Source organism: Rhipicephalus sanguineus, chromosome 4 (genome assembly GCF_013339695.2).
Source record: "Rhipicephalus sanguineus isolate Rsan-2018 chromosome 4, BIME_Rsan_1.4, whole genome shotgun sequence".
Classification (NCBI taxonomy): domain Eukaryota; kingdom Metazoa; phylum Arthropoda; class Arachnida; order Ixodida; family Ixodidae; genus Rhipicephalus; species Rhipicephalus sanguineus.
The window spans coordinates 39,592,425-39,654,737 of NC_051179.1; the positions used below are offsets into that span (position 1 = coordinate 39,592,425).

The 62,313-nt window shown below is 43.6% G+C and overlaps 3 protein-coding genes across 3 annotated transcripts in view; 1 reads left to right on the plus strand and 2 right to left on the minus strand.

Annotated features, from left to right (window-relative positions):
• LOC119389789 (cyclin N-terminal domain-containing protein 1-like) overlaps positions 1-340 on the minus strand; it is a 489,989-nt gene extending 489,649 nt beyond the window's left edge. Inside the window, 1 exon segment of the mRNA XM_037657176.2 lies at positions 1-340. This exon segment is cut by the window's left edge and continues 38 nt beyond it. Within this exon segment, the coding sequence (XP_037513104.1) occupies positions 1-112 (112 nt within the window). The 5' untranslated portion in view covers positions 113-340.
• Positions 341-516: 176 nt separating this feature from the next.
• Positions 517-6,143, plus strand: LOC119389790 (protein SCO1 homolog, mitochondrial). Its single transcript, XM_037657177.2, has 7 exons — positions 517-720; positions 795-875; positions 957-1,047; positions 2,517-2,714; positions 3,653-3,745; positions 4,391-4,506; positions 5,858-6,143. Exons 1-7 carry the CDS (start codon positions 643-645, stop codon positions 6,005-6,007), a joined length of 807 nt encoding a protein of 268 aa, XP_037513105.1. The 5' UTR covers positions 517-642; the 3' UTR covers positions 6,008-6,143.
• Positions 6,144-8,910: 2,767 nt separating this feature from the next.
• Positions 8,911-47,415, minus strand: LOC119389799 (DNA-directed RNA polymerase, mitochondrial). Its single transcript, XM_037657180.2, has 33 exons — positions 47,170-47,415; positions 46,900-47,013; positions 46,348-46,541; positions 44,916-45,311; positions 43,857-43,976; positions 43,034-43,192; positions 42,273-42,341; positions 41,170-41,271; positions 40,899-41,048; positions 38,535-38,628; positions 38,006-38,079; positions 37,354-37,485; positions 36,404-36,523; positions 34,877-34,918; positions 33,558-33,634; positions 32,559-32,625; positions 32,013-32,148; positions 30,452-30,585; positions 29,805-29,905; positions 28,878-28,998; positions 26,878-26,962; positions 25,711-25,822; positions 24,042-24,120; positions 23,369-23,614; positions 22,313-22,390; positions 20,905-21,093; positions 19,078-19,209; positions 16,507-16,553; positions 15,470-15,568; positions 14,160-14,232; positions 13,197-13,288; positions 11,756-11,835; positions 8,911-9,121 (listed from the first exon to the last, which is right to left on the minus strand). Exons 1-33 carry the CDS (start codon positions 47,324-47,326, stop codon positions 9,072-9,074), a joined length of 3,921 nt encoding a protein of 1,306 aa, XP_037513108.1. The 5' UTR covers positions 47,327-47,415; the 3' UTR covers positions 8,911-9,071.
• Positions 47,416-62,313: the final 14,898 nt, after the last annotated feature.

A 62,313-nucleotide genomic window follows, 5' to 3' on the forward strand; every position in this document is an offset into this window, starting at 1 on the left:
GTTTGGCAAGGATGCAAAGCACATCTTGGAGAATATCGGGATCGACCACGGGCAGTTCCTTCGCCAAGTAAACGGCGTCGTCACGTTCTGAATCGGAACTTTCATTTGCCATTGCGCTCACGAAGTGGACGCTAACTGTCGTGGACGGCGCGCACTTTATGCACTTCGACGGGTTCAGACGCTGTGACACCCAATGCGGTGAGCTTAAGTGCGGTAATTAAGCACAAAGACAATCTTCGAAGCGTTGTTACGAGATAAACAGCGTCACAATCACGAAGTTGACGAAACGTACTAAACTGCTTGCAGCACGTCTGCTCCTGGTCGCTTTGCTGGCCTTCTCTGTTCGATGTTGCGTCTTAGAATAGCGCTTTCGATTGTCACTTTTCAAATAAATGATTTCTAGTTTTCTTAGCTTTGTTGCCTTAAACGTACCTCATTTTTGTGATCTGTGCAACATGCAATAACAAAAAAAGCACGTGAGTGCTCGCTTCGCCGCACCTTGTGGAAGATGTGAGCGTGCTCCAGCAACCATGGCAATGGCGCCATTACAATTTGTTGCAGACCGCTTGCAAGCGCGTGCGGACTAGCTTATTTTGGGAGTTTTCTTGCAACTTTAACTTTGTTGACTGCGACATATCGGTCATGTCACTAACGTTTGGCCGATGCCACCGTCTTCTACTATCGAGGATGCTGAGTCTGTCCTCTCGATCGCCTCCTAAGGTGATGTTAAAGTACTACGCCGACACGGAACCTTTAAATGCAGGGCGTTAACTAGTTTTGAACTTTCGTTTCAGCTCCAAAGTTACGAAGCCTGCTTCGCACGGTGTCGCAGGGACTTCGCTACTGACAGGCGAAATCCGAAAGACAAGAAAGTGGTACGTGTTGCTTGCAATGCTCGCAAATTCGCGATCTAATGAAGTAAAATTTTTACACGATGCCGGATTATTTTTGCGTAGCCGATCACGTGGAAAAGCCTGGGCATTACTTTCGCCATCGGCGGCTGCCTGTTAGCCGGGATGATGTACACGAAAAAGAAAAAGCAGCAAGGTAAGGTGCATGCCGTTTTTATTGTTTAGCATGTTCCCCTAGGGTGGGGTGTTTCGTTTATGAAAAGATATATCTTTAGCCCGGAGCTGTCAAAACTTATTCACGAGCGTATTTTGTGTAGCCGTGCAGCTCGAAAGCAAGACATTGAAAAAGCGCTGACGCGGAGGGCCAAGGACGCAACACTAACGAGATAAGTGTCAGAGTTGACGACCGTAGTGCAACGAAAAAAATATATATATAAAAAAGAAAAAGAGACCGAAGACGAGGATACGAGGAATTTGGCAGGGCATTATCTTGCCCACTTCTCCGTTTTCTTGCGATGAAGAGACAGGCCTCTTTTTTTTAACACTTTCTTTTTCTTCTTTTTTACTAGTTTAAAGATTAAGAAGTTGCCTCGTTTCCAGATATTTGAATACACGTACTTGTCCCACTTGCAGGACTCCATGCGATAATCATCGTTTCGCAGATGTTCTTGCAAAAGGCACATTTTTTTATTGAGTTGTCACTGCATGCCAGCTATTGCATCATGCTGAATGTAAATGTGATGCTATCAACACTGGAGAAATAAGGAAACCCTCAGCCTAGCGAACATTCTGACAGAAGGACTGGACCTAGTAAAGATCTATATTCTTTTGTATTTTTAAAGGTTCACGTGCCAAAACCACATATGATACTATTATGAGGCACAACGTTGTGAGGGACTCCAAATTAATTTTGACCTCTTGGGTTTCTTTTATATGTGCCCAAATCCTTCGTGCAAAGTGTTTCTGCGTTTTGCAACAACCGGAATTCAGTCGTCACGCGTATGATTGTGCTTAGCGGCGCTGCACCTCATCTGCTAGTCTGCCGTGGCAAGGCTCGTCTCAGTCATGGTGCTGAAAAGTACAAGTCTTCGTCACAGAAGTGATTTCCCCAGCCCAGCATGCTCCTTGTTCGACCAGTGTTGACCACTTACCATTCCCTCTTTTTGGGAATCAAACACATCTAGACTTGACTTACCTGATGGCAATTGCAAAAATATTTGATTTGCTACAAAGAAAGTTAGTGTGAATGATGCGTTTCTTAGTCCAGCGTTTACGAGATGACCATCTGGTGTGGAAGGCATGTAAATAAAACGAAGTGCACACTTGCCGGTTATTGTAAATGGAATTTACCATCGACAACCTCTTCAGCGTCTAAGAACTTCCCTCGTTCACAGCACTGACGAAAAGCTACAGCAGTGACTTACGTACTGAGTAGATGGCTTAGTAAGCGCGTATAAATTTCAAGAACATTGCATTGCGTCCCGTTTATTGCGTGCAGTGTGGTTTGTGCGTGTAGCGATTCTAATAACAGGCATAGCGACAGGATAGCTTGGTGGTGATCACAAATGCTGGATTCCAGTCGACTGCATGTCCTATGCTTAGTTGTGTTCAACTAGGGCACTCAAGATTTGCAATTGTTTGTTATTGAGCGATGTGTTTGTGCAGCCTTGGAAAAGGAACGCAAGAGGGCTCTGGGAAAGGCAGCCATCGGAGGCCGTTTTGAGCTGGTGGACCACAATAATGAACCCAAGTCGAGCAAGGACTTTCTGGGCAAATGGCTGCTGATATACTTTGGGTTCACCCACTGTCCGGATATCTGCCCCGACGAGCTCGAAAAACTGGGCAAGATCATAGACATCATGGGTGAGCAAACCTTCTCCCCATTCTGGCAAAATGCAACAACTTGAAAATGGCTTCGAGCCATTCGTGTACGGATCGAAATAGTTCTTTCTTGTATAAACATGCGCGTGGTGAATCAAGCTCCTCAAGTGTTTTCTTTCGTTCGTGCCGGTAAGAAGACATTTCGTTGCTCACCTGCTGCATTTTTCTTGCTGAAATGGTAACTAATATGTACCAGAAGACTTGGATGTTTCACCTATAGCGATGTCGTTTTGCTGTTCTTGAAACAAGTTCGTTGTTGATTTCTTCATGGTACGTGCACGTGCTTCGAACTCCACAACTCAGCGAGTTGCAAAAGGGATGCCTGGGTTAATGGTAATTAATTTTGATTCGCTAAACACCTAACATAATGAATGTGAACATGTAATACAATAAGTATGGAATCGTTTTGCCAGAAGTTACCAGTTCAATAAGAGCACACATTTTGTCTGTTCTAGCACCATGCCATTAACATGCACTGAAATCATTGCCCGTAAAACAGCATTGACTGCACACAAAACGAACTCATAGACATTAAAAAGAAATCGAGCAGCTATCATGAACAAGCAGTACACATACTTATGTTCCTTCCGTATCTCTTGTGTGCCATCTCCTTGTTTCACCTTGTTTGCTGCTTTTAATAGTCCTGAACTCACATTACAGTCATGGTACTATATATATTTTTATTTTTCTTAATGGCGCAAGCTCCCCCACTCGTGTCATATTCGTAGTCACATTATAATCGTGTAAATAGGGTACTCGTCTTTGTCTTTACCCTCCCTTCATTTGATGATAATGAAATCACCAAAATTGAGCTAATTACTTGAGATGATTTCACCACCTGCAAACTGAGAGCACTTGTGTGAGCCAATGTTGCCGTTGACACATTTCTTATATACGCCTCTCCTTTCTTTTTCTTCCAGACAAAGAGATGCCGGACATCCCGTTCCAACCATTATTCATATCTATAGACCCTGAGAGGGATGATGTGAAGGCAGTCAAGGCTTATGTGTCAGGTAAAAAAAAAATTATTCACGTAGAAGTATACATACATTTGTGAAAGGAAAGTCCCACATTCTTAGCAAAAAACACTGGAATGGAAGCATTGATTGCAAAGAAAATAGTTGTGTGTGAATATCCGAGTGGAGCTAACCACCAGTAGTAGACACCCTGAAGAAGTCTTTGCTCTGTTCGATGACTTTTGATCCACTTTTCTATGAGACTCTGTCTTAGTTGAATTCGCTTCAACCAATGTCACATGCACTGGAGAATTAGCCTTCCTAGTTCTTGTTTCAGATTGGCTGACACAGTTCATAGCTTTCTTTGTCTGCACTGCATGGATTTGGCGAGCCCAAGTCATAGTTGGGAGCAGGGCAAGGAACGTTGACAAAGAGAACCCACTTGCTCAATTTACTGCTCTGAATGCGTGTTGACTCACCCAACACATTGCCGAGCTTACTTGATCACTTTTATTTTCCACTAGTTTTTAATAAAACTGCAGATTCAGATTTAGCAGTCATGTCGTCTTTTTTTTTTTTTTTTTCACTTTTAGTCGTCAGGGAAAACCAATTAAACAGCCACAGTTCAATAAAAGAATGCAGTTAAAAGGTGGTAATGCTATCCTTGTTTAATTGCCTTATTTGTTTTCACATTTATCCCAGAGTTTCATCCGAAAATCTTGGGCCTTACTGGATCCAAGGAGCAAGTTGAAAAGGCGTCGAGAGCCTTCAGAGTGTACTTCAGTGCTGGCCCTCGGGATGAGGCTGATGACTATATTGTAAGTCAATGGAATCAGATATCAACTGCCTTGCTGCTCATCAAAAACACTGCATATTTTTCATTAAAGGTTTTTCAGTGGTTACGTGCAGGATATTGAACCTAATAGTTCGCTAATCAGTTTACAGGGAGTCGCATCAATTATAACGTCACGTATGAGTATTAGAGGACTACTGCCATAGTGACTTTGCCCTGCAAGTGAATTACCCTCACCCGCTGTGAGCAAATATTTGCTTTTCTTATCACTGGTATTGTCTCGAAACCTTGCACTGTCATTACAGCAATAAAGTATCGAAATAAAGCGCAAACAATTAAATTTAGGTTCACCTTGTTATATCTGACAAATTGTTATCAGTGCACAACAGATATCATATGCTCACATCTCAGGTGTGATATTAGTCAGAATTGCTTTTCTTTGAAAACATGTTCTAAAGCTGCAACTTAGAACAGATACTGCTTCAGACATCGTACTATCAGTTTCATTATAGCAGCATTCTCAGCAAAATGAACCCTGGCCGGCCCATTTTAATTTTTTATATCCATGCCATCATACATTAAAGGGGTGGTGCCATCAAATTTCGAGGCTATAACAAGCCTGTTGTGGGTTTCCTCTGTATGCAAGGACACTCCACACGAAGGGTCGGACGCAGCAAACGTTTAGAATATATTTTAATTCACTTCCAAAGTGTACCTAAATGCCCATTCTCCCGATCGAAACCAATCACTAGCGCGCCAACACTGACGTAGGTCTGTAGGATGGGCAACGAAAGTTGTAGTGACGTCACACCAAATCTGCTGTAGTAACGTGAGTGACCTCCGGATCACCGCCACTTCCACAACGTACGTACCGGCTGTAGTGAACTAGAATATATTCTAGTTCACTATAGTACCGGCAAAGCATCGGTTGCTACATCACTCGCCGAGTTTCGATCGCTTCCTGGCTAAGTGCGTCACAGCCTTGTGTGGTCACGTGACCACGCCTCCTACACTTCTACGTCACTGCCCAACCTCGGCGCCCAGAAACAGAAACCGAAAGTTGTCCACATCAAAAGGCGATATTAAATTATTTAGCGAGAATACATGAATCTTGGTGCGTGCATCATGCTTACTGGAGCTATAGGAAACGCTTACAGCAAAGAACGTGCAAGCCACGAATTTGTTGGCACCACCCCTTTAAGGTTTTACAGCATGTATAGGATTTTGTTTAAGTCTTCGGATGTGCAGCCATTCTTTAAAAGCACACACTAATGCTACTACTTAGAAAGTAGGCAATGTGTTCAAGAGGCAGTACTACATCTACTTGATAATTTCCGAGGAAGTTGCTAATGTGCAGATTTCTGTGCACTTTCCAGGTCGACCACACTGTGATCATGTACTTGGTGGACCCCGACGGGGAATTTGTGGACTACTACGGCCAGAATAGGACGGCCAACCAGATAGCGTCGGCTATGCAACTTCAAGACGTCAAGTACAAACGTGCCAAGGGAGGCTCTTGGTTTTGATCAAGCTGCAAGACTCAACTTTTTTTCCTTTGACGTATGCGTGAGAACAGCTTCAACTGTAACACTGTAAATATGACACTTATGCACCAAGTTAGTAAATATAATGCGCATTTACGAATAAACAAGAATTGATGCTGTAGTATCTTCTACAGAGTATGTGTAACAACTGTGCCTTATAAAAAACAACATATACCACCACCTCAGCACTGATACTATATATATTGCTGAAAACACAATGGGAGACTGAGAACAGAGCACTCGCTCAGTCTAGTAGGTTTTGTATAGCCCATACGGAGTTGAGATGTTTGCCTTTCCATTTTCTCGACTAACAGAGCTGTGCATGTGCATACCGGACATATTTCGCGAGAACATTACAGAATAAAAAGTCAACAGTAGAGCTACTAGCTTATTCTTCACTAGTATAGGTATCATCGTGCCCAATAAATCAAGAATCACGGGCCATGCTGCAACCACCTTCTCACTTCCGTAAACCTCATTATTAATTCCCAACAAATTAGAACAATCTTCTCCAGTCACTCTGCAATTTTGCTATGCCACACTTTTACTTTTTTTGTACGTAGGTACTACTCGTGACACCTGCAACTTAAAGGGGTCCTGAACCATTGCTCGTGCTCCGTGGAAAAAGAAGGTACGGCGGAAAGCAGACACTGCTGTTAACAGCTCAGCCAGATCTTGCAGTCGTGCATGGCAAGGAAAGCACACGAGTGGAGAGAAAATTTGCCACTTTCTCAAGCGCCTTCTCTTCATATAGAGGCCCTACACATTCTTCCGAAGGCCGTCATACAGCAGATTTTTTGTCATACAACAGATTGCTGCTAGTGGCCAGCAGCTGACATAAACCAAGAGCAGTGTTTGGATCAGATGCACTTCTTGCCACTGGGTGCTGCCATATGCCGGGCGTTGTGTTCTGTAGTGTGCTAAAACTGCACAGTAGCAACACTAGCGCACACCAGAATTGCACCCGGAGAGAACTACTATCACGCTTCATGACATACGCGTGACGTAGCTTCTTTGCCTTCTGTCATTCCTCGCTGTGTATATTTCAGCTTGCTTGTCAGGATAAAAGAGAGAAAACACTTAAAGGGACACTAAAGGCAAATATTAAGTCGACGTTGATTGTTGAAATAGCGGTCCAGAAACCTCGTAGTGCTACTTTTATGCCAAGGAAGTGCTTATTTTAAAATAAAATCACTAGGGGTGTGCGAATATCAAATTTTTCGAATACGAATCGATTACGAATATCGAATTGAATATCGAATATCAAAGGAAAAATGCCTCCACAGTAACAATATTTTATTTAAGATGTAGCTATTTGAAAAAAAAACATTAACTGCCTGACTGGCAACACAATATACACTGCTATCTCCAGAACACAATGTCCAGGCTAGCACTATGCACATCACAACACATGCAAATATCACGGCACAATGAAAGTAATGACTACATGTTATCATGAAGAAATATGAGTTGCTCCACATGATCAGGCAGCAGGCGCTCCCTTGTAACACAGACACCCCCCCCCCTGCTACTGAAAAGGCACGCTCGCTTGGAACAGAAGTGGCTGGTATAGGGAGTTACATGGGGCAAAGCTTTGCCAGACAGGGGTATCTGAAGGTGCCTACAGTCCGCCACCAGTCACATGGGTCGCTGTCTTTCTTCAGAAGTGGTCCCGCATAGTGAACGAGTGGTAGTGCGGCACGTTACGGCTGCATAATATTGAAAATATACAGTTACATGATCGCCAACAGCGCTGCACGTCGGAGATGCACCAGCAATAAATCATACGTATTGGGGCGCTCGTCGCAGGCAGATATCGGGCCTCCGTGTACTTACGATATTTATCGCTCCTCTCGGCAACTTTTTTAGCGATACGAACGCAGCAGAAATGTGGAAGACGAGTTATTGTGTGCATGATAATCGAATCGGAATCACATATTCGAATTTTTCGAATATTCGAAACTCTTCGAATACACGATTTTCGAATCGAATACGATTATTTCGAATGTAATATTCGACGAATATTCGAAACTTTCGAATATTCACACACCCCTAAAAATCACGTTTTAGTGGTCCGCATCGCGTTAGCACACTTCAAATCACCCGCCTGAAAGCGATATTTCGCACGCCACTGTTGCCATGCCCAATGTTGCCCGCCATTACTGCGTGGCGGCGTGCTCTGCCAGCGTGCACCATTCGGGCATCCGGCAACATCACATGCATGCGGTATTTTGTCGAACTTTCTATCAGAGAGACTTTCACGAGCGTGCGAAACACACGCAGAAGTACGAGATACCGAAACTACTACTGAGACGCGACCGCGTGAGCGAAGCAAGGCGCCGGGCGAAGCGCAGTTCGGCGAAAACGGAACTTTTGAACGACGCGCACCGTTCCCCATGGCAACGCCAAAGAGGTTCTTTTTTTCCGTGAATCAAACAGAAATGAACAAGAAGCATTTTATTACGTCTCTTGATGCACGGAAGGTTCTTTTTTATTGCAGCTAGTTTCATTACTAGTGATTAATTGTATTCAGACTCTCCCACGTCATCGGAATCACTTCCAAAATGTCCTACTCGTGGCACTCATCGTGTGATACATTTAGCTTAATTTCTCGGTAAGTAGGGCATTGCTGTTGATAATACTGCCGTTTTAGCCGTTGTCATACATTCAGCTTTCATTCTGACATAAATTATTTGCCTTTAGTGTCCCTTTAAAGCGTGTGGCAGATCCGTATAACTCCGCTCGTACTTGATGGATTCGAAAAGTTTTTGCGGCGATCGGTTTGTGAGGCAATAAACTCCAATACTGAGGTCAATCAATGATTACTTGGAAAAAGCTAACACATGAAGAGAACATGATATTCACTGTAGGAACCAAGACCTTGGTAACAAAGCGAGCATATTTAATTAACAAATATGTAACAATATTTTTCTTTCACTGTTATTTTACAAGCTACTTACATGTATTATGTACATAAACACAGCCTGTGTGCGTGTATTTGCCTCGCATTTTGTCATATTGTCCTACGTGGATGCAACACTGTGTACTAACTAAAGAAGTACACAGAGTCCAACACGTTTTCCAACTTGAAGGAACCTGGAAAGCCAGAAAGATATTATGAGTAAGCGCCATTATGCACTGCTATACAGTAATGTGCATGCACAACAGGGTATATGCTATCACCATAATCAAAATTGCCCTCTATATGTGTCACCTGTAACAGAAAGACTTCTAGTTGATGTCAAATACAAACATCTTGCCTCGGTGGACTCCAGTCAATGTCCGCAAATTTTTCGAATTTCATCCCACTCTTTTAATTTTTGGCCATCATCCTCAACTGTGTTTACTGCCCCCTAGCACCCATTTTTAGTCTTAACTTCTCTGGCCCGCCATGGTAGATTAGTGGCTAAGGTGTCATATGATGCTAAGTTCAAGAAAAAGGGTTCAATTTCCGGCCACAGTGGCCACATTACAATAGGGGTGAAATGCAAGGGCACTCACATACTCATATTTAGGTGCATGTTAAAAAACCCATGGTGGTAAAAATTAATCTTTATTCGCCGCGACATCGGGCTACAGGTGGCAGCACCGTGGCCGCGCTAGTGTGGATAGGCGGTTGTCGGCGCGTATACAAACGTGCACAACAGCGCTTCGTTGTGAGCGATGTGACCCGATTTCCGGCAAACAAAATGCATTGACTGCAGCTTTGTGGTAATATGTGCACTCTTCATTCCCGAATTAATGCACGAAGTGCGCCGAACGTTACAATTACTTGTGAGAGAAGCGCATTCTAGCAACGAACGGGTTGCTCGCCTTCGGCGACAGTGGGCGTTTTCGCAATGGGTGACGTTTTCTTGTTGCTTTATTTGTACATGTTTAGCTTGTGGTCCACCTACTACGCACTGCTGTATAGTGCGACTGAATTAACTATTTACTTCTTGTTCATTTGGATGCCCCTCAATAAAAAGAAATCCCGTGTTCCTGCACGATGAATTGAAATAGCGCTTTGTGCACTTCGTGCTCGAATATTCGTTCGCATTTCTTATTCAGTTCTCCATGAAATGTCGGACAGTTGATAGGTTTACTGAGGAAAGCTACGTGGCTGACAGCGCTTTAGCACTACGGAGACGTTTAACACGCACACGCTTGTTTTTATTCCAGTAACAGTACACAAAGGTAACTGTACAGCACAGAAATTTCTTCGATTGATTACTTGCACGACAGTAATGGAACAAAGGTCCGGTTATTTTACGGCACCAAAGTACGTTTTTTCATACGAATAATGCCCGCTGCCTTCCGTCAATCTAAACAACGCAACACAAACGCTCAAGATAATGTAAAGAAAAAAGGATGTGGCTTCGCGTGAAATTACTACGACATAAATGTAAACTACGCTGTTTGGATTAATTTTGACCATCAGCGCTCTTTAACGCGCACCTTAATCTAAGTACGCGGGAGTTTTTGTATAAATTTCGCCACAAGTTAAAATTGCGCAAGGCAACTCAGTTTTACGATTTCCGTGTCATTTCATTTTCTGTTTCTTTAGGGGACAATTTAAGTACCGAAGTGTCAGACGTGACTTAACAGAAATATTTCTCTCTAATGAGACCAGGACCGTACACAACTAAAGCTCGTCGCGTAACGTATAAACAACACCTAACCACAATGCTCAAGTACATGCGAGCCTTTTTTTTACCACCACGCCGCTAAAAGGCTATATTCACATGAGATTTAATACTTCTCATTTTTAGGGCAACACCAAGTGCACTTTGCAATGCGCTTGAACCACAGAGCGGCACCTACACTGATATGACTCTCGTGAACTGAGGGTACGACGACCACACACAGCACTCTCGACAAGTGCACTCTCTGATCTTATTACAGTACATAGACAGCCGATCAAGGCCAAATGCTTCTTTACATCGTGTTAGGCATACATACGAGCGGTTAAAGTTGCATTAACGCAACGGAACAAACCGCCTTTTGAGGGTCTGCATGACGCACGCGCACGTGCAAACACAACGGGGCTAGCAGACGACGCATGAGCAATCCACACTAGGCGCGGTTCAGCCAGAAGCCGCTAGGCGGTGACTCCGCTCGATCTCGCAGCCAATAGTACCCCACTATGAAGAGCCTCATAATTGCAGTTTCATTGTGGATACCATAATTTGGATTTTTTAATTCTGTACAATGCACAAAGGAAAAAGTTTCGTTGACTCATTACTAAATCACACATCAAACCTCGACTTTGATCACAAAAGTGGTAGTTATGCCTAACCAAAGGGGTAGCCGCTGTGTCTTCACTTGTTTCGGCACAAGCAATGGGCAAGTTTGCAGTTTTTATGGTGGTTTTGGCAGCATGCTCACGAAGTCAGTTGTAGGTGTTCTCTGGTCACGCCCATTGCAACCACGCTACCATTTTTCCATTTCGTAGCTGAATCAGGGTGGTAAGTAGCCCCACCTGGTGTTTTCAAAGTTAACTGAAGGCATTACGGGAGCCTCTGAGATAGGGAGTCCTGTTGAGTTACTCGCAAGCTGTGGCCAAGTTCACGAGTTATGCAGGATGCGCCAGGCTGGCTATTCAAATTGTCCAGCCAGATTCACATGCATGGCAAATTTTGAGACTGGAAATTCTAAAAGTTATCGGGGATTCCCGATTAACCAAGTTCAAGCTACTGAGGTTTTTTTACTGCGCATGCACAAAACTGTGTGTAGGCCTCTGGTACCTACCTTTCTGGGGAATCTGTTTGATCACCTTGTTGAGCTTTTGCATTGCCATTTCTGCCGCTTTGTTGACCCCCGCCATCTCACTGCACGAGAGAACATAGGCGGTCCGGAACGAGAAACTTATAAGCATCAGGCATCCAAGCAAGGCAGACTAGTACTCCAGCTGGTAGGCCAAATTTAGTGATATTTGTTGATATTCAGTGTTCAATCCGATATAGTGTTCAGTGTTCAATTTGATATTTGAATATTAATACTATTCAGTGTAAAATTTTCAGTGTGTGGCCACAATGGCTCTTGACATACTCCAACGTTTTCACGTTAGTGATGCAGAACTATCGGTAAATTGACTATCGAGAACATCGATAGTTTCTTTGAAACTATCGATGGTGGAAACAAACTATCGATAGTACTACTATCGACAAACTATCGATAGTCTAATCGGTAGTACCATTACTGCCAAGCGTGTTTATTGCTTTGTTTTGATGTATTCGGATTTCACCCACAGACTGTTAGCAGCGTTTGAAGCAGACCGTGTGATTGTTTGAGATCATTTTGTTAAGATTACGCACCGGACCCGAATATTCAAGTTTATATGAGAGCTTACGCGAGCACCAGCGATAACGCTGGATGGTTCGATGACTGATGTATAAAAGACGAAGCGTTCCGCCGATTATCAGATTACTCGACGGTCGGCGACTGTTGTCACTGCTATCAGTGCGCAGCGTGTATCGCTTGTATTTTGAGTTTTGATTTTCTGGACACAAGTTCGACCAAATAAAGAGCTTCGTATTTCACAGTCTTGCTAGAGCATTCTTCACCGTCACAACGATGCTGTTGCTAACTGGCCAAATCGCCCTAAATATTCGCAATAGCCTACTATCAGCTTCGCTTAATTTATGAGCAAATTTATGGCAAGAAAAATTATTTCCACTGTGAAAATGGCGGCATATGTCCATCAATAAATCCATATTCAAAAGCAACCAGTTACGTCTTACAATTAACGAACTTAGTTCTTGATAATTTTTCTATTTTGAAATCCTACTATGCAATATAAGTTTGAAGCCGCTAAGTTCCACCCCGTGTAACAGCTTCCTTTCCGCTACAGCTGAATAGTTTGACTTTATTATCATGTGTCAGCGACGCACTCCGGTGAAGAACACAAGCATGTCAACTTTCTTGCCCTTCAGCCTGCTTCTCCGGCTCCACCATGTACCACGCGCATGGAGAACCAGGTTTATTCTGCAGAGAGTCCACGCTGTTCATTTTATACTATCGATAGCGCTATCGATAGTATTTTTTTACCATTGGTAGTTCGATAGTGACTCAGCTATCGATAGTACCATCGATAGTTGTGCATCACTATTTCACGTACTAGACTGAAAACTTGCCTTTCGATCATAATGCAACTGTCAACGCCAGTGTGGCTTTCCGAACTCTCACCTACCTTTCTTTGTATCCAAACGTGCGCACGAAGTGCTTTGACAAATCCTCGAGGATAGGCTCGCTGTGTAAAGCCACAAACTGCTCCCTGCATATCTGCATGAATTTAAAAATGCAGTTATTAAGTGCCTTTTGCCCAAGCGTTTGTTATGGGCCATCAACAAGATTCAAGAAGATCAACTGGACAAAAGTGGACCTGAGAACAGAGAAAATAACTAAAAAAGAATTGAAATATGTACGACATAAATTATGATAGCAATCGCTGAAGATTGCACGTTTCGCTTGACTCAGCTATACTAGTATATCATTATATCTCTAGATCAATGCACTAAACAGTGCCACAACTGAATACACGAATACAAGAGTTCATTGATAATACAAGAGTTCACTAACATTCAGGGAAAGAAATAAAACTGATAAAAAGACAGTAAGCTGAGCGGGCATGACGCAAATCAAATTTGAATTGAGAGATGAATCTACGAAGACATTATAAACTATAGTACAGGACATTTTACATTCATTTATATGAAAGCATTACAATTTAAAAGATCATAATTGTTACAGATTCTTCTTTGAATTTAACTGTTAGGCCAGTTCTCCTAAAGAATATCTGCTGTACTAATGACACCACTGCTGACCTTGGAGTCCAGATGGGTAGCGTCTTACCAAAGTGGATGTGTAGATGTCACCACCCCCATACAAATGACAAAATCACAGGCAATAACTATGTAACGCCACCGTACACTCTTGACTTTTGTCACTGGACTATTATTATAGTCGCTATTACTCAATCAAAAGCAAAATGCGAAGGTCACTTGTGAATCAGAATTGTGAAGCCTATTGAATATATCAAGTAAGCAAAATAGGGACACTTTAATACTAGTGAACCATATTCGGCATGCAACAAGTTTTACATTTCTAAAATGGAGAGAACACATTGTTAAAGATGCAAGACTTTTGAACAGACCTTATTCATGATGTCCACTGTGTTCGGATGAGTCCAGTAGCAGTCGTGCACAGACACGAACTGAATTCCTGCCCTGAAAGAGTAAGTTTCTATGTTTGATCATTTCTCATAAAAATCAATCTTCTCACCACCACTATAGTCTAGGGCTGTGTTGTTGGCTAAAAAAAATACCTTCACTAAACCAACAAGACATCTTCACGGAACGATCCACAAACTACCGTGACTTGGCAATGATAAATTGTACAATTATAAGAACCCTTCTTTTTTATACATGGGTATTTGCATTAAAAGTTTACAGATTACTACTAGGCTTGTGTGAATAGTGATTTTGGTCGAATAATTTCGAATCGAATTCGAATAGTATATATCACATATTATAAAGAAAAATGAGCATATCTGTCATCACCCAACCAACCTGCACAACGTTTTTTTTTTTTTTTTAAATCGTAACAAGGCATGTGCAAATGTCATTCTTTTTGGTTCAAAGGAAGTGGAAGCAACTTTGAATAGTAGCAGGATTTGGCTTTCGGTAGAATGCAAATGATAACCTGTAAAATATGTTACGTTTTAAAATTTACTATACTTGGAGCATATAAGCCGGTATAACATGTTTTTAAACTTAAAAACTGATGAATCGATGTGAGGGTAATGTGTTCATTTAACCTTACGGTGGCGCTTCGCGGCAGTGCGGATTTTCTCTGGAAAGGTGTATTCACAGTACGGCACCCCTTCACTGCAGTGAAACTACCTTTACAGGGGGGTTATAAGCGGATTAATATGCACCTATTCGTTCATTTCGAATACTTCGAAATATTCAATAATTTAAATTCGAATCGAAGCGAATTCGAATACTGTATTATTTGTTCGCTTATTCGAAGTGCTCGAATATTCGCACAAGCCTAATTACTACTATTCAAGCTTTAGTAGAATACAGATGTCAGAATTTCGGCTTTTTTTTTTATATGATAATACAGTTCACTAAAACTTCTGTTGTCGTTGGGCTATACATAAAGTCAACATAGAAGCAAAGCAATCACATCAATGAACGATAGCAAGAAGCTGCAAAAGTAAAGTTCCAGCAAAGCCACCACTTTTAGTGAAGTGGAACAAAGATATGCGCACGCACGCACGTGCACACATATACATATGTATACAGCACTTATCATAACTCGAATATAATTCATTACAAAGAAAAAAGCAACGCGCGGGTCACTATAGAATCTGAGGCATGAGGCTACATATGCAAAAAAAAAAAGAAAAAGAAGTTGTCACGACTACAGTTTGAAAAAGCCACACAGAAGAGAACTCACTTTTGGCAATAGATGGCTGTCAGCATCATGTGACTCGAGTCGAGCGAATGGATGAAGTTTGGAGGGAAGCCATTCTTCTGCTTCATCACATTAGGTCTCCTGGGAGCGAGGAAACAGAGAAATTAATGTAAGGACATTTACATTGATTAGACTGGAATAAACTCTATTTGTCTAACAGCTATTGCGTGCCAAAGCCACTATTAGATAATGAGGTGCATCCTAATGGGGACTTCTAAAAGGATTTTTACCACGCAGTTATTTATTTTTTAATGACCACGTAACGCCAGGATCGAAACCCACACAAATATAAGCAGCGATGAGCCGTGCTATGACATCTCGACTAGTGAACAGACACCTAAATCATCTGTTAATTAAGTGCATTCGTGATAGAACTACACAACTACCAGTATGGAGACTGCTTTGATAGCAAATTACCACACCTGCCAACTCTTCTAATTTGCCCAGGAGACTCCTGAATTTCGAGCAATCCTCGCAACTGTACAGGCACGGACATGAATCTCACGAAAAACAGCCACAACTTCACCACAAATAAACAGAGTGATAATAACAAAAGATAGCGGATCTAAAATTCTAGGTCAATCGCGTGCAAAACGCTTTTAAGTCACTTTCGCATCAATACATTGGTGCCATGCAGAAAAGCGCACTAACATTGGCAGGGGGCTACTAGCTGTCACTGGACACAGCACATTTTGTCCCTTAATTACACACCCATGCAGGCACCATATTATTACGAGTACCAGTATAATCAATGACAGCTAAAAACTTCATTGGCAATCATTCAGAGCTGTCTGTGATGTTGCTGTGGCCCTGAGAAACAAGCAACAACGTACACCAGTTTTCTTCTGTCGCATGGCCCCCACCCCCCGCTTTATGAATTCCCCAAAGTTCAAGGTGCCTAGGTTGGCCACATATGCATTACTGTTCATTTACAACCAATTTAGCCAGAGCAAATTCAACTATTTAACTAAGACAAGCTTTTATAACAGTACATGCTGCATTATATTTCAGCAACTTACTGGTGCATTTCGAAGATTGTTCGATACTCTGCGCTTATCCGGTCACCCTGGAAAAAGCAGAACAGAGAAGAACGTGAAGCGACGTTATACAGCAGGCACAATTGGACAGAATGAAATCCCTGTAATACAGCATAGCCATTTCAATGCATTCGTATCTTTTAATGACAGAAAGATCCAGGATGGATGAAAGGAATGAACACATAGATTGCATAGGTGTGTACTTTGTTAATTGAACGCCTATACCAGCAACTGCACCTTCTTATTTTTATGCAGTGCTATGGCCTTGTGATTCTGAAGCATGCAAATGAAGCAAGATAACAAACACAATCAGTGGTGAAGAGACAAGAAGAACAACACGAATACTTGAAGAAGAAAAAAAAAATCTGCCTACCATGGCACTGACCACATCGCCATATTAGAAATAGATTAAAGGGCACTAAAGGGAAAATAAGTAGGGGTGTGCGAATATTCGAAATTTCGAATATTTTTCGAATAGTGTTTGTTCGATTCGATTCGCACTGGAATTTTATTATTGGAACTTCCCAAAAACAAATACAGTCAACGTCTAACCGAAAGTGCCCCCTTCAGATTTTCAATATGCTTCACCTCATTACACTTTTGTATTGCGGCAAAGCTGCCTTTCAAGCTCCGTTACGGTCGAACATAGTCGAGACACAGTCAACGTCCGATTAGAAGTGGTCCCTAGATTTTCAATATGCTTCACCTCATCGTACCTCCGCTTTGCGGCAAAGCTGCCTTTCAAGCTCCGCTACGGTCGAATTTTGCCAAGACACAGTCAACGTCCGATTGGAAGCGGTCCCTAGATTTTCAATATGCTTCACCTCATTACACCCGGCAAAGCTGCCTTTCAAGCTCCGTTACAGTCGAACTTTGCCAAGAGACAGTCAACGTCCGATTAAAAGTGATCCCTAGATTTTCAATATGCTTCACCTTATCACACCTCCATATTGCGGCAAAGCTGCCTGTCAAGCTCCGCTACGGTCGCAAATGTGATAACTCGAGAAAACGCCGGTTCCAACATGGAGATGAAAGATCTGGCAGAGTTGTGGGCTCAATTAATGCTGTTTTGGGCCTGAAATTTGGGCAGGAAGTCCGAAAAATCGGACGCCGAAGCTTTTTAGCATCCAAAATTTCAGATGTTCTTATATATAACGTCTACGAGGCAGATTTTGAACTTCGGACTTGAAGGGAGCACACCCTTGTCCGCCACATCAGTTGGGCTTCCACAGAAGTTGAAAGATGAGAGGCTGAGGAAATGGCATCTTTGCCTATCATGTGTAAAGTGTTGTCGGCAACACTTTGGTTGTACCAAATCATGTACACAAATAGAATTCGGCCTCTACATTGCCTCATTCTTGATAAGACAACTATGAAACACCACCTCGCCAGTGCTTCATCAACCTAGCGAAAAGAAACACTTTCATGTTGCTATCTCATAAGAGTATGCTTAGGAATCCTCTCTAACTTTTTCTTCTGCAATTTCGCTTCGAAGTATTCGAAAAATATTCTAGAAATATTCGAGAAATATTCGATTCGATTCGCACTCACACTTCAATATTCGAATTCGCTTCGCACCCAAAATTTTGCTATTCACACAGCTCTAAAAATAAGCCAAACTGCACTAGGTAAACTACGCTCTTCAGCAATTCAAGAGCTTTACAATGCGGTCTGGTTGCATTCTATAAATTTGTCGCCGGATGGCACTACATGTAAGATATGGTTGAGCAGTGTAAGGTTAAGGGGAAGTGGGGACAGAAAGCTGTGGATTGAGGGAGGCGGCAAGCGTGTAACCAGAGAAAGTTGCCATAGAAAAGCTCGAAGTATCAAATACAGTTTCACACATGAGAATATTACATGTTTATTTTTTTTCTAGATAAGTTGCCACAGTTTGAATAAACATTTTGTTCTTTTGTTTGATGAAAGCAGCCTCATTCCAAATAAAAAGGAAAAAAAAAGAAAATTGCAGTAGTGCCGACGTTGAACAGTTACAATATTGAGGTTGCACTGTTGCAACATTGAGGTTGCCCTTTCAATATTATCACCTCCTCCCCCAAAATACTATAACACTATAATGAAGAACAAATATGCTGTAGAACCGTAATGAATTTCAAAAAAGAAAAGAAAGAAAGGTTATAGTATTTAATAATTGCTGGGGTTTTACATCCCAAAACCACAATATGATTATGAGGAAGGCCGTAGTGGAAGGCTCCGAAAATTTCGACTAGCTGGTGTTCCTTAATGTGCACCTAAATCTAAGTACACGGGCCTCTAGCATCTCACTGTTATAATACTTGGCGTGAAGTCTACATTAGAAGGCGAATGGTCACTGTCTTAGCTAGCATATGCATATGGCATAGCACTTCGTAGTGAGATATCGAAATCGACAAGCTTAAAATAAGAAAAAATATGGAGGTGCCACACGAACACAAAATTTTTTAGGCATGTTAATGTTGACACGAGGAGCTTACTAATGAGAAAAAAAGTTTATTTTAACTGGAAGAAAGTCAGATGGGCTCACTGAAAGAAAGAATGCTAGAAGCAGTCACTCACATAAGAGATTGGGCTCCTCACTGAAGTGGGCTTGTGGTATGGCTGGATGACAGGAAGTCCCAATGGAGTCACCCACGAGACGGGTTGACAGCACACGTACGAGATCATCTTGGCACAAATGGTGAACCAGTCCTGAAGTGAACAGAGAGTGCAAGAACGAATAAAAATGGTGTCACAACAATCGTCATCGTCAACGGCCCACTGTTGCAGCCTAAGAGATCTCCCATAAATCTTCTAAAAAAATTTCTGCTGTGATAAAAGCTTGCTGCAAATCAGAGCAGACAGCATTTCATTTACCTAGTAACATTCCAGCAGTATATTGAGAAAAAGAAGGGCAAGTGGCTTAAAGGAACACTAAAAAGAAGAACGATTTTTGTCGTATTAGTGAATTACTCTTTCATAATACCAAAAGCACGATGATTGTCACAAGAACACGAGAAAACACGCAATAGGAAAATTCAAGTGGTGACGCCACCTTGAAGTTTCCGCACCAATCACTGTGACATCATAGATTTTGAAGGACTCCACTAAGGCTTATGTACGTTCATTGTCCTCTGCATTGTCCAGAGACATAACCAACCAAGTTTCAGGAAAGTTCGTCAGGCCAATGTCGCGACAATACGAAAAATACTTCGAAATACGTGACGTCACGAGCGGAGATTTTTGTGCAAAATTTTAAAATAACACTTTGACCTCGATTTTCTCTTCTATTACTAAACCAATGGTGGTAAAATTAACTACAGTAGAGTTTTCGAAGTATAACTGATCAGTCAAAACTGATTCACTGTTTCACTTTAGTGTCCCTCTAAGAGAAGTCAATCACACTCTCACAACTGAAAGGATGTTCTGCATTTGCTACCTAGTGTTGAGTGGTGCTATGAAGCGCTCTTAGGGCTAATGTTGTGCAGAAGAAATGTCAATTTTGATTTAATGGTAAATGTGACAGAATTCAAATCCTGCTGGTGAAACATTTTCATTTATGTTTGTTTATTTACCTACTTAGAAATGACACTTTACCACCTCTGCCCTTTCCGTCCAGACCCAATGCACAGCTGCGCAAATGCCACCGGCTTCAGGTGGACTCAGCGGGCAATTTTTCCGAGCTACCAGACCAGTTGCTAATGCAATAAAACGCTTGTACCCAAGTAGCTGGACGGAGGATGACCGACACTGCTCAGTGGTAAAGCACTGCCCACGTAATATGAAATATGTGGCCTCGGCTCCCGACTGTGGCAAGATGCCCTTTCAACCACTTTCACTTCCATTTTTCTTGTCTATCTTAGGTTTCAATTAAAATGAACACTTCATCTACATGCAATGTTTCCATAGCATTAATGTCTGTTGGGTTCAAGAGGTTGCAACTAACAATGAACAGCAAAAAAAAGGTAAAGTTCAGGGAACGATAGAAGCTTGATGAGATGAAAAATCCTTGAACACGGAGTGTCGCTGGAGCCAACGTTTCGACAAACGGAGTTGTCTTCTTCAAGGCTGCAACTTCAAGGATTTTTCATCTCAAGCAAAGAACTGAGCATTCAGGTTCCCCTTATTTGCCTCATCTAACGTCTTAGAAAAGCATTTGGTTCTGCAGCGACAAAGGAAGAACTGAAAAACGCGCATCGCATTTGGCATCGAAGGCATCACACACCGATGATTGGCGTACTCACTTTCACCTTCTTTAGGGCGTAAAAGGAAATCTCACAATAGATTGAGCAATTTCTGTTGCACATGCGGCACACTGCACATCATAGTATTTATCGCAATACTATATGTAATGAATGCAAAGCTGCGAAAGAAGCAAAACCTCTTTAGGCAGAGCCACGAGCCCACCTGAATCTCACGCGTTGCAGTGAACATCTGCTGAAGGGAGAGGAAGGTCTTCTGGACGAGGTAGTGGGCAGCTGCCCAGCAGTGCTCCTGGGGAAAGTCGTCCAAGTCCTTGAGTTGTTTCAGTATCTGGAGGTGCGCACCAAAGCGCGTCACGCCATACACCACCGTCATCACCGTCTGCTTCACCACCTGCAAAGGAAGCAAGCATACACATTTTGACGCAGCGTCACACACCAAGCTTCAGAGACAAAGGCTCCATGCTGTGGCAGTCAAGTGAAATGCAGTGAATACAGGTTCATGCTTTCACAAAAGCTATTCTGTTGGCCTTCTACAAAAAGTCACAGTTTCGCCACAAGGGTGAAGCAATGAATGCGATAACAACAAATCAGAATGTCACACGAGGAACAGCAAGCCACTCAAAACTTACAACGCACTGCTCAAACACAAAGAAGGAAGCACGAAAAGAATGCACAGGTATACACAGGATGAGCGCAAACTAACAACTGTCACAGTTATTACTTCTTTGTGTTTGAGCAGTGTGCTGCAAGTGTCGACTACGCACAACCAACTAGCCCCTACTTTAGCTCTTCTAGCTAGCAGCTCAGTCCTTTCGCAAACAAGGCCGCTGCAGCGAGTGATGTGACCTTCGTGCGGTCTACAGCTTCAACGCAAACTCTGCGGTGAAAGCACAAGACATACAAAGCTCCCCCTTCACAAGATAAGCACATTAGAGCGGGCGTCCACGCCCTGTAGGTCAAACTACAGGCTGGAGGCGCATGCACATCCCAACTTCTGCGAAACATGAGCAGGGCCAGCGCGCCCTTTGCACCATCTCGCAGATGATAGTGAACATGCTGAAGCACCTCCGAGCTCTGCATACCGTAACTGGGAAATGGTGTATATAAATAGCTCGCCATTAGTACGCCGGAGGACGTATGCTACGCGGCAGATTATCTGACGTGACATGCTGCGTAGCAAGGGGTCGCATGTTCGAATGCCCCGTCGCGCGCTTCAGAAAATATTTCTTTGAAATTGTTTTTCTTTGTGGCTTTTATATGTATACACATAAACATACACATACGAAACATAACGCCGACAGCAAAAACCAGCCGAGAGCATCCCTACAATTGCTATCGCAATAAAAAGGAGATGGAATGGGAAGAAGTCGACTAGACTACTGTACAAGTTCCATTATACCTAAGCTACACTACACTACACTATAAGACTCTTACTCCACATAAAAAAACTTAAAGAACACCTTTCACAAAGACAGAGAGACTAATATAAAGGACAGCAGACAATGCAAAAATATAAACACAGCAGACGATCATAATAGCTTTCTTTCCTTGTGTGTTTGTTACTTTACCTATCCCAATAGACAAAGACTGTATGTATCAAAACTTCTCACCTTTCTTTTGATGTGTCCTTCAAGCACCTTGGCAATGTATAGACCATTGGCTGCATCTTTCTGCCTCTCTTGCTCAACCTGTGCAGAACATGTCACTTTCATAGTTTGATTTGAATTTGGTACTAGTGAATTTTTCAGAAGATTCAGGTAAGATAGAGTTCTCCAGTGAACTTTTTGACATGTTTGGAGTCCTTTTGAATTCGTGAGCAATTGGGACATCACTACAGCACTGCATGCTACCTCATGCGTCTGTCGATTCTGTGTTTTTTATGCTGCAACGTCAATCATACTGTACAAACGATCATGAGTATACTTTTCATCACAGTTTTACAAATCTCTCAATATAACACGGCATTTTCTTGTCGTTCGTGTACATTGTATATACATTTGAAGAATGTGCACGAAAACTGATCTTACAACGTTTATTAACCTATCGCTGGAGTTCTTTTTTATGTGTCCTTAAGGTGTTATTAACAGTAGCTAGAAACGCACAACTGAGTTACACACCAGCCTTGCATAGCAGCAACATCTAAAGCGATGTATACCATATTTACACAACTGTAAGTCGGCTTGAATGTAGGTCGACGTCCGAAAAACATACATCACAAAAGAAAAACAGCAAGCACAATCGATAACAGAATTTTATTTAGATCAATGATCGACAGCTAAAAAAAGGCACGCACAGATCTTATGAGTGTCAATTGTTAATTGAAGAGCTGCACTTCCAACCAACAGCGGCACTCCAGATGGCGAAGAACGGCTTGGTGATAATTGAAAAAGAAAAAAACATTTTGTTTCTTCAGAACAAGTGTGCAATAATTATATGCTACAAGCAGAGCCGAGAAGGAATGGTAATGTTGTACCCACGCCACAGCGTGCACGCTTGTCATTTTTCCAGCCATTACTGGCAGAACTAGTTTCATGTTTTATTATAAGCCGGCCCCCCAAATTCAGATTTCAACTTTCGACAAAATAGGTCAACCTGCTTTCGTGTAAATATGGTATATATACTTTTTTTTTTGCATAACATGCATTCTTGCGACAATCCGCACTCACCAACGCTGCCACACCGCTGTAGACATCCTGCGGTCTGTCGGCGGGCTGCAGGTTGACCTGCGAGCCACCATGGGCATCCCTGCCCAGAGCAGCGTAGTGCTGTAGGCCATTACAGGAGCCATCTTGATGCACGGGCAAGTAGCAGATGTGACGTGTCGGATCGGGGGACCGCACAGCGGCCGCCACTTCCTTGCAACAGGCCAGTGTCTGCCAAGGCTCGTCGGACTTGGCCCACCATCGCCGACCCTATGTTCGAGAGGTGTCGGAAAATCTCAGGTTTGTTTGTACACGGGCTTCAAACAAAATTAAATTATGAGGTTTTTTTACTTGCCAACGCCACCACACGGTAACTGCCAACGTAAGTGTTGAGATTTAATTCATTTTTTGTTATGTGTAGCGTCATGTGCTGCGGTTTGACCGTCTAGCATCTCTTTTGCTGTGCGAAAGGCGCACACCAAAAGTGTGGAAGAAGAAAAGCAGTAGCGGTGCTATAATAGTAACATCCTGAGGCTCTCAACTACAACACATCAAAAATACCATGGTATTTATGACTGCAGAATAATCTAAATGTTATTTACGACTGTCATACAGAAGGAAATGAAAAACGGCATGACAGGTACAAAAGCAATCTAAATATGGCAACATAACAATGATTTCACACAAGGGTTCTCACCGTCATTGGGTTGTCGGCTGAGTCGAGAATTTCGGGCATCATTTCATTTGCGAATCTCAGCCTCTCAGACACGGGTTCCCTGTAACGCAGGAGAAACGGCAATGTAACATTCATATGCAATGCAGACTGGCTGTAAGCCTTAAAGGGACACTAAAGAGAAACTATGAATCGGTTTAGATCGATAAATTGTGTTCTGAGAACTCTAATGTCGTTAAGTTCACCATCATAGGCTTATTAATAGAGGAGAAAATCAAGTTCAAAGTTTCATTTTTAAATTTCGTGCCGAAATCTCCCCTCGTGATGTCATGGATTTCAAAGTGTATTTATCGGACCTTGGTGCAATTGTCTTAACAAAATTATCCCAAACTTGGTATGTTAAGTCTATGGCCCCCTCAGAGGACAATGTACTCCATTTTTACCGATTAGGTAGTCCCTAGTAGGCGCCATCAAAACATGCGACGTCACGGCGAATGGTGCGGAAACTTCAAGGTGGCGTCGCCACCCACATCTTGTTTTTGCGTGTTTTCTCGCTTGCTTAGTGTCTTCTCACAGCAAGCGTGGTCTTTTTGGTATCGTGAAAAAGTACTTTACTAATATGAGAAAAATCGTTTTGCTCTTTAGCGTCCCTTTAACATTTCTTTAAATGTGATGCGTCAGTGCTTACCATGATTGTACCCACGGTGGGGTGAAGTAACAATACACGAAAATGCAGTTGCTTTCATAGCTATATTTTTGTTGTTACTAGTGAAAATATAATTGCCCTTATGTTTAATGAAATATTGCACTAATATAAATACTGCAACATTGTGCAACCAGGTCACATAACGCAGTTAAGCGACTAGACTTTTCAGATTATGTAGGAGTTCAGGGAAAGATAGGATCTTGAAGTGATGAAAAATCCTTAGAACACAGGGTGTCACTGGAGCCAACATTTCGACAAGCAAACATGTCTTCTTTTCAGCATACTCTAATATAGTGAATGTAATGCAACATAATTTATTCATTGAAAATATCTTGCAGGCCCATAGAGGCCACTGGTAAGGGGAACTTCAGAATATGTTACACGGTTCAGACAGCTTATAGTTATGCAAAGAATAAGAATACTGCTCCTAATTATACAATGAAGAAACAAGTGAACAGAAGTTCAAACATACAAGGTATTGACTGCATTACTATATTATAATGGTAATTGGTAAGGTATCCATTTTTTCCCTTTCAGTTTCAGTTTCAGTTTTCACTGGTCAGGTTTATTTCATGTTATGTGTTCGAATCACAGATTTTTCTCACAGGGTCACATCTCACACACACACACACACACACACACACACACACACACACACACACACACACACACACACACACACACACCCAGTCATAGTCTAGGTATCATAAGAATGGCGATGGGCTCATAAACTACGGCTGCTTTCCTCGCATCCGTGGTTCACATTGTGCCAGTCACTCAGAGCTGTTCACATGCTGTTCAATGAAGGTTCAATAAAGGTACATGACTGTTCAATAAATGTTCCAATTGTGAGCTTTAACATCGTGAGCATGGAGCTGGAAACTTGCAATAAAAACTCCCCAGATAAGCTGGCATCGCAGATTGGCTTCGCAACTAGTACCATTTTCAGCTCACTCTAGTGTAACGTTGAAAAAAGGAAAGTAGCACCTTTTCTTGAGGCCGGTCAAGTTGACAAGATGGATTTTCAGCCAGTCCAGGCCTTTTTCGCCGAGCGGCTCACCCCTGGCAAACAGCAGAATGCCTCTCACAACGTCACTGCCTGTAGAAGAATTACGTGTAATAATCAATTCGTTTTCAAGCTTCTTATTTCCAGGTGACAAAAGCAGAAACATTCTTAGTTAAAGCAAAAACTAGTTGGTGATAGCTGCAAGCTGTGCCCACGAAGCCATTCCTTTTGCTTTCCATATCCCCACAGCCCAGACCATATTTAACAAGAACGAGAGGGATTCGGTGTTGTTGGTATGGTATATGACAAGGAAATAGCACATGTAAATCACGGACAGTGGGATGACACAACATGCATGTGACAAACCATTTCCTTTCAACAATACCTGAGACACACCAATACTGAAAGCAGTTCACCGCGACTCTGACATCATGAAAATGAGAAAAGAATTGGCTGGTGCATCTACACAAAATTTCTTTGATTTCTGAAGCAGTGTATATGCCACTGCGCACTTCGATTGTCATCAACTATAGCTAGAAACCAAGGATATTTTGGCTGCCTTTGGTTCTACTGTCCAAGAACAGCTCTTCTACTGTATTTAGTAAGACCAAGCAAAAGCTCTTTAAGATTTAAGAACATCACTGCATTCAAATGACTTCTATGCAGCAAAAACACTACCCTGTGCCACTTCTGAGCTGAATATGCAGAAATGAACAAAGCTGTCAAGTACTAAACAAATTAAGACTGTGGGGCACCTTTTGATAGTTACTGCAGGAAACTACTGTTCATTGTAATATAAAATCGGATACAAGCTGCAATGGACATGCTGTGAGTGCCTAATAGGCTAGAGCTGGCTTGACTTCATCAGAAGTAATGCTATATCAAATAAGGTGTTAAGTTCTATGCAGTGTCGGTATCATTCTTCAGGGACCACAGCTGAGTCCAGGACACCCACATCCTCACTTGACTCACAAGATGTCACTTGTTGAAGCCTGTGCCCTCTGTTAGAATATGATGCACCAGCGGGGAATAAAACCCTCGACCTCAAGCACAGCAACCAAGTGTCACAGGCATTATGCTACCATCCCAGGCATCGACGCAACATAGGGCATGCAACTGCAGTGCCAGCGCAAAATTTTTAAACTCACCGAGGTGATTGAAATGAGGTGGACATGGGTAGACCCTCCCTCTGAAGTCCATGTTGTGTGGAAACCAGAACACCCTGTCCCTAAACTGCATACAAAGCAAAAAAGAGAAGGCTGTATTAGAAGAGGGTACAATGCTTGACGGCCCTGATGGTTAATGTAAACAATAAGACAGAGGAGTGCAATGCACGAGCAAAGATTTTACTTTATGGAACAAAGTTCTTCCTATTTGTCGCTATGCTCAACTTATTCCCCTTGACTCCATTAACAAATGACACAAGGAAATGAGGCCAGAAAAAAAAAAGAAACACTTTTATAATTCATCACATACATGTATATACTTACTACACACCAGTGTATTGTGGGAGCAACAAATGTACTGCAACATTACAGTTTGCTGAAGCCTCCAAGCCAACATGGTGATTTGTTTGTTTACTTAGGTAGTACTTGTTGATTCATTCTTTCACCTGCTTAGGGTATGTTACAAACCCTACACAGAGATCAAACAAATGTCTGTAGACAAATAGAGAAATGAAACATGACCATCGAAAAGTTGAGCAAATGAAAGGATAACAAGCTGAATGTGGTAACTAGAGCTGTGCGAATAGCAAAATTTTGGGTGCGAAGCGAATTCGAATATTAAAGTGTGAGTGCGAATCGAATCGAATATTTTTCGAATATTTCTCGAATATTTCTATCATATTTTTTTAATACTTCGAAGCGAAATTGCAGAAAAACACGTTAGAGAGGATTCCTAAGCATATTCTTATGAGATAGCAACATGAAAGTGCTTCTTTTCGCTAGGTTGATGAAGCGCTGGCGGGGTGGTGTTTCATAGTTGTATTATCAAGAATGAGGCAATGTAGAGGCTGAATTGTATTTGTGTGCATGATTTGGTGCAACCAAAGTGTTGCCGACAACACTTTACACGTGATAGGCAAAGATGCCATTTCCTCAGCCTCTCCTCCTCTTTCAACTTCTGTGGAAGCCCAACTGATGCGGCAGACAAAGGCGTGCTCCCTTCAAGTCCGGTGTTCCAAATCTGCCTCGTAGACGTCGATATATAAGAACATCTGAAATTGTGGATGCTAAAAAACTTCGGCGTCCGATTTTTCGGACTTTCTGCCGAAATTTCAGGCCCAGAACAGCATTAATGAGCCCCCAACTCTGCCACATCTTTCATCTCCATGTTGCAACCAGCATTTTCTTGAGTTAATACATCTGCGACCGTAGCAAATCTTGAAAAGCAGCTTTGCCGCAATACGGGGGTGTGATGGGGTGAAGCATATTGAAAATCTAGGTACCACTTCCAATCGGACGTTGACTGTGTCTTGGCTAAGTTCGATCGTAACGGAGCTTGAAAGGCAGCTTTGCCGCAATACCGGAGTGTGATGAGGTGAAGCATATTGAAAATCTAGGGACCACTTTTGATCGGACGTTGACTGTCTCTTGGCAATGTTCGACCGTAACAGAGCTTGAAAGGCAGCTTTGCCGCAATACGAGAGTGTAATGAGGTGAAGCATATTAAAAATCTGAAGGGGTCACAATCAATCGAATGTTGACTGTATTTGTTCTTGGGAAGTTCGAATAGTTCGAATAGTGAAATTCCAGTGCGAATCTAATCGAATAGCAAACACTATTCGAAAAATATTCGAAGTTTCGAATATTCGCACACCCCTAGTGGTAACCTTACTAACACATGACCCATTTTTCAATTTCTCATAAAATATCAAGGGATAATGAAATATCAGTGAAGGAGAGTGAACACTGGCCCTCTACAGAACATGCAAGAAACTAGATACTACATTTTTGCACAAGCGCCATCAGAGAAAATTTCAAAGGAGCACCAAATGTAAAATCAAATACTAAATCTACAGCAATACATGAGACATCTCTTACCATAAAACATGTGTTGCAAGAACTTTCAAAACCAATCCAATGTCCTCGGCGTCCCTTTATAAAGACGCTGAAAATGACAAACTCAACGAGCGCAGTCAACTTACATGGTTGGCGATGGAAAGCTTGTAGAGAGCGTCGCACCACAGACTGTACATTTCGGCGCGTCTCCGCTTGTTGAACAAGCGTTCCCGAGTGATCTTGACCTTGTCTGCTTTGCTCATGCCACTGAAAAGACAGGAACAAATGCGTCGATGTCTTAACCCCTTCACTGCCAATCCTGATATAACTCGGGCAACCCCACGTGCGCAAGCACTGCCAATCCTGAGTATAATCATTCTGCCTCTTTAAATCACTCTGTGCCACTTGCAAGACAACTCCTGTACAACAAAATAATGCGCGCATGTCCCGCTATCCATGGAGAGAACAAATAAGAAAATACACTGAAACCTCGATATAACGAACATGGATATAACGAAATATCGGTTGTAACGATGTAAATGAAAAATAGTCTTGCAACACATACAGTGTTAGGGATATATGTTTATAACGAATTTTCGGATATAAAGAAGTTATTTTCATGTAAGATGTACCGTATTTACTCGAATGTAACGCGAGCTTTTTTTTTTTCCAGATTTTTGCTACTTTCGCGTTACAATCGAATACCGTAATTCTATTTTTTTCTGCTGGACGCAATAAAAAGTCACCCCTCGCGTTACAATAGGGTCGCGTTACAATTGAGTAAACACGGTAACTTCGTTGTAATGAGGTTTGAGTGTATAACTTGTAGTAAAACGTTTGACAACAGATGGAGCGCATGTTTCTACATCCATGTTGATTTGAGTCTCTTTCCCAGTGCCTCAGCAGCACAGCCACTGCAAATCAGCGTGCCATGTGCGCGCACTATATGACGGATGAAGAATTTCAGGAGCTTTTGACAAATTAGGACCCACGATTCCACTTCTTCCAGTTTGAAATGCAATGATGTAATGCTTATACAGGCCAAATCAGCATCACCCTCCTCCATCACTTACGGTTCGAACTTAGGTGGGGCTGGGTGCTCTGATGGGGGGATAGGGATGTCCAGTTCAGCACTGCCTTTGTTGAGAAACACCTCAATTACCAGATCAAGCACCTGCATAGAGTGATTATAAACAGAAGGATAATTAACAAATACAAGCGTGTACATTGCTGCAGCCAGCAGAAAAGCTTGTGCACAACAATGCAGAAAAAACAACATAAACTTAGCTACACCATACATAAGAAATCACATGCAACTGAATAAGAACATCCAGTATCAGTCAGCATCCAGAACAGTCAGTATCAAGAACTATCAGTAGTTGTGTTTATAAACCACTACACAGCTGAAAATAAGACAATTAGTATGGATATTATAACAAATATATAATAACAAATTATACGAGATAAGAATGTCTAAGAGATAGCAATGTAGGTAAGATATCCCCACCTCATATACAACTTTACTCGTTTTTGATATACAGGTTGCTTGGACTTAAATTACACTCTGCATGCGTTTCTCTTTGTTTCTTTTTTTTTCGTTTTCTTCTTTTATTGTGACAGCAGCACACGCACTTCATTAAACGAATGTCGGACATAACACAGCACTTTCCATGACAAATACAACTTCGTTTAAAAACAAGCTTCGAATGTTGCAACACACCGGTTTGTTGATCCTCCAGGGACAGAGGCCAAGGATGTTGAGGGAGTCGAAGCTCGGGTACATCTGTTGCACAGGGGTCTCCTCGAGCATCAGTTTCTGTTGCTGGGCCGTCTCCGGAAGTCTCACCAGGGGTGCTATAAGACATCGCATACGGTTACACTAAGATTAATTTCTAGGGTTTTACCCGCCAAAACCACTGTATGGCTATAAGGCACGCCATAGTGAGGGACTTGAGATCAATATCGACCACCTGGGGTCCTTTAACGTGCACCTTAGATACCTGGGTGTTCTTGCATATTGCCCCTGCATCAACAACAAGAGTAGTAAGAAATTGAGCCAGTTTCCTTGAGCTTAGTAATGTGCACACGTTACCTGCTGGACCTACCACAGTGGGTTGGGGTTCCCCGGATTCTGCTCTAACATTGCAGTGAGCGAACAAGTTCCACAAAAAAGTCCACATGCTGGAGGAAGCCAGATAAAGAGGGAAGGATGTCATCTGCAGCATCTGCTTACTCTACAAACCTAGACTTTGAGATATCGATCAGTAAATCCATTCTTGACTGGTTACTCATTCCTCGTTAATCTCTTTGTGGGAATGCCTGACATCTCAAACATGCCTTCATGCGCAAGACTACATTTGCAAATTATACTTGGCATGGGTGTCGGGCACGGGCGATCAGTCACACAGCAGTCTGGTGTGATGAGCAAATTTTGTCACTTCCGTAGAAAACTATTGCTTGTGCTATGTATATTTGAGCTAGCTTGTATTAAATGCCCTTTTTGTACGCTTTCACTACTGTATGATGCGTCCTTTGTTGCCGTGAGTATCGCAGATCTCTAGGGAGACACAGTGCATGGCTTTTATCATGGTCATGAGAAATCTTTCTTCAACGACAAAGCTTCTTTTCCAAGGAATCAAATGATGTGGCCAAGTATTCCAAGCGAACACACCTTTAGAAGGGGGTTTATGATAATGCTAACACAAGTGACAGCAGAAAAAAAAAACAAGAAAGAAAGATGTCCCAACTAAGTCCACATACCACCACCGGCAAAAGCAAAAAAAATTAAAAGAAGAACAGGATAGAATTGAGTTTTTAAAGAAAACATACATACCCCAAAACAGAAATGGTAAGTTGGTGCATTCTTTTCTATTGTTCTATTGTTCTGCATTACAGTTAACTCAGAAATTGCATACAACTGGTCAAGGAGAAAAAAAAATTAGCATAGCTTGCACTGGAATGCTAAAGAGAGATAGCGCAGCTGATAGGCGCCTATGATTACAAACTCTTGTCTTCGACCATCCTGGCTGCATATGCAGGGTCGGCGTTGCCACTGCCTCTCCTGCTTAGCAGCAAGCCTTACTTCGCGAAGCGTGGCCTCTTCTTCGGCAGAACAAACTATCCTCGGTCGGGCCACCATGGTAACTACTGAGTGAGCGCGCCACTACGCTCACTCTTAGTTACCGTGCATGCGTGGCGGTTGCTACTGCGCACGTGCAGCTTGGCGTGACAGTCACTGCGGCGGTTGCGAGGTTTTGTGACAGAGTCGAAAAAAAACTCACACTGTGTAAGCAAGAAGATTCCACTGTTGACGTCGGACCAGGGAAGTGGTGGAGACACCATGGGCACCAGGCCAATGTCAAAAGCAAGTTCCTCGAGGGATGCTTCGCGATACAGTTTGGACAGCAGTGGATGAGGCTGCGTATACAAAGAACATAAGAAAACAGGCAGTAACTCTTACCGCACTATATCAAAGGACTTTTGTCATTGCTGTAGGCCACGTTTTAATACACTTTAGGTGACCACACAGCTAATCATCAAACAGTTGCGATATTTTATCACACTCATACTATGGCGATGCAGCACGCCTATCAAGCATAACTTTCATTTTTAAGTTTCAAGTGAAATTCCACATATCATTAAGCCTATGTAAAATTGCGTCTGTGTATCATATGGGCTTTTATTTTCAAATTTCACATGCCTCAGTTTTGGGGGGACAAATCATTTTGTAGCCTTTTCACCTTCTTTAGGTCAAGTATAGGTTAAGTTTAGGTGACGTACGTTAACTATCCCAAGCGCGTTTAAATATTTTTTCAAAAAGGCCAAACCTTTATCTCCTCTTTCGTTCTCACTCCAACGGTCCTGTAGATGTTGTAGAATGCAGGCACCATTGCCCTATGATAAGAACAATTAGAAAATGATGAACACGAGCCCAAAGATGGGTGATTGATCATATGAGAGTACACATCGGCCCCCTCACTTCAGGAAACAACCTTTAGGGGACCAAACAACAACAAAAATCCAAAAGTTCAAGGGACCACGCAGGCTTGGAGTGATGATAGGCCGGCAAATAACAAATGTTACTGCAGCCAAAATTTCGACAAGGTATTGTGCCACAAAAAGAAGTTTGCTTGTCAAAATCTGTGCTAAAGTGAAATGCTTTGTTCAATATCTCATCGCTTCGAATTACTGTAAGCACTAAATAACTTATTTCACCAGTTATTCTAATGCACAATGTTGTTAGGCAAAATGAGCGCTAATTACACAGAATGCTATTTAAAGCATGCATTTACGGAACTGGTTTCAACCCCGACCAATCCAGCTGCTATCTTGCACGTGTGTCTGTTCATCGGATTAGTCGGCATTATTGTTTTCACGCTTTGTATAATCTATACGCGTGTCATTATCTCTACAATATAAGATGTACTGATGGTGATTAGTAATACTGAGGGTCATCAATTACCAATGCATTGTAATTTAAAAATGATCGTGATACAACTCATTACAGGGGCTACATTGCAACAATTACATTACATTACAAAGATTACAGGGGCTACAGATACATAACTAAAAGGGCCTCGAGTATACTATACAAAATAAATGTGAGGATCCACTAAGTACTCCACACCAAAACTACGAACGATAATGAGGCATGTCATGGTGGGGGACTATGGATTAATAACGACCATTTGGGGTTTTCAAACAAGCACCACACAACCAAGTATCGGACCAGTGTTATTGCATTTCAGCCCCAAGGAAGGTGGCTAAAGTGCCCAGGGTCAAACGCACAACTTCAAACTCAGTTCACAACGTGGTGGGTGTCTCACTTTGTTGAGGAAGGCCGCATGGCGTTGATGTCGATCTTGACTTCGTGAAAGATTATGTCGTACAGGAAGCGTCCAATCTGAGAAGAACAGGAAAAACGAGCTTATAAAAGTATGCAAAAGCACTGAGCTCGAGGTTATCAATCATACCCTTAACAACATGGAACCACAATTCATGCGTAACGTAATGCACATATCCAAGTTCCAATGGAAATGGAGATTATGCATAATTGTGTGAAACTGTTTCCAACCCTCTGAGTGCCATGCATTTCAGCCACTCCTGCCTGCTATACACTGGAAGTTTTCCCCAAAGATGTGTCAAGTACCATTTTCTGCCAAAGTTAACACATTAATAAAATTTAGATTCAAATGGAATGCACAAATTGGTGATAGGTTACTGAACATATCAAGAAGTTTCTTGGTATGAATATAACGAAACAAAAAAATCTATATGACTATGCACATTAGTGATCTGAAATCTTTCTAACTATCGTTGTAATTTAAGCACACTTGAGCACTCAATATACGAGCCTTCGAGCCTTTCAAATCAGAGTTCATAACAAGCCCTTTCTAAATCATTCAAAAACCACGTGGACACATCACGCTACTTCATAATGCTGGAAACAGGAGACCCATGTTGGATGCGACACCAAAAGATATTACTATGGGCAAGTGTTATTCAAGTAATGATGCGTGACAGTCAGCTACACTTCAGTTTACTTGCCCTACAAGATTAGCATCAGGTATGCGTTTCGATCTGCCTTGTTTGAAAGATATACAAAGCATTAGGATTTACCACTGCTCTTAGATGAAGCTCCTTACTTGACAATCTAAAGCTTAGAATAAAGTTGTCATTTGTTGTTAATATAATTTTCATTTTTTAAGCACACTCATGTTAGTGTGGTTCGGCTGTGGTTCTGCCTTGATGAGCGTTTGCATTTACAAATGCATGCTGGAGTTTCTTTTAGTTAAGATATGAGATTTTCTTTTGTACCAGATACTAAATTTGTAATATAATCCTGACCCTACGCTAATCACTATGGCTACGGGTTAAAACAAGTGTGAAAAATCGTTACGCTGTTGGCATAGCAACGCCAATAAACTCTGAAATTTTAAATAATAAAAAAAGAAAAAAGACAAACAAAGTACACGCAAAGTAGAGCCAAACAAACAATGTCCTGTTGTTTCTTTCCTCATCCTTGTGCTGCTACCCTGTATTCAAGATGAATCCCAACCAACTTGCCCAAATCTTTGTTGTACTAAAAAGTACATTATTTTTTAATAATGAATATATAGCAATAGCATTCTCAATGCCTGCTTACCCCAACTGCAGCGTGGAATGGCCAGTGAGATATTTCAACATCCTTCAAGGAAAAGAAAAAGAAAATAATTTGCACATGACAACACTGTCATTCACAACAAATGCAGGCATACCAACCCTAAAATTTCTAGAATACCACTGCAAAAGCCAAAAGAATACTGAGGTTTGTTTGGTGTGAACACCAAAGACAATTCAATCAATCAAGGTGTTGACTGTAGTAGGCTTGCAGGCATTGCTCTCTAGGCATGCTGCACTCAACATTGCACTTCATCCCGTACAGTCGCAGGAATGACAATTAGCAGCTCAAACAGAAGCGACAATTAGCAGCTCAAACAGAAGCGTCTATGAAATTCATACATGAAATATCGTAAACCTGTTCCCACTCCTGCCTAAGGCCTCGTGCAAGCGTGGCCAAGACATACTTCAATACTCCTATGCATCGGTTCTATAAGTTGATCTCAATGAAGTGCAGGTAAACTGCTCATGGACTGAACCACGACAATTTAGGGCTATGTAATGCATGTACTTTCGTTTCTGCCATCTTCAAGTTTGTGTCAGCTTAATATCAGCTCAAACGCTAACATCAGAGCCAACATTACCTTTGGCAGCAAGATTTGTAGCAGCGTGGCATAGTAATCTCGAGCAATTGTGCATTCCAGTCGCTATACTAAAAGTTTTGATGTCACGTTTCAATCCATGAGCACTATACATACATTTATAATTGGCAGCACCAAAAGTTTGCCAATACATACGAGAGTCGGAAACAAGATATAAGAATCTGACATTTTACGAAAAAATTAGAAAAGTTGGCGAGGCTGCAAGTGACAGCCCAGTCGAGCGGTCAAATTTAGTGTTGCTTAAGTGAGTGCACTTTCCCTAGCATAGAGTTGTTTTGGCAACATGCTCCTAGACAGCGAAACAAAGTGTGCTTTGGGATTGATGACGACGATCTCTGAAACTGCCAGCCTTGATGTGACACATGACCTCTCAGTGTTTTTTTTTTAATGAATAACATTTTATTGAAAAATCATTTACCTGCTCACAGGAACCTTTGAAATAAAGTATATAAATGCCAAAACCTCATTAACATGTCCGCTTGCTTAAAGCCAATACAAGGTGAGACAGCATCGCATACAATGCAGGCAAGGAAAAAATGGCAGTTTTCAAGTCAAGATTTATTAAGTTCTTCATAAAGAAACAGCATATTGAAAAATATACAGACATAGGTGCACTTGTTATAATATTTGAAAATCATGAACAAAAAAAGTGGTCTTGAAATTAGCTTCTACCATGTACTAACTTTATATTCATAATTGATATTCACAAAGCACTGCCGTCAAGACTATATACCTGCGCCCAAAAATCGTCACTTAAACCTTTTCATTTGACACCCTGCAAATGAGCTCAGCGATGTAGTGCACTCACTTGAAGTGACACCAAGTATGCCTGTCTGACTGATATCTGAGGCTACAAGTTGGTATAACCAGTTACAACATGCATATTAATAACTGCTTCACAGAAGCCTTACCAGAGAAGGTCCCTCGCAGTTCTCGGTGTTGAGCCTCTGCCAACATTCGCGCGCCGTGTACGTACTCCACAACTCAGGCTCGAGGCAGTACTCGAGATACTTGTCGTACAGCGCGCTAACCTGTGAAAAAAAAAATATATATATATATATAACCTACATTGTGCCTAGTCGACTTATGACGACGCACCATGAAAAGAACTATACCAGGGAAGGGATGCACACTACAGTCCACTGTTAAAGGGAACACCCAATTCGTATTCCACTACCGATGGCACAAAGACTGCTTTCTGCTTTCTGGGATTGCTTTCTGGCGAATAAAAATCAGCCCCATGCATCCCCATCAGCAATTCTTTTTTCTCTTGACAAAACCAACGTTTCGCTTTGCATACAGCTTTATTACCAGTAAGGCTGTTTTCTTTTCAAGAGTAGACCGTACTACATGTATAATTATTCTAACTTTGGAGCACGAACTGAACAGCGCTTGCCTTGTTATTTATGTTTGATTCAATAATTGAACGTTTCTGAATTGCCAATACACAAATATTTGTTTGCTGCCAACCAATTTTAAGGTTTGCAAAGGGCTCCGCAAATGTCTAAGGAATCGAGGGTTACGAAAATTTTAAATTAAAAAATCTAACGTCCCAAAGCAGCACACAGACTATGAGGGGTGCGGCAGTAGGCAGCCCAAGATCAGTTTTTAACCAGCCAGCATGGCTCTTTTAGCATAAACCCAAATATGAGCATACAAACATTTTGTGTTCTAACCCTTAGATGCACATCACTATAGTATCTCGTAAATGATGCCAAGCTGAACATAAATAGTGGAAAAGTGCTGCGTTGCTTGATCTACACAAAGCAAGAACCGATTTTAAAAATTTGGCTTGACAGCCTCTCTAAACAAGGGAGCACATTTCAAGTAGAAGCTGCAGTAGCACCTAAAACGAACCGACCTTGGATGCAATTCCATTGCGCTCCTTCACGGCGGTCATGTACCGCGTCATCACCTTGACTCCAACACCGTGATGTAATATGAGCAAGGATGGACTGAAAGTCTCGGAAGACATGGCCAGTGCTCGTACCTCCTGAAAATGCATATATAAATATTTTTAAAGTAAGGCAACTTTAACGCACCCAGGAACTTAACCTTTACAGTAAAGTTGCAAACTACACTGGATTTCAACTGCTGACACATCGCATTCCGCATGAAATGACACTAGTCACCTTCCAGAACTTTTTTTACGTAAATTTGTGCGTATTTACTTTTCAAAAATTGTCACTTTGGATGCAAGTTAATGCAGGATTAAGTTATGCACGTTTGACTATGGCGCTGCCAACAAAGATGCATGCAACGTCTATAAACAGCGCTCGTCCAGTGCACCATGTTTCCTTCGTCCTCGTTTTTTTCCACTGTGTTTCCCCACTAAGCATGTACCAACCTGACCAAGTCAAAGTTAAATGCCAACAAATTCTGTCAAGATTGGTTCAGCGGTTGTCTAACCACAGCATTTGCGCATTACATGCATTCAAATGGACTAATCGGAAGTGGACCAGTGCTACACACTGGTTTAACAGAAAGCATGTATTGTAGAAGCAAAGGTTCACCTGCAGCATTATGTTCACGTAGGCATCAGGCTCCAAGACGCACAGATAAGGATACAAGGACATCCCACGATTCACTGGAAATCACAAATGCAGACAAAGTTCAGACACCTCAAAAGCAAATAATTTGGACAACAAAGTATAACTTAAATGCTTAGAGGCAGCTATTTAATGACTGCGGTTGTGAGGCAGAAACACGTGGCGTCATAAAGGCATTTGACGAGATTTAAGTGGCAATTTTAGCGCCAGTGCCATAAGTAAAGTGTTAACATTTTACTAACGCAGCACAGCTACAGCTACTAATGTAAATGAATGCAGTGCAAGAAAGCTAAAAAACCCAAAATGACACAAGTGCTACTGTTTGTCAACAAACTTCATATACAGCTGCAATTCATTTTTTCTACTGTAAGCATGGTGTATGACAAATTCCTCTTTTTATATACCAGTTCCAGTATCTCTGAGGGCTTGAAAAAGGATAAGACTGATCAGTCACAAGGTAGAAGGCAGCTTGCTGCAATGAAATGACACTTACTGTACGAATGGCTAAGAAGTGACCTGGTATTTTTCACAAAGGCATCCTTAAGCTTCACTTTCCACGATGCTTCCAGTTCCTGAACCTGTTTCCTCTGTTGGGAAGAGAGAACACCACAGAAGTCTCTCAAAAATGTGCTGCCCAGTAACCATGTTCCCACCACAAAAACATAACAAAGGCCGCCAAAAACTTTACAACTAAGCAAAGTGATGTAGCAGACTTAGGCAGACATGTGGAAATACCAAAGAACAGTAGTAGTGGTGTTGGGTTAATGTCCCAAAACCACGATATGATTATGAGGGACAGCGTAGTGGAGGGCTCCGGACATTTCGACCACCTGTGGTTTTTTAACATGCGCCTAAATCTAAGTACACAGGCCTCAAGCATTTTCGCCTCCATCGAAAACGCGGTCGCGGTAGCCGGGATTCGATCCCGCGAATAGTGCTAGAGTAGAACAATGCTTACATATCTTCCTCTTCATAACGTTTCTGGCGACCTGTCCCAGCAAATAGTCTAAAGACATCTACATATTAAAATCTCCTTTTCACACGTTCTTACAAAGTGTCACTACCACAAGCAGGGGTGCAACAGCCGAAATAGGATTTGGAACAATTTTTGGAGCAGCAAAATGTTGCTTTTGGAGCACAAAAACCCAAATTTGGTGCAGGAAAACACTCCATTTTTTAGCATGAAATCCCAAGTTTGGAGCAGTAAAACAAAGACGGCTTACTTTTTGAAAAAAATAAATAAATAAAAAGTATGTACAAACCATTCAACATAGCTAATACATGCAAAGTGCACGTGAGTACTGCTATTTCAATAAAAGCAGTGTGTTGAACCACCCCACAGTGCAAACAATGACGAAGTCCACATTAGCATTTGCAGCGTCTGTCAAATCATTTGACAGGCGCTGAAAATGCTAAGGTGGACCTGGCGACCTCAAAATTCGGGAGATTCTAATGCAGGAGAGTGGGCGTGACAAAAAAAGAAAACTGGCGTATGTTTTTCTTTATTGCTTCTCAGGGCTGCAGAAACGTCATATGCAGCTCTGAATGATTGCCAGTAATTCTTTTAGGCGTCAGCGATCATACTAGTACTCGTAATTAAACAGCGCAAGCACGCATGAGCAATTAAGGAACAAAATGTGTTGTGCCCCGTGACTGCTAGTACTAAAACCCCTTCTAAACTTTAGTATGCTTTTCCGCAAGACACCGGTGTACTGCGGCGAAATTAACTCAAAAGGCGTTCTGTACATGATAGAACAAGGCCAGGAAATTTTAGAATCACCGTCTTTTTTTTTTCTTGCGGTGGGGTTAGGGTTAGGGTATGCACGTCTGGATTGGATTGGATGATGGTGTTCGAACTGCAGGTGGCCGATGCGGCCTCCATTTTTGCTAAAATTAGCGCAACTGAGAAAATTTTGAGTCTAGTCAGGCATTTTGGTGCAGTGTGGCGCAATTTCAACAAATTGCATGGTTTTGGCTCAGCTTGGCGCAAAAGTAAGGGATTGTATCAAATTGGCGCAGCCGTTACACCCCTGCACAAGGCCATCTAAGTGCTCCAAAAGAGTCTGCTTCTGGCAGATGTATGAAAGAAACACTAGAATTCCATCAAGGACTTCTTTAAGCCTTAAACTGATGAATAAGTTCTGAGGTAGAGCTGTGTGCAATGCATCTGTGTCATTATTTGGCAGCACGTTTTGCCAATTTTAACTGCATGTTCATGTCATACGCTTTGTGGCTACTGCGTACTTATTACAAGGTGCCGTGAGAAACGTATTAAAGGGGCTTTACTTTATAAAGGAGGACCTACTGACGCAGATTTTCAGTTGTATAAACTATGCCATACATTTCTCACGTACAAGAAAATGACGATCAGAAAGTTGTTGAGAAACATCGCGTAGTGTCAAGACTCTGTACAACAACATTGGCCGTAAAGAAGTTTGCCACTGTTGCCTAAAGAGCAATAGCATTGATAACAACAGCAAAGTATAGCGTCACGCTTGAACACCTCAGAAGATCACCAGTAGTTGCTAGTTGAAAGGTTTAATTTGCGAGTTTTCTATTTTTAACCAGTTGCTAATTAATCGATGTTGCTAATTATTGGTAATATAAATGTCCACTGCAAAAACAACACATTTGAACTACTCTGCATTTTACAGTCACTTTAGCTTTTCCACTAGAACATCTGGTATAAGTTCACAGTCATGCAAAAGAATCTTAGCTGAGTGTTGGCACTGATGGTTTCCTATTCCTAAGTGCACCACGGGTACAGCGGTATTCCTTTACAGTGAAACTTCCAAGCGTCAAGCGCTTTCACACCAACTGTAATCTAGCACCGATAAAACCAAAGATATTTGCTGACCATCTGAAGGACTTTCTCGGAGGGATTGGTCAACTTCGCCACTGACTGCACGGTGACTTGGCCATCGGTCTCCAAGCCCATCTGTTCACGGGCGCACTGACGAAGTTCCTCCAGGGTGGGCAGGTCACCAGGAGTCTCATGAGGTTTGTGCTGCGGCAAAAAGCGTGAAAGCTTTAAATTTCATTTGCCTAAAACGCACTAAAGGTGGCCCCAAGCATTAAAAGCCAAACATGTCAAGCTAAGGGACCGTATCACATGTTGAGCCCCATACCAGTGTTTTTTGGTTCTTCAGCTTGCGCAAGAGCTTGCAGTCGTAGTTTCTTGGGAATGTGGACGGCTCTGGCACAAAGTCCGGCATCACCTTCTGAATGGCCTGTTGAACATGCGCAAAATTACCAGCATGAGAAACTAAGATTGCGAATCATTAGCAACAGAAGCACAGGCCTACTCAAAATACACTGCAGCGCTAAGAATCTCTTGGATTGATACAGTTATCACAATTTTCTACCAGCTCAACCCATTCCTAGGACTGTAACTTGTTCCTTCGGAGATGCAAGTTCGCTATTCTAGCAATCACCAATACTGCATTTGGTGTAGCGACATGTCCAAGTTCAATTATCAGCCAACATATTACATCTATCCATGTTGCAACCTAGACTAGACACCTGTTGTTCTCCCTCATTGCACAGTCCTCGGTTTTCCTTTAAAATTTACATAAATATCAAATGGCACGTCAAAACTATGTCATTGTAAACATCGGCAAGTCACAGTATTTCAATGACACAAATTTCTTAAGACCACAGAAGAAAGGGGGGGGGGGGAATATACTTCCACAGTCCCAATTCCCACCAGTTAAAGGGCAACTACACAAAAGGTCCAAACTCCATTTTAAGATAGCCTAGAAATAAAGCAGCCTTATGGCAAAAATCTTAAACTACGAGTCTGAATGCATCGTAAGAAAGCTAGCAGATGTTACTGTCTTTGACGACCAAATACAAAAAAGAAAAGCTGCCATTGTCACTCTCTAGTGATGACGAAGAACCCAAAAGATTGGGAACCAGCGTATGCCTAGATGTTCAGGACTGACCGCAAGATCAGAGCGCACTGGTCATTCTAACATCGGCATTTATCGCCATGTATGCAAGTCAATTAACGAGTGCTTTTTAGAGGCTAATAAAGTGTAGAATTATCAACACTGTGCAATCAACAAGGTTACTGCAACTGTATTTACGCTGCTTATTTAAAACTAAGAGAAAGTTGAGAGCTTGAATCTTGATTTAATAGAGAAAAAAGGAATGACGATGCAAAATTCCACGTCACTTTCCTCTTCAAGAAATCAGTAAAGGGATGCTAGAAGCACACAGAGAGTGTTACCTCAAGCACACGCTCCCGCTGATTTCCAAAGAACTTGCAATCCCTGAACAGCTGCTGAGGGATGATATCCTAAAGGTAATAACAGGAAAGAAGCATTAAACATGCAAAGAAGCAGGAAAACATGTAGGCTTTACTGAAAAAACCTCTTGCAAAGTACAACGTCTACTGCTCATAATCTTACAGTACAGCGCATTTAATTAAGGCAAGCCATGCAGGAATTGTGAAACTATGACACAGCATACTTCACAAATCACTCCCTAGATCGAAACACTATTCAGGCAGCACCTAACAACTTTAAGCGCGTAACCAAAATTAGCAATGAAACCTGTTGAAAGACTGATCTGAACTATAAAGTACATATTTGCGCTCGTTAATCCCTACCATGGTCTTCTTGTCACTTAATGTTATCACTGTTACATTTCATTCTTTAGATCATTGCACTGTTCTTAGCGTTTTCTCAAATATTTTTGATAACCTCCAAATCTCTACTGTGCGGACGGAGTGCATACAATCATCGTAAAACACGGATACTGGCAAAAGCAAATGATTGCAACATGTTAATAATGACAGTGTCTGCTTTTACACAAGTCACGTTCAGTTAGGACTGGTAAAGCGACCAACGACTGCATCCTATCAATCCACATTTTGCTCTTTTATGCATATTCTTAAGTTCTTCCATCAGTGTAACAGTAGGCATAATACAACCACGTTCAGTTACGAGAAGAGAAAGAAGGACATAATAAAGTGAGTGAGGGCCTCACATGAGCCTTCATTTCCTCGATGACTTTCTCCACATTTTCCCGTGAAAAGTTGCTCTGCAATGTGTGGCACTCGAGAAGAGACGCAAACGTGGCAGCGTTTGGCTTTATGCGATCGTGCTCCATGGTGTGCATGATCTCCTGAACACGAGACAACTTTCCCTGCAAGACAAAAGCATTGATCGGTCATGAAACACAACAACAAGAAGAAATTACACCATCTCCCGCTAAATGGGACCCTGAGGCAATGCGAAGCCGGAGCACTTGCACGATCGCATTCCGTTGGCATTCGTTGGGCATGCTACCGACCTCACGTCGTGGAACGCGAAGAAGAACGCTATGCACGTCATGTCTTCCCTCTAGCCTTGCCGTTAATTCTCACGCGGTCGTCAGGCACGCGAGGGGGGGAGCGCAGGAGAGGAGAGAGGGGGGAGGGGACGCGCATGTGCTGGCGCTCATCGTGGCGTTGCGCAGTAGAGGGGCGCACCACCTCCCGCTAAAGGGGATCACGAGGCGATGCGAAGCAGCGTTTCAGCATGTCGAGCCCACATTTCAAAGGGGGAGTGGAGAGAAGGTGTGTGGGAAGGATGCATGTGGAGAGGGTCTGCGCATGCGCAGTAAGAGTGGTCATGCCGCACAACACTATCACCACCGGTTTGAGCTCCGCTATAAGATGCTTCGCATCTAATAAGGCTCTAGGCAATGCTAGGCACAAACACTCTATACTGACCCCATGTTGAGAAACCTTCACGACACTGCGCATCGATTTCGAGAACAATAGAAACCAGCGAAACGTATTGTCAGTTATGGACAGAATGAGTGTCACCTTCGCAGCGTAGCCTCTGATGAGCGAATTGTAGATTCCAATATCGACGACAGTAATGCCTTTCTTCTGTTCCCTAGTTCGATGTCGATGGTAGTGCAGTGCAGACAAGGCCTTGTCCAGCTGAAAAAAGTGTTAATGGCGATAAAGTTGCCATCGGATCACCAAAATAAAAATAATGTCATAGCAGCCCTCTCTGCTGCACTGTCCTCTAGTGAGCTTTGCACGGTGGCACAAGTTTCCCTACACCTATGTACCATAAGCAAAGATTTTATGAATGGTGAGGAAATTTTATGTGAACACTTACTCAGCTAAGGATCCCACAAAGGTAAACAAGGAAGACTATGCTAATAGGAATTGCTTCTTGTCCTTGTTTACCCCGTTGCTTTCCCACTCCCGTGAACCATTTCCTCGATGTAAGTACACAGTACCTACCTCCCTCATAGAACTCATTAATGACTATGGTTCTGTGCCCTACAAAGTGAGCTTTAAAAGCAATCATTAAGAGGTACTATAGAACGACCTCACTAAAAAGACTCTACTGACTTGCAAGTCTTCAGTCGCGAAAGCTGCTCGAATCCGCAGAGAATAGACAGAGTTATTGCACGAGATGCAGTTTCTTTTCTTCCTTCATTGCCATGAGCACACTGGAATCTACACAGGGGTGTATGGAAAGGGGCGATACATGGCCAAAAAGTTATGTTGCCATGCGTCATGGCCTTAAGCATTTTCTCTTCATTTGTCTGTCTGTATTGGCCGCTACTACAGGATCGGACGCGCACGATGCTTGCACCCCGTGGGCTGCTGCCGAACCCACATTATGCAGCCTTCGAGATTGTAAATAGGCACACTTTCATGAAATCAACCACTACCTGTCGTGGCCCCTTCCTTGCGCATGCCGCATGATTTGCTGTGTAGACGGCAAGTAATTTCTGGCTGTCTTGTAAACACAACATCTTAAATTTTCTCTAAAAATATTAAAAGACGCTGCTTAATTGCAACAATCAGCTCAGAGGGTTAACAATAACGAAACTCGTCAGCTACAGTGATAGACATACTCACCATATTTGCATGTACACATACTTCGACGAAAGCTCGTATGCTCATACGAAACTGCATCTCTTGAGCCAGCCTTTCGAGGTCTGCCTTCTTAATCTTGGCAACCTTATCGTGCTGCGAAGGAGACAGCCGAAACGTGGAGGAATCAGTCTTCTTTTTGGAAGCCGATGAAACAGCTGGCTTTGAAGTCGCAGGCTCTTCCAGCGGTCCGTGCAGATCATCTTCCGTAAGGTCAACGTCAAAGTGTTCGGCAACATGAGGTGCGAAGGGCAATACAGGTGGCATGATGTCTGCATTGCCTTGTATAGCCACTAAGTCCTCTTCCTCTGCAGATGGCGGATCTCTCAAAAGGCCCTGGCTTGAAGTCGATGGCATGTCTGCAGTAGTGGCGACTTCATCCTGTAAGCGTGGTTCAATGTGCTATCAGTGTAGACAGCTATTTACTGGAGACAGACAACGATTCAAAACCACAGTAGAGTCAAATAATGGGGTGTCTACCATAATCAAGTTCCTCAATTTCTCAAGGTTCCTACCTCTCTTTTTTTTTTTAAATAGTATTATAGGCGTACTCAAACTGCCACGCAAGTACCAGTCTGACAAAAAATACTCATTTCAAAATTTTCATTTTGCTGTAGGTACCAGCGTCCCCGATCTAAGGCAGCCTCGATCCTTCTACGTTCTTGTGTATCGTTCAGTAGCACCGATTACACACGTAATCTAAAGATGTTGGCGAACAATGCGCACAGACAGGAACAGATTAAATTTTGAAGCCTTCATCCTTCAGCAGGAAGGTGATAACTGCATGGGTGCAGCTTACTGATTTGCGTTTGCATCCCAAATCACGTGAGTAAGTTCAGCTCAAAATTTGCACTTTACTGTAGGTACCAGTGTCCCGATCTAAAACAACCGGGATAAAGATTTTCATTATTTTCCCCTTAAATGTCTATATTTCCCTGGATTGTAGACACTATGAAATACTATAAAAATGAGGATTGGCCTGCTGTCATTCCATTGCATTTTGAGGCTGCTCAGCTCAGACAAAACTTGTGGTCATTTTTATATCTAACTTGGTTTCCTATTGAAGAGCAATGCAGATGAAAATAACTGGCAAGAAAATGCTAATAAGGCATAAGAAGTAAATGCACCGAAATCCTATATTAAAGGCCTTTTACATGTAGACTAGTACCACAACATGTTAATCATGTGGACCCAATTATGCATTAGCAGTGGTAATATTCCCAATTTGTATTAGTGAATCTTTATTTTCCCTCCTCTTTCAACATATATGATTAGTTTACCGAATGCAATTGAATTGACCCAAGCTTCCGCACAAGGATGTTACAACACTGTGCTGTGTGTGCTTCATAGTACTTACATTCCAGATTGAAGTATAATGATCGATGATCAGATGGGACAAGGATGAGATGCTACTTACGTAATTGTCTACAGTGGGCACTTCAGTGTTGTAGGCACATTTTTCGCAAGTGATGGTGCAGCCGGCGCAGTTAATTGGCAATGATATAACGTTGCACGTTGACGGAATGGTCAATATAATTTCCTTCCTGTGGTAAGTGTTTCCATTCGAAAGCTGGCCAGTTCCTTCCAGTTTCATTTTGTGCGCCTCGAGGACTGGAAAGAAACCAGTCAGTTTTAATGTACAGCCTCAAATTTGCACTTCGAGTGAGTGCCTTTGCTGGGGCTGAAAAAGGTGCATTAACAGATAAATTGAAAAACAACACGCTTCTACTACAGCAACGGCGTTACCAAAGAACGAAACCAACTAATTCTCACCCCACTAAAGAAAAGAAAAAGAACACACACAGCTTTTAAAGAATTGTTGTAATTTGCATTTCAAATATGTATTTTACAGATCCTCCGAGCAGCTACGGCTTGTAAGCAACAATGAGTCGCTTTTGCTCTGCGTTTAATTTCAGAGGCGATTAATAGTTTGTGACCGTCGATAGATTAACGAGATAAGCTAGCATACCTTTCATGAGTTCCCTGTACTGGTTCCTTCTCTGCTTCCCAACTTTCGTTTTCCTCGTTTTTGGCTTGTATGACGGTTCTGCGCTCGTTGCGTAACACATCGCTTGGCTCCTTTCTGCGGCAGCGGCGTCAGGGTGACAAGAGCAAATTACCACGTAAAATGACTCACGATTACGTCTCCATCATCTGGTAATGCACTGAAACCTTATTTTTGCACACCAACGAAAAGTGGTCATTGATTTTCTAGTTCGCGGAGAACGAAACGACCTACCATTGGTACACCGATGTTCTCGAAGCGTCCTAGCGGTATCTTCGCAGCGTGCACCGCCTTGAGTGTGATTTGCAGAGCGAAGTGTCCACAGAAGTCTCCGCACCGAACGCAGATGGTCACAAGCCAGCGAGCACTTCCTAACAACTGAGTTATACATTACAAACGAGCTTCACGGACTGTTGTTAGAAGCGCACATTTTCAGCTTCACAAGGGCGCGGCCATATTTCGAGTTAGTGGTGATGTCGATGCGGCTACATCGCTACATGTCCAAACATGTCTTCAAGCATTTTTCAAGGACACAGTCAGGCCAGGTCCACGACCTCCAGGTCAGGCTTCATGGCGTGCAGAAAAAGGCCGGGGAAAAATTCTCAAAGAGTGGTCCTCAGAAAATTTGCGCGTAAAAGTGCAGCTTTGCTTTAACTTCAGCTCAATTTTACATCCTGTACATACCTACACGTTTCCTCGAATGCGCTGCGTGCTTGATGTCCATTTTTGTTTGTACCAGAACCCAAATGCTGCTCTGCAGTCAGCATGTTTATATTCACCGGTGATTGTTTTTTAAATAACACTATCATGGTGGAGCAATCGGATTCATATTTCATTGTCAATGGCTTCCAAGAAAACCATCGACATAAATAAACAACGGTAGATGATCGGGATTCCTTATTTACTTACCATTTTAAAGCGCAGCGTACTGAACATTTGCGACACGCCAGACTCAGAAGTACCCGTAGCATTTCAGGAAGCTCGTGCTGTCAGTGCTTTTTTGAAACGAACAAAGCACTGTACTTCGTTTGTGCTCTTTGGAATTAAATTTCAGAGATGGTTTTTCAGCGAGTGCGCGATGCTCAAGCAATTCAAATATGATGTTTGAAAGCTAAATCTCAAGGGGGGACACTTGCAAGGGGAGTCCCCCCCCCCCCAACCTGAGCACAAGGGGGGTCAGGACACCCCTGACCCCCTCCCCCTTGATTTACGCCACTGATTCGGAACTCGGTAGCCTAATGGGGGCTCAGATCCCTCACTGTAGAAGCCAGTCAAAGACTGAGGAAGAGTTCTTTCTTCATTGGAGGCACCTACACTGAAGTAAATATTTTCGTAGTGCATATATAGACATCGTTATAGATTTTTGCCAATGCGTGCACCATATCTGTTTGTCTCTACCAGGGGCGTAGCCAGGGGGGGAGGGGTGGGGGGGTTCAACCCCCCCCCCCCCCGAAATTTTTCAATTTTGCTTGCGTATATACACACGCACACATACAAACGCACGCACGAACATACATAAGGTATGGTTGAACCCCCCTCCCCCCGAAAAAAATTTCTGGCTACGCCCCTGGTCTCTAGCATGATATGTTAAGGTCTCTAGCATGATATGTTAGCCATGGCTTCGACGAATATGTGACACATTGACGTTGCGAGCTGTCCAGAAAGCCTCAGTAGGTAGGCTGGAAGGTTGCCGTTGCCCAGGAATGGCACAAAAGCGTCTATGTGAAAAGTAAATAAGACGTGCGCCCAAGTTCCTGGCAGGTAGAACGTCCCTTGTTTAACACCGTGATTCAATTTCTGCGTCCCTTGTCAGCACGGGTTTTAAAACGCTTGTTGTAAGCTCTCGAGTGTGGTCTTCTCTAAATGACTAATATATATATATATATATATATATATATATATATATATATATATATATATATATATATATATTGAAAATTATGGAATTAACTTCGTCATTTCTTTAATGCTGATTTCCGTTTTCATTTGTATGGCTGATGGTGATGATGATAATAGTGGTTGTGGTTGACCTTGGGCCGTATTTTGAGACATAGCAGCTGCCCAGAATGTATTCTAGGGGCCTTACTAACCGAGACGAGCACATTTGGAGATATCTTTAGGTGAGCTGATAAATCATTGGTCACGGATTTGTCTTTTCGCGTAGCCAGACTTTTTTTTCGGGGGGGGGGGGGGGTTCACCCCCCCCCCCTCTCAAGGCTACTTCAGTGCAGTATAGGTTGTATTCACGTGACGTCAGGTTGGCGGAAGCGAGAGCGGAAAGTGCGCCGGCTGTGCTGGCAACCGTGCGACCGCCATTTTGAAGGCCGTCCGTCCCGACTGGTGCATTCACCGTGCGCTGCCTACAAGCTGTATTTGCTCCACATTCCTCTTGTTTTAATTTATTTGGCTCAAAAAGTATTGCATTTACCGGTTGTGAAGCTGCTGCAGCCATGGGCGATGAGCACTCGTCTCGCTTGAGCGTGTACGCCGAGAAATTGGACGCCGATGCGATACAGCGATACACGGACAAAGTGGCTCTCAGCGGTGGCGTTGACCCACTCATTCTAACCAGCTGTTCTGACGAGCAAGGAATTAAGCCTCATTCGAGATTGCACTCGTACCGAAGGTGGAACTTTCAGACATCAAGGAGTACTTGGTGCACGCTACCAGTTTTGTGACGCATGAACAACTGAAAGCCAAGAAATCTTTGGAAGAGTGGGTTTGTCCAGGAACCCTCGCTGAAAAGTTACGGCGACTGCGCCGTTGTTCGCGCAAAGGTAAGATAATCTTTAGCGTTGAACTTAAATTTCAGCTGTGAGCGCGAAGGGTGAGCCTACCAAACAATTTGATGGCAGTGCGATTCTCTACGAACCTGGTTGAAGCAGCGGTGTTAACAGCGCTTGCGAAGTAATGCATGTAAAAGCACCGCTACGTGGGGTACTTTCGATTGCAGTCGAGTGCGAACGAGACTTAAATTTCGACGTGATTGACTCACCTACAGCTTTGATCGATCGCGATGAAAATGTATCTCTAGGGCGTTAAATTATTTAACGAGACCAAGGTTGCAAGTCACCTGTGTTTTGATGCAAGTGTACAAAACTCGCAGCCAGAAGTCCACTTTAGCGAGAAAAACAAAAGCGTGTGCGTCTCATTTTAGCTCGCAATGTACCGCGCATGTGTAAATATGGACAGTCTAACGTTGAGTACTTTACTGTGTCATGCTTTTCGCAGATGTTTTCGCCAGTGCAGTGCGGCAGAATCTTAATGCATTTACTGTGTCAACGCGATTTTTTTTTTTTCGTGTTTCGTCCACGGCTTTTCTCCTTTTTTATACACAGCTGTCAGAATATGAACTCAACTGAGTTTCTATTTGCAGGTAAACCACTCTCAGGCGCTTACCACACAGCCTTTGGAGCGCGGTGAAGGCGGCTGAAACATTCGTCACGACGCTTCGCCGAGACCTCCAGAGCACGGCTACATTGACCGCGAATAACGTTCGGCAACGAATAAAATTTAACCGTTCTTGCGTTCTCACGCGTGTCACTCTCCGGTTTTGTGCGATTGCTGTACCCAAATACGGCGCAATTAACCGTGATTTTGGGTGGCGGGCGCAAAAAACGGCTTAACTCGCGTATCGCGCAGAGGCACACATGGGGGGCACGGCCTCAGATATGGCGGCGCAGAACACCCGGAAGTAGTGCCTTCCCGGCATGCCGTGCGGGTATGCTGCGGGAGAACAGGGTTGCTCGGGGGTGAATACCACCTATTGACGCAAAGTACGCGCGACGCAAAGTACGCGCGACGCAACATATATACCTCATTTATATTTTGTTTACTAACGAAAAGCACTTTTTTTTGCCTGTATGGCCGGCCAATATCCCTTAGGGGCGAAGTCCACTAGTGGGCATGCGCCACGTGGTGAGACATTGTCATGTATTGAGGTATGCTCAAAATTGCCAGTTGCACTTTAGAGAACGTATAACGACATAAAATATGCACTGCTTCACGTACAGGGCCGGGGCGTAGCGCTCTGCAGCCCGATGCCTTGAGGAGCTCCTCAGTCTGCCCCGAAATTCACCCGGAGTCCCGGATGCAAGAAATGGACTCCAAGCGTTTCAATGTACTTGCTTCGATTATCTTCGTTTTTATTGACACAGGTAAACACAGGCTGAGTGTTTGCTCTCCTTAGCACTATAAAACTTTATTTCTTTGTCGCTCTTGCTGCGATGCACGGCGGACGGGCGATGCGCTTTTATCTCCGCTTGAGCAGCGATTGTCGTCTACCCTCACACGCTTGCAGTCGCACATAGAACATATACGACGCGCAGGGCGATGTTATCGCCTTTAGGCTTAGGCTTTATACGGAACCTCACGGTGACGCCGACGGCGACGGCAAAAACGCGTCTGGAGTGTTTATATAAATGCTATAGCAAAAGTAAGATGTATACAGGTTCTGGAAACACGTAAAATTATGGCGCTCTCTGTCTCTTTCAGTTCTGACACACGACGTTCCGTCACGGAATCAATGGAACGCCGCGTTGATGTTGGCCGACGCGAAAATTCAGGTTACTCCAGAAGTGTTCCATGCTGGCTTACTGGCAACGCTGGCATCTGGTTTCAAGGCAAAGGAGGAAAGGGGCTTCGCCTACGAAGCCACCTTTACAGAACTGCAGATCTCGCGGACTGTGAATATCCCGCTGCTTTCAGTGGGTGTGAACGTATCGGTGTGGATCGACTCCCTCAGGTGGCGCCTGGAACTCCTAGTCGACGACGCCACCGGCGACACGACGTTCAGAGACTTTAAGGTTCTCCAGCTGGGCTACGTCACCGTGAAGACGGAAGGCTTGTGGTACCTGGACCGCATTGTCGGCATCACACTGAACGCTTTCGCGGCGTTGGCTTTGGAACCGATAAAGGACATGGGTGAGCTTGTGGGTAGGCAAAAATTCCGACGGTCCTTTTGATGATGCTCTACACACCTGGTTGAGACGCGCCTGTCGTATCTCCAAGGCGCAGAAGAACAGAAATCATCACGTCTGCGTGGTGTCATTGTGTTACGACTGGTGTCCGGCAACCGATTCTGGGGAGTTCTAGTGGACGCGCAAACGCTGAAGGATGAAACTTGGTTTAATTATTCACCGAACAGTTATGAAATTTTCGAGAGCTACCATGACCTTATAGCTTGATCATACGACATATAGAACGTTTACTAGCAGCGTATAGTGACGGTATAAACATACAATAAATGGGAAACGCAGACACTGAGGGCACTTGTGATGCATTTGTGACGACACAATTTTGTCTAAGGCCGACTTTAGGCACGAAGGTTCTTGCAACGAGCAAGCCCGGCGTTGTGCACAGAATCCCTATGACATGTGGCAGGTGTTATATCAAATTGGCCGTTGTCTGTAAACTTGCAACTGCGAGAGCGTATAGTTAAATTTTATCTTCGCATCGTTCATATCTGGCTCAGCATACGTCGTACGAATGTCATTCAACCTTCGTAGATCACCTTGCCTCACCGGTATCGTGAAGCGATCACAGGGCAGATAAGCCGACACATATGATACACAGTATACAAGCATTGCAGTGTGGTCTGCGCGCAAGGAAGTCTGGGTGGAACTCAAGAAGAACGTAGGTAGGCAGGTAGTAAACTTTATTCGAGTCCGGAAGAATCTTCACCCAGTTTTTATAGGGGCAAGAGTGCGAGCCGCTCCCACGCTGGGACAGGGAGGCCAAGCCTCACCGCCGCATCGTAGGCCTTCAGGAGAGCCCGGAGTTGATCAAACTAGTCGTGGCTCTTGAGAAATTAATTAAATGGTTCCCCCGTTAATCCGATGGTCCTTATGGTGCTGTAAGGAGGGGCACTCCCAGAGCATGTGCCTAAAATTGCTAACCGCACCACAGTCGGGACACAGAGGGGACACTTCCGTGTAACTACTGAAGACGGAGAGTGTGGGATACGACTTTGTTTGCAAGAGCCTGAGCGTCTGAGAAGTAAAAATAAAAGCACTTTTTTTAATGCTCCTTGGTGGAACTGGGGTAACTTGTTGCAGCACAGCACTATGCTTCGCGTCCGAGGAGGAAGACGAGGAAGGCAGACATCATAGTTTATTTCTTGCTACATACTTAATTAAACGTTTCTATTATATAACATTTATTTTGGTAATATCAACGTCATTAGCACTCGTGCAGTTTGCATTTGGCTAATTATTGTGACTGACAAATTCTTCGGCAATCTACCGTAGTGGGTGTGAGCCATTCATAAGGGAAATCAAGCAAACTAACAAGCGAGCCATGAAGTCTACGGAGAGCTGGAGCATCGAGGACTCCGTGCTGGCGTCGTCGCGCCGCAAGTGGCTTCGATACTGGTACGGCGGCGTCGGGGTGATGCTCATCGTGTTCATCCTCATGCTCACCCTGTCAACCATGATCCGAGCGGGCACGGTGCACGTGGCCCGCATGTGAGGACCTCTGCGAGTCACGTCGTAAAGGCCGTCACGTCGCACCAACGCTACCCCAGCTGCGCACGCTGTCGTGAAAGTCGCACATCCCAACGGTCACGACATAATGTGAGACCAGCGTAAGACTGATGCGTTTCGATCGTGACGCTTTGAACCGCGCGAACGGTTCAAAGTCTTCACCGTTGCCAACAGAGTGCCTCGGCGTGCCCGTTATGTACGTGGGCCAGCTGCGATACTCGTTGCGTTCATGGCATCCGTGGCATTGAACGTCCCGCCGAGTTGCGGAAACCTGTGACATGATGAGAGGTACATGCGTTGACGTGTGCGTCGTGGCGTAGCGCCGGCGGGACGTAGATGGTGTTTGTGCGAGGCATTCAGCGTACAAAACGGTGCTTGCTACTTTTTGCAACAGCTCAAGTATACGATAAAAGCCTTGCTATATCCTCGTAACCTGGCGAGTGAGTGGGAGTTTAATACATGTTATCCAAACAGGCTGAAAGTGCGGGGGAAGGCGACGGCTTTAGGTCATGAGACGTCGTGGGACAAAGACTGTCGCTGGAGCCAAAACGTTTGGACAAAAAGACTTGGCTTTGTCAAAGCGGTAACTGTTCAAGCAGACTTTGCCAGGGCAGCGACTCTTCAAGATGACTTGTTTTCTTCAGGGCAGGCTGCGGCAGCAACCCTGGTGAAGACATGCCTTCTTGTCGAAGCGCTCTGGCTCTATCGACTTTACTTGTTGACCTTTTTTTTTTTCGCTTCAAAGCCTGCACTTGCTATTGAAGATGACTTACCTTCGTCAGGGCAGACTGGGCAGCAACCCTGGTGAAGACACGACTTCTTGTCGAAGCGCTCTGGCTCTACACTCTAAAAAATACCATGCTTAATGTCACGCTAAACTGTAAATTTAAGCGTGATGTACATGTAAATGAGCCGTGGATGACGTTTCAAGCCCCCCGTGACCAAAATTAAGCGTGCGGTTCCTTCAGGTCAGCGTGAGGGCAAGGCTGCGTGCCGTGGTTCTGTCATGTGCAAGCGTGGGCCAGCCGTGTACGCGTGTGCAACGGATATCACACGCTTACAATCCCGCGGCGAACACGCGTAAACATTTGCCGTCACGCATATAGAAATCCTAATATGGGAGCCGGGATAAGCGGCGCCGTCTGCCCGAAGGGCGAGCGTTCTCAACGATGACCATGACGAGGCGCATGCGCATTCGCCTCGCCTTCTTCCCGCGCCTGTTGCGGCGATTACGGAACTTTACTTCGGAAGGCTCTCGAAGGGCGCGCTTCTGAAAGACTGCGTTTGTTGCGGGTTCCTTGGGTTGTAACACCGTTCAGGCACTGCAAGGCAGAGGTTTCTGCCATGTTTACTTCCGTAGACATTCGTGGCGTGCAACGCGGGCGTTGCGAGCACACGGATTGTGATTGTGCCGAGTTCATGCGAGAAAACCCGCCACGGTCTGATGGTTCTGGAGCAGGCTGCAGCCATTCCCCACGGATGGTGTGTATACTGCGGCCACTCATCTACGATTCACGGACGGTTGGAGTATATAGGTAAGAACGTTAGTTATCTTTCTGTCGTACTCAATGACAGCAAACGTTAAGGATTTGCAACGGTTTCTTGTGTCAGCTTACCACATGGGTTGTGCGAAATGTGCATTTTTTGTTTAATGCCTGTCTGCCAAAATGTGCCTTATATTGTTTTGCATCCTTCAAATGGACCACGGCTTACCAAAAGCGCTTGTTAGTAAGTTAGTTTCAGCATCTTTCGCGGTATTATCTCGCGCAATTTCTCTGCAGGACATTCAGCACTTGTCAAGTTCACGAGGTGGAGAGGAAAGAACAGCTTTCTGAGCAAAGCTTGCTTCGAAGAAGTGGCCCTCGCCGGCATCGACCGGTGCTTCAAGCTGACCGCAAGGGAGAGACGGGAGAAGGAGTGGCGTCACTCCCCCACTCCGTCTCTTTCCTCCTTTGGCGAGGATAACCGGCGCCGTTTTTAAGCGTGCACAGCCGTCACGCCATGATAAGCGCAGGAAAAGTGGTTCGTATGTCACGCCTGCAGGGGCGGATCCAGGTGGCAACTTTGGGGGGGGGCGGTTCCTTGGTCTGACCGGGGGGGGGGGGGGGTTGGTAGGTTAGAGATGAGGAGAGAGACAGGCACTACAGGCGGGGGGGAGGGCTGACACATGCTTTGGGGGGGGGCGATCGCCCCTACCGCCCCCCCTCTGGATCCGCCACTGCTGCTATGCGTGAAGAGTATGGCGCTCATCACTCTTAGTAGGCGTGATCGGTAAGCGTGGAGAAATATCACGCATACTTTAGGCGTGTAAAAAAACTTAAAACACACGCTTAGGTAAGCATGGGATTTTTTAGAGTGTATCGACTTTCCGGCAGGGTTCCGTTTGGAGTCACAGAAGTCTGGCAACTTGGGGCACACCACTGACGCTGGCAAAATACTGAGAAGCGCGAAGCGGCTCGTGGGTTACGTGCGCCCCAGTGACACGGGCACGGACGCACGCCTGCCCCGAAAGGGCAGGCGCGCGGGCTAAACAGCGGGTGGCCGCGATAGCGGCCAGTAGCGCGTGACCGAGACCCTGCCAAGCGGCCATTGAGCGTTAGCGAAATGGCCGCACTCGCGAAGCGAGGGCGAAGCCACGATTAGGTTACCGCGCCCGAAGGGCGCAGAGGGCCTTCACTGAGCAACAGGGAAAAACTGCCCGCAACTTTGCACGCGTCCGTGCTAGCGTCCGTGGTGTGCCCGTGTCGTATCACTGGGGCGCACTGCCCCATGTTGCCAGACTTCTGTGACACCAAACAGAACCCTGCCGACTTTCCTTGCTCACCGACTTTTTTTTTCCTTCAAAGCCTGCACTTGCTGTTCAAGATGACTTACCTCCGTCAGGGCAAGCTGGGCAACAACACTGACGAAGACACGCCTTCTTGTCGAAGCGTTCTGGCTCTATCGACTTTACTTGTTCGCCGACTTTTATGGCTTCAAAACCTTCAATTTTTAAAACATGTTGGTGGGCTGGTTGGATAGAATTCGTGAACGACCGAGGTAGAACAGTCACTGCGCTGACGAAGACGAGTCCCATCGTCGAAGCTTTGGTTCCAGCGACATTCGTTTATCGATGGATTCTCAGTTTCATGGTTAGTAACACAGGAGATACGTATGCAGACTCATGCGCCAGCATTGTCTCGCTATGCAGGCTGTCTCCTATAGTTGTTTAGTGTGCGCATGATTAAAATTACACATTGCAATATAGTTAATGCGCATGCGCGAGCAGGTATGTTTTCCACACAAACAGCCTCGGCCGCAGACTAGCAGACAAACTATTTCTTTCCTTTCAACACTCGTACCCTTTCCTTTTTTTTCGTATCTCCCTTTCTCTGTGTACACCATAACGAGCTTGCAGTCAGGCGTGACATTCCTGCAGCAATATTTGAAAAGCCGTTGTGATGCTCACGCCTTCGCCGAATGGGGATGGGTGAACCCGCTTAGAGCGAAAAAAAATATATATAATAAAAGTAGTCTGTGGACGTGAGTTTCCGTGTGGAAAATATTCTTGCGGGCAAGCCAACTAACAGAGTTTTGCAAAGAGTCAATTGGTAGGTATCGATGCTCTCTTTGAATCTCTCACGTTCCCGACAAACGAAAGCGAAACATGATTGCACCTGTTTTTGCAATGTGATCGAACCGGTCTGAATAGAAACCTGCAATCATCCACCACAACCGCTACTGCGGTCGTTCTGTATCTCACAGACGGGATTTTCCCATTCGGTGATAACGGCGGAGAAACGCATACATACGGAGAACACCAGATTGCTTGCCTTCCGTTATCGTTCTCCCATCATCCCGGCGGGAGGCCGAGAGCTGAGCACTTACACGCAGGCATGCTAACTGCGTTTCATTCTCCGTATCTATCTATCTATCTATCTATCTATCTATCTATCTATCTATCTATCTATCTATCTATCTATCTATCTATCTATCTATCTATCTATCTATCTATCTATCTATCTATCTATCTATCTATCTATCTATCTATCTATCTATCTATCTTTATTTATTTATTTATTTGTTTGTTTGTTTGTTTGTTTGTTTGTATGTATGTTTGTTTATTTCCTTCTTTCTTTCAGTCTCAGTATTTCTACAACAAAACAGGCCTTGCGGTGTGGGATCCTCCTCGCTTGACTGTGCCGTCGCCATTATATACTGAACGAAATATTAGGAGTATTACCAAATATTTAAAAACGAACAAAGAAGAGCAGTCAAGCAGATCGACATCTGAATGATGGAGTAGCAACTTCGAAACGAAAACCTCCACGCCCGTAACGAAAGGACGATGCGTGCTTCGGTAGATGTGACTCGCATTGCGCAGCAACAAGCACATGCCTCTACAATTGCGAAGAAAAACACCTGCTGCGGTGGCGCGGCGCCCGCCGTCAAAGCTCGCTGGCTTGTAGCGAGTCGCGCGACGTCGCTTTATCGACGCACGCAGCATTGCGAGGTGCGCACGTGTCCACGCGACGCGCGGATGTACCGCGGCCTTCACATCGCATGACCGTTCGGCAAATTACAGTTCCTGAAGTCTGGAACATATCTGAACACCGTAGCTCTTTCGCAACGCTATAGGCACACGATTACAAAGCAACACTCTTTTATTTTATACTATGGTAAAACATTCCTTTGAAATCCCAATTTTTTGGTACTCAGGTAAAATTATAAAGGCTGACAACAAACGAAAACAAAGGCCGAATTCTCGTTGTAATATTTTGCGTCGGCACCTATATTAATGTTTATTTATTTATTAGTGGCACAAGTACCGAGTGGCACTCTTCGCTATTTTCTAGACCAGGGGTCGGCAACCTGCGGCTCGCGAGGCAGCATTACGCGGCCCTCGGCACGACGTCGAACCCCTCCCCCCTTTTCTTATCACTTCATATCCTATCTGAAAGCCGACATGGCAGTTTTGACCTGAAATGGTATTTTCGCTTGTTAAATATGTTTGATTGCAACTTTGTGACATGCGCGTGCTGAAAATCAACATGGTTTCTAATCCACTTTTGTAAATGATTGTCACTACGCCGAATTTTTTTCGCCCTCCTACCCCCCCCCCCCTCCCGATTTGCCGTACGGCCCCCCTCTGTGTCGGCTTCATGCAACTTGGCCCTCCGCCTCGAAAGGTTGCCGACCCCTGTTCTAGACTATTCTGTCAAGCGTCGGTGCGAGTTGTCCGAAAACCGTGAAGTAAAAAAGATATATAGGAGGAACGGCAAGGGTTAAGCTAAGGGCGATAGAGTGCACATGGCAGTTAGTAGAGATTAGTCTAAACAGCAATTAGTATAAACGCTTTGGCAAAATAGTACGAAAATGATGGCGGTGGTTCAAGTGAATCCTCACCATGATTAAAGGCGCCCTGCAACACTTTTCCAAGTAATCGTCTAATGGCTTCATTAAACGAGTTTATTGCCTCACGAATAGACTGCCGCAAAAGTTTTTATAATCCGTCAAGTACGAGCGCAGTTACAGGGATTTGCCGCACGCTTTAAGTGCTTTCTCTCTCCTTTCGTAGCAGCGAGCGCGCTAAAAGCTACGCAGGGAGGGGGATGAACGGGTGCAAGAAGATGCGTCCCTTCGTCAGCGCGCGCCATGACCTTGAGCACTTCCTTTTCAATTTTTCTTTGAACGCGGCCTACTTTCAGTGTGATCGTGAGCACGATGGATGGATGGATGGATGCTATGAGCGTCCCCTTTATAACGGGGCGGTGACATGTCTGCCACCAGGCTCGAAGGCGAAAAAAAAGAAAGAAAAAAAATAAACTTCCTTGTTTCATGTTGTCCTAATGCCTTATCTACATTGATTAAATCTACGTTATTATACCAAAAAATATAAATTCACGGTCCATCTCTCTGCCTCTTAAGGCAGAATGACCTTTTTTTTTTTCCCAGTTATTTATTTTTGTACTTTATCTCTACTTTTCTGCCACCAATACTCTAACCGTCTCTTACTTATTTCTATCGCGGACGTGTTCAGCTTTCCATTGTTGTCCCTAAAACCCAAGGCTTCATGTAGACTCGTGCCCACACGTATACCTGGGTGAATATCGCCACATTCAATCAGTACATGTTCCATCGTTTCCTTAGTTCCCCCGCAGCATGTACATTGTTCTTCTTCGTTACTGAATTTCGCTTTATAACTACGCGTTCTAAGGCAGCCCGACCTTGCTTCAAACAGTAAAGCGCTTCCCCTTGAATTATCATAAAACCTTTCCCTCCTTATTTCGTTTTTTCCTTTTCGGTAGTTACTCAGAGCCGGCTTCTTTTCCATCGCTGTCATCCAATAAGTCCTCTCCGCCTCTCTGACCTTCCGCTTAATGCTCCTTGTTGTCATATCGCCCGCACTGCCAGCCGTATATTTACTGGTGAGCCTCCTAGTTCTTTTTCTCCACTGCGTGTCAACGCTTTTTCTATACAAATACCTGAAAACCTTCTCTGCCCATCTACTCTCCTTCATGTTCCTCAGCCTCTCTTCGAATCTCATTTTGCTCTGCGCTTCCCTCACTTCAAAGCCTGTCCATCCCATATCACCCTTTACCGCCTCATTTGTCGTCTTCCCGTGAGCGCCCAACGCGAGGCGGCCCACCGTCCTTTGATTTACATCCATTCCTGATTGCACCTCTGACTTCATGCACACCACTGAGTTCCCAAATGTAAGCCCCGGAACCATCACACCCTTCCACAGCCCTCGAAGCACCTCGTACCTATTGTATCCCCATAAAGCTCTGTGCTTCATAATTGCAGCATTCCTCTTTCCCTTTGCTACCGATGCTTTCTCTTGTACTTCCATATATCTATCCCCCTCATTTACCCATACTCCGAGGTACTTGTACTCGCTTACCCTCGGTATTTTTTGGCCCTGTATTAAGACCGTATGGTCTCCGTGATCATTGAATACCATCAATCCACATTTTGTTGCACTAAATCCTAGTCCTAGAGCCTCACACTCCCTTCCGCATATATCTGCCAGTCGCTGTATATCATCTTGACTGTCCGCAAATAAGACAATATCATCAGCATAAAATAGACCAGGAAGCTTCTGCTCAACCATCGCTCCGACCTGTTTGTGTGACAAATTAAATCCAATGTTGCTACCTTCTAGCGCTTTTTCCATCCTCGCCATGTACAGCATGAATAACAGCGGGGACAGAGGGCATCCCTGTCTCAGCCCCTTGCTAATTTCAACGCTGTCCTTGCCACTTATTCCTTCCCATTCTATAAAAACTGTATTTTCTCGGTATATTTCCTTCAAAAGCTGTACACAGTCGTCACCTATGCCCACTTCCTTCAATATATCCCACAAAATTTCCTGATTAACGTTGTCATACGCCCCGGTGATATCTAGATAAGCTACGTATAAGGGCCTGTTTTCTATTTTAGATATTTCTATACACTGGGTAAGAACAAACAGATTATCGTCTAACCGCCTGTCGATTCGAAATCCATTCTGAAGTTCTCCCAAAATATCATTTTGTTCTACCCACGCTTCTATTTTTAATTTTACTGCCTGCATCGCCAACCTGTATAGCACCGATGTAATTGTTAGCGGTCTATACGAGCGAATGTTATCCTTTTCTCCCTTGCCTTTATAGATTAAGTTCATTCTACTTTTTCGCCAACTGTCTGGTATTTCCCTCTTCTGCAAGCACTTTTCTACGGCTTTCAGCAGTGCTTCTTTAGTGTTATGTCCGAGTTCGTTAATGAGGCTGACGGGAACCCCATCTAAGCCCGGAGCAGTGCGCTTAGGAATTTTTCCTTCGGCCTTCTTCCAATTGAAATTCTCTAGTACTACATCTTCGTCGGTTGCACTCCTTTGCGTACTTTTACTCACCGGGGGAATCCCCTGGGGGACCTTTTTAAACGAATCGGCTGTTATCTTTCGGATGTAACCTAGCGCTTCATATCCTTCCAATTTATTTCCTCCTTCATCTACCATATGCTGTTGCATTGTGACAGACTTCCTACCCAGCGCTTTTAGGTGGCTCCAAAATATCCTAGGCGCGGCCTTCTTCTTTTCGCGAATCTCTGTCATCCAGCGTTCACTTTCACCTTTAATTTTTGCCTCGACTAATTTCTGCACAATGGATTTTTGCTCTAAATATATTTCCCATATTTGGTTGACTTCGTCCTGTGGTCGCTTCTCCTTTTTTGCCTGTCTGTGCTCCCGTGATGCCTGACGTCGCATCTCGATTGCTTCCCGGATTTCTTTGTTCCACCAACTTTTTGGCTTTTTCTTTCCTTTCCAACAAATAGTTTTCTTCTCTATTTCCATTTCTTTCGTGATTACATGTAGCAGCTCACTATACTTCCAGTCTTTGCCTGGTAGTTCGTCTACTTTTTCCTCGACTCTTGCGGCTATATTTGTTATTTGTTTGTCATTTAGATACGAGCTGCCAAACTTTGATTCTGTGTTCTTATTTTCAGTTTTATATCCCATTTGTAATATTATGCGTTTATGATCACTACACAAGCTGTTAATGCCTTCTTCGTCTATTCTCATCTCTCTAAGTTTGTCATATATTCCTTCTGTCATGAGACAGTAATCAATGCTCGATTGCCTGTTTCTGACTTCCCACGTGATCTGCCCCTCACACTTAGGCCCCACGTTAACTATCTCAAGACTATGTTGCTCGCAGAGATCTAGCAATAACTTGCCATTGGTGTCTGAATATCCGTCAAGGTCATGAATGTGAGCGTTCATGTCCCCTAGAAGGATTATCTCGGCATCATGACCAAATTCTTTAATATCGGTGCTTATGCATTTCACTATCTCCAGATTCTTTTCTCTGCAGTTATTCCCTGTCCACAAGTAAGCTACACCTAGCCACGTTTTCTTTCCACCTATTGTGCCCGA

Excerpts from the sequence above, each read along its gene's own strand:
- LOC119389799 (XM_037657180.2), bottom strand. The coding sequence starts at position 47,326 with ATGTATAACTCAGTTGTTAGGAAGTGCTCGCTGGCTTGTGACCATCTG. Across the intron at positions 28,999-29,804 it reads GCCCCACCTAAGTTCGAACC|TGGCATGAGCAAAGCAGACA; the intron begins GTAAGTGATGGA and ends CTGTCTTTTCAG. Across the intron at positions 26,963-28,877 it reads AGCTTTCCATCGCCAACCAT|TTTAGGGACAGGGTGTTCTG; the intron begins GTAAGTTGACTG and ends CTTTGTATGCAG.
- LOC119389790 (XM_037657177.2), top strand. The coding sequence starts at position 643 with ATGTCACTAACGTTTGGCCGATGCCACCGTCTTCTACTATCGAGGATG. Across the intron at positions 1,048-2,516 it reads GAAAAAGAAAAAGCAGCAAG|CCTTGGAAAAGGAACGCAAG; the intron begins GTAAGGTGCATG and ends GTGTTTGTGCAG. Across the intron at positions 2,715-3,652 it reads CAAGATCATAGACATCATGG|ACAAAGAGATGCCGGACATC; the intron begins GTGAGCAAACCT and ends TTTTTCTTCCAG.